This window comes from Microcaecilia unicolor, unplaced genomic scaffold (assembly GCF_901765095.1).
Source record: "Microcaecilia unicolor unplaced genomic scaffold, aMicUni1.1, whole genome shotgun sequence".
In the NCBI taxonomy this organism is placed as follows: domain Eukaryota; kingdom Metazoa; phylum Chordata; class Amphibia; order Gymnophiona; family Siphonopidae; genus Microcaecilia; species Microcaecilia unicolor.
Genome location: NW_021963671.1, coordinates 1 through 64,734, shown reverse-complemented (window position 1 = coordinate 64,734; position 64,734 = coordinate 1). Strand labels below are relative to the sequence as shown.

Sequence of the window (64,734 nt, the reverse complement as noted above, 5' to 3'; positions counted from 1 at the left end):
GGAGGGCAGAGAGGCATCGATGGGAGGGCAGGGCCCAGGGAGAGGACAAATTGCTGGAAGGGGAGGGGAGAGAGGATTGCTGGCTATGGATGGAGGAGGGAAGTGCAGAGAGGGACAAGGATGGACATGGGGGCCCAGGGAGAGGACAAATTGCTGGAAATGGAGGGGAGGGGAGAGGAGGATTGCTGGCTATGGATGGAGGAGGGAAGGGCAGAGAGGGACAAGAATGGACATGGATGGGAGGGCAGGATCCAGGGAGAGAGGAGAAATTGCTGGAAATGGATATAGAGCAAGAAATGAAGAAGAAAGGAGAAAAGTAAAGAAATAAATGGAAAGGAAGCCCTGGAAATGGAGTTAAGAGGACAGATAGCAGCAGAATCAGATACTGGACCAGCATGATTGAAAAAAGAAAGTCACCAGACAACAAAGGTAGAAAAAAAATCATTTTATTTTCATTTTAGCATTTGGAATATGTCCACTTTGAGAATTTACATCTGCTATCTTATTTTGCAATGTATACCAATTTGTTTCTAAGAATATTGCTGACAATTCCTTTCAGTGTGGCAAGTGGTGAGCGATCATTTTCATGGGGGGGGGGGGCGTGATCATTTTCACGGGGGGGGGGGGCGCCAATTGATAGTCTGCAGGGGGGCGCCAGAGACCCTAGGCACGGCCCTGTGTGTGTCAGAGAGAGAGAGAGTGTGATTGAGAGAGAGACAGAATGTGTGTGTCTGTGTGAGTGAGAGAGTGTTGTAGTGTGTGTCCCGTGTCCCGCCCTCATTTCCTGTTTCTGCAAGGGTGGGACCACAGCTGAGAGAGAGTGAAGGGCCGAGCTTCCACGCGTTTTACCGCTGCTGCTGGCCGCCGTAACCCTGACTTGGTAAGTTTAGATGACTTTTAAAAATTGGAGGGAGGGAGCCTGGAACTGGGAGGGACAACGACCGTGGAACTGGGAGGGAGGGGAGACCCTGAAACTGGGAGGGAGGGAGGGATGACAACCCTGGAACTGGGAGGGAGGGAGGACCCTGGAACTGGGAGGGAGGGACGGAGAACATTGGAGGAAGGCTGTCAGTGGCGATCGGTGGCTGAATGTCGAGTGCTGTAGCGGCTAACGCGTTCCATGCTCCCACAGTAAGTTTCTGTCACAGTTTGACAGAAGTTTGCTGTAGATCAACGTCTCAGTCCTGTTGTTTTTTGTTTTTTTGGTCACGCGCTTTCCACCTCCTGGCTTGGAATTGTAGCATCTCCTGACATCAGGCATGCAGGGTTCTACTGTGGGAGAGTGACGTCAGGAGATGGTTATGAACGCAGCCAGAGACATTGGAACGTTGCAAGAGCAAATTATTATATTAGATATGTAACTTTTCATGCAGGACAAAAGGATTGACCTGTAGGCCTTATTTCTTACTACTAGCGGTTTCATACATATACTTTTAGCAAGATATAAATGATTTAATGTTGTACTGTGGATTACATCTTATCCTAAAAGCTGTTTTCCCTAACGCGGTCCATGTGTTCATATGCCTCACTAACATTGCGCCCTTCGCTGACATTGGGGTCTATATTGTCATAGAGTTCACTTTCAGCATTGCGTATCAGTCTTTCGTACAGCACATACTGTCCAGCTTTCTTGCTAAGGGCAGTTTCAATCAAGCGTTCAACAAGTCTCCTAACACATGGTTTGATGCAGCAGCCTACAAGCACAAACACAGCAACAACAACGATAGTTGTAGCAGCAAAGAGGAAGAAATTTTTCCATTTTCCAAAGGCACTGTCCAGCCACCCTGTCCAAGATGTGTCAATGCCAAAATTTTCTGCAAGTTCATTGGCAAGGGCGGTGAGACCTTCTAGAGCCCTGGTAATGGTACCATCGGGTGCTGTATTATTGGGAATGAAAGCACAACAGTGGGGGCCAATCAAGGCACAGACACCCCAGTTCTCAGCTAGCATCATATCAAGGACTATCCGATTCTCCCAGGCCATCCGGCTCTTGGCATCTAGCTGTTCAGCGATACCCTTAACCACATCTCGAGTGTGGTTGATGAAGCGCTGCTGGTTATAGTAAATATAGTTAATCCAATCAGCATTTTTGTTAATGGTCACCCACCAGAAAATAGACTCAAATCCCGCTGCAATTTGGTTGCGGGCCTTATGCTCATCAGGTACCCCCTTTGGCACACCTATAGAGTCCAGGTAAACTGCTTCATCGAATGAACCGGGAATCTCTTCCCTCTTTCGTTTGGGCTTGTTTCGGCTAGGGATAGGTTGGTTCAGGATAGGTTTGTCACCACATTGTAACGCAATGGCAATGGGAATTATCAATTGAACTAGGGCACACTGTCCTTGCCATCTTTTTGGCAAGGTCGGGTAAAGAGTTCTATTCCCGCAATACCACCACACATCTGCTCGAGGGTGTGTGAAGTCAGAGAAATCTAGATTGCCACTGGAAGTAATGGAGGTATTGCATAATAGATCTCCCTTACAAGTAGGGGTTGTTAATCTTTTTTTCTGCAAATGCAGGTTTGGAATGTGGTTCCTGGAATAGGTGGCTTGAATCTTGGAGGTACCCTCTGGCTGCTTCTGGGTATCTCTGGAAACAAAAAGCTGAGGGATAGACAAGATTCGTCAGTAGTCTGGGTACCATGGAGTAATTTTAACATACATACAGTGCCCTATTAGTCATTAATAAAATTCAAAGGGACAACTAACGGTTCCGGGCAGGCAGAAGCACACGCATAACACAAAAAATAAGGTGGTATGAATACTTGCACTGATTAGTGACTATGTTTTCTGTATCTGTGTGTTAAAGCAGATGGAGAGATTCTTCTTTGATATGTAAACCAGACACTGTTTGATTCTTCCAGCGTGATATTTGATGTATGACAATATTTTGGGGATTGATAGTTGTAATTCTGTATTGTCTTGGATCTACACAAGCTATGATGCAATGTGTATGTTTTTGCACCTTAATAAAAAAAAAAAAAAGAAGCACACACATAACAGTCAGTGACATTTAGACTCTTAATAGTATATCGTACCCAGTCTAATCACAAATTTATATCACTATAGCCTGTCTCGATGGCAAACGTTTTGCTGAGGTCAGTGATATTCAGAATTTTAATTGGGACTTTAGCTTCTTCAGGGGCTTTAGGTACTAGGGGGTTCTTGGGATCTACTCCTGGTACTAGGGGACGGAGAGTAGGTTTGGCCTTTGTGGGTTCGACTACCAGGACTCTGATACAGCCCATGGGGTCTGCATTAGTGCCATCTATCCCAAGGACATAGGTGCCGTCTATTTCACGGGAGACCCCGTAAAAGGTAATGATTACTGGGTTACAGTGTTCTATCTCACAGGTAGCTTTGTTGACATATGGCTTGCATATCGAGATCTTATTTCTCACGTCATAGTGCCATGTTGGATGGGATGAGTCCAGTCATGGGGGTAATCCAGTGTACCACCACACGTCCTGGTCCCACCTACGACAAGGGTGATCAAACCAATGAGGGTGTAATGTTGGGTCAGTGCACATGTACACAGCGAATGCTGAATAATGCCTCTGCCATTCTCGGCAATGCTGCAAATGTCCAGCTGGGCTGAGACCATGTCTCTAGTTAATTCGAGCCGTATAGTACTTTGGACTGGGTAGTTAGAATCTGCGTAGAAGGAATCTTTATCCCCCCGGTGTATGGTCACGGCACCATTGACAGGATTGAGCAAGTAGGCAAGGCAAGGGTAAAGTAGAAACGCTGTGTACATTTTTGGGCAGTTAGTTTACTAACAGGTTGTCAAGGGATAATTTTTTTTTGTTACATTTGTACCCTGCGCTTTCCCACTCATGGCAGGCTCAATGCGGCTTACATGGGGCAATGGAGGGTTAGGTGACTTGCCCAGAGTCACAAGGAGATGCCTGTGCCTGAAGTGGGAATCAAACTCAGTTATGTCAGAGTCAAATACTGGGGCTATGGCCCCTGTACTGTAAGAAGGTGGGGTCCCAACCTGAACAAGTTTGAATGGTTCAATGGTTCTGTTTCCTCTTTTGCATAGGAGGTACAAAGGCCAAATTCTTCCTGGCGCTTCGTACATCACCAACCAAAAGGTTACTAGTTCCCCTGTGGTAGGTATGGGTATTGGTACACTCCCTTTTTCTAGACATAAGAATGCACCCTCAAATAGGGGGGCTTCAGATATTAGGTCGAGGCCAGGTCCCGTGGTCCAGCTATCTAATAGGGGTTCACACAGAGTATTAAATCTGGTCAGAGGGTCCCAGGTAGGATCATCATCTCATTATTATCACCCCTCATCCATCCAGCATCTGCCTGCTCTCTTCCCCTTCCATCCAGTGTGTGCCCACTCTCTGCTCCTCATCCATCCAACATCTGCCCCCTCTCTTCCTCTTTCATACAGTGTCTTCTCCCTCTTGCCCTGTCATCCATCCAGTGTCTGTCCCTTTTTGCCCTCTCATGCATTCAGCATCTACCCTCTGTCCCACTTCCATCCAGTGTCTGTCCACTCTCTCTCCCATCCAGTGTCTCCCTCTTTATCTGCTCCCTTCCATCCACTGTGTGCTCTCTCTCTCTGCCTTCCAGCCAGCACCTGTCCCCTCTTCCTCCCTTCCATCCAGTGTTTGTCCCTTCTCCCCCCTCATCCATCCAGCATTTTCCCACTCTCTTCCCCTTCCAGTGTGTCATCTGCTCCCGCTTGCCACCTCATCCATCCAGTGTTTGCTCCCTCTTGCCCTCTCACCCATCCAGCATCTACCCACTCTCTCTTCCTTCCATTCAGCATCTGTGCTCTCCTCCCCTTCCATCTTCCAACTCTCTTCCCCTCTAGCCAGCATCTGCCCCCTTTCCCATCTTCCATCCAGTCTACCCTATTTCTCTGCTCCCTTCCATTCAGCATCTGTCCTCTTTCTCCGCCCCCTCTCTCCCCTTCTATCCAGTGTCTGCTCCTTTACTCACCCTCCTCATCCAGCATTTGTCCTCTCTCCCCCTTCCATCCAGCATTACCCTCTCCCATCTAGCATTATCCTCTTTCTCTGATCCCTTCCATCCACCAATGTGCCTTCTCTTCCCTTCCATCCAGTGTCTGCTCCCCCTCTCTCCCCCTCATCCAGCATCTGTCCCCTGCTTCTCCCTTCCATCTAGTGTCTCCTCTCCCTCTTTCATCCAATCTGCACACTCTCTCCCCTCATCCATCCAGCATCTTCCCCCTCTCATCCATCATCTGCCCGCTCATCCAGTGTCTGCCCCCTCTTTCCCTTCCATCCAGTGTCTGCCCACTCTCTCCCCCTCTATCAGCATCTGCCCCTCTCTCACCTATCTACCCTCTTTCTCTGCTCCCTTCCATCTAGCATGTGCCTTCTCTTTCCCCTCCCATCCAGTGTATGCCCCCTCTCACCCCTATATCCATCCAGTGTCTGCCCACTCTCTCCCTTCATCCAGCACCTGCCCCTCTCCTATCTTCCATCCAGCATGGGCCCCATCCCCTCCTCATCCATCCAGCATCTGCACCTCTCTTGCATCCTCATCTAGCGTCTGTCCCTTCTCACTCCCCTCATCCATCCAGTGTCTCTACCCTTATATCCAGCATCCCATCCTCTGTTCTATCCCCCCCCCCCCCAAACACCACTGCCATTGCTGCTGCTTTTCCAGAGCAAGCAGTGACAAAAGAAATGTAAAATGACTGAAGGGCCATACTGTTCCTACTTGTGGCTGCCAGCTCTGTCCTGAAAGAGGAAGTGATGTTGAAGTGGGTGGGACCAGCAGCGTGAATATTATCAGTGCAGCCCCACGATCACTTTGGCTTCTGCTGCTGGTCTGGAAAAGCAGCAGCGAGGATGACTGAAGGGAGTGGGGCAGAATCCTGGTGTGGGTGCTGTGCAGCCTAGAGGGAATTTTTTTTGGGGGGTGATGGGGGGTGATATGGCACTCCTCCCCCCGATCTGACACCTATATGTCCGTCTTTGTCTAATCTCCCATAACAAAACAGCAGTTGGAGAGGTTGTAAATATATTGGCACGTACTATCATCTTTGGGGGGAATACCAATCAATACAACAGTTTTGTACTACCTTTACACAGACTATGACTGAACTGCTGGCAGGTTTCCATACTCTTGGATCCTAAGCTGCTCCTACTACAATAGCAACCTCCTGATTTTCCAGATTCCTGAGTTCAGATTTTGTTAGTGTGCTTGGCCATGGCATGTAGGGAGATAGCACAAAGCATGGACTACCAAAACATTGCTCACTATATCTCAAATTAAAAAGTTGTGATGGCATATCTACTCTCTTAGCAAGCTATAAGCCATTAATTGAGGCTACCTGGCTGTGTTTGAGTGATGTTGATAACTTTATGAGCTATGGTATGCTTCTGACTTTGGAGTAGGTTTACTAAGGTACGTTAGTGTTTTTAATGCGCCTTTAAAGTTAAGGCGCGTTAAATGCTAACGTGCCTGTACATTTCCATGTGCACGTTAGCATTTAATGCACATAAACCATTAACACATGTTAACCACACTAACACACCTATAGAGCACCTTAGTAAACATAGGCGTTTCTGTTGCTTTTTACGCACCTGTGTTTATTTCTTGATTGGGATTCTGGAGGGCACTATAATGAATAGATTTGTATACTTGATAGAATTATAATGTACGAAAATTGTTGAATCTGGTCTACTTTGTAGTACAGGAGTTACTGATATTTTATTATGGGGTGAGGGGTTGTTTGATATATTTTGTTTGTTTTGTAAAACCTTTTAACCTAGATTTGTAAATAAACACTCAAATTTATAAACAAAAGTTCCATCTGGTGATTTTCATTTGCCACCACATCAGAGCTGTGGTTGTCACTTCTTAAATGCTTACAACAAAGCATTTAAACTCCATTTTGTTACTTCTAACCAGACTTGCTGGAACTCCATCTACATCTCTATGGAATGACTTAATCATCTAATTGCAGAAAAAGGCATAAACATCAAGTGCAGACAGATGTTGCCAAGTTTTGTAATTCAGAAATCTTGTTTATGCAGAATATGTCTCTCTAATTAAACCCTTGACAAGCTTTGGACATTCTTCAATGTGAAAATAAAGCATTCGTGACCTACATTGTGCCCACTCTAACATTGCTGACTGAGAAACTACAAGCATTTGAGAAAAACAACAAACTCATTATTAACAGGATTACTAAGTGACATACCAGAAGAGCTTTGAAGACAGTTAATGAATGAGGAACGTAAAACAGCTACAATTACATCCAAAGTTCAAGACTGCAAGGATCAAGGACTCTAGGCAGAAATTGTTAGGAATGGATTTGCTGTTGGAAAAAAAAAAAGCCAAGAGTGGTCACAGTTAACACTACTGCACATGCCACACCTGGACGTGGATGATGATTTCTTCACTTTCAGTACTGCAGTGGCAAAGCTATTCTGTCTGCCTTTGTGAACAGTGTAAATTCTGTGGCAGACCTTTTTGGATATCCTGTTCTCAAAGACATCTTTTCTGAACTAAACACTGCTTTACCAGCCAGTGCTGCATGTGAATGTTTGTTTAGAGCTGCTACACACGTTTAGTTCAAACAGAGGTAAAATGACTGATGCCCCATTTTGAACATCAGCTACTGTTGGGCCTTAACTCAGCAATTAATAAAAATAATTAAAGGACTAAAATAATTGTGTGTCTAACTTGTTAAAACGTTTTAATTTGTAATAATAAAGTAGTTTTAAGAGGCTATACTTTATTGCTTGTATTTTACTTATATACTTAAATGTATACCCAGATACACCACTAGAAAACCTCACTAATTGCCTGTGGAGCCAGGCACTGTCATTTTTCAAGATGGCACCACTGTTTGCCTCTTATTTAGGTATGATTTAGGACGGCCTGGGGGAGGAGTCAGGGTGGGGACTGCCACTAGACACTAGGATTTAAATTTTTACTTCAGGGAAAAAGGGGGGGGGGCATTAGACACAAAGCATTTTAAAGTTGAAAGATGTTGGAGGTGGGGAGGGTAGACAGGACACCAGGGTACATTTTTTTTTTTTTTTTTAAATCTTGCCGGGGAGAGGAGGGAGATCAGACCGATGCAGAGCACAGGTAGGTTTTTTTTTTTTTATATATATATCACTCTCCTTGTCACTGCCTGAGCCAATCACAGCTCAGCTACTAACAGGAAAGATGGCATTAGTTTGCATGCTCATAAGCACATAAGCACTGCCTACTGGAAAAGACCAAGGGTCCATCAAGCCAAGAATCCTGTCTCCAACAGCGGCCAATCCAGGTTTCAAGAACCCTGCAACCCCCCCCCCCCCCCCCCCGCCCAAAAAAAAAAAAAAAAAAAATTTTTTTTGAATAATGTTCAATAGACTTTCCCTTCAGGAATCTGTCCAAAACCCCCTTAAACTCCGTAAGGCCAGCTGCTGTCACTACATTCTCCGGCAACGAGTTCCAGAGTCCAACTACACACTGAGTAAAGAAAAACCTTCTCCTATTTGTTTTAAATCTACCATATTCTAGCTTCATCTTGTTTCCCCTGGTTCTATTATTGTTTTAAAGTGTAAACAAACGCTTCACATCTGTCCGCTCATTATCTTGTAGACTTCTATCATATCACCCCTCAGCCGCCTTTTCTCCAAGCTGAAAAGCTCTAACCTTCTTAGCCTTTCCTCATAGGGAAATCGTTACATCCCTTTTATAATTTTCGTCGCTCTTTCTCTGCACCGTCTCCAATCCTTTATATTTTTTTTGAGATGCGGCGACCAGAATTGGACACAATATTCGGGTGCGGTCGCACCAGGAGCAATATAATGGCATTATAACATCCTCGTGTTTGTTTTTCCATCCCTTTCCTAATAATACTCAACATTCTGTGCGCTTTCTTAGCCGCCGCAGCACACTGAGAAGTTTTCAACGTCTTATCAATGATGACTCCCAGATCCCTTTCTAGGCCTGTGACTCCTAATGCGGAACCCCTGCCATGACATAGCTGTAATTCGGGTTCCTCTTACCCACATGCATCACTTTGCACTTGCCAACATTGAACTTCATCTGCCACTTGGTACGCCCAATCCCCCAGTCTCGCGAGGTCGTAATCTTTCACACTCCTCCTGCGACTTGACGACCCTGAATAATTTTGTGTCATCTGTGAATTTAATTACCTCACTAGTCACTCCCATCTCTAGGTCATTTATAAATATGTTAAAAAGCAGTTGTCCCCAGCACATATACTTCATACATTGGTATGTTTGTCTTGTTAATTTCACAGTAGAAACTGAACATTGATCTGGCTCTACTGTGTGGCTTTCTGCATCAGCCCCCAAATTCTGTTATCTGTGGTAGGTTCTCTTTGCATATATAGTTACTCTATTGTATAATGCAAGATAAAAAGCTTTGAACCGGGATGGGGGTTGGGGGGGTTAAGTCAATGGGAAAAATGTTGATGGGGGAGTTGATTGTCACAAGTTAACATTCATGTTATAAGATTAATGGACGGCACTATGGCATTTTGTGTGATTGTAGACTGTGTTGAATCATCAATAAAAATTTTATTAAAAAAAAAAGCTTTGAACCAAATCTAAGACAGAAGCTGTGAACAAACTCAACTGATGCATCTAATATACCCCCAAGAAGAAAAAGGCAGCTAGGTTAATGGAGACACTACACAGAAGGAAGTAGGCTGCAGCAGACAAGGGCTTGACAAATTTACGTTGAATTTAGGAGCCAGCAGGTGAGACCCCCTCTTAAAGCTCCCTCCTCACATCTTTGTCTCCACCAAGCTAAAAGGTAGGAGGTGTATGGGGTATCTTCTTTGAGCCTCATAGGTTTTGATTTACTAAGGCTGTCTTCCCATTCTATAACAGCTTAGTTCATCAGGCCCTTAATATGCCACTACAAGGCACTGACAGCAACACACAGCACTCTTATCACTCCATAAACATGCTGCCAACCTTAAACATCCCCTTGCTAGCTGTGCTTGCAGTGTTTACTTCTTGGCTTCATCTATCAGCATGGCCCAGGCCTCACCAGTTCTTAGTCTCTCTCTCATACCCTCCTGCCCTCAACTAGTCTGTCTGTCTCTCATTCCTTCCCTCCTCCTTCTTACTTAGCAGCCCCTAGTAGTCTCAATACCCATTATTCTCTAGTTGCTCCCAACTAGCTATCCAGCCTGAATCAGCTGATGGCCCACCTGTCTAGAGTTAGGCACCATTCCCCTTACTTTGTTGTTAGTTGCATTAATGATGCCTGGCTTCCTCCCTACAAAAACACAGTTTCCAGACCTCACCTATGCACTGCACTGCTGTTATAATCCCAGTGACTTGAAGCTGAGCTGTACAGAAACAGTTTTTTTGTGTTTACTGCTTCCAGTTTTGCAAGATTTCAACAAGATCTTTCCACAGTATACAGCTCAAAATCATTCAAAGCTCATTGGCAGAGCAGCTGTCAGGAAAGCACCGAAATAGAGAATAAAGTCTCAGGTGCAGGTTCAAATTGGCAAGTACCAATGCAACATAACTGATAGGATTTGTCAAGGTCTGAGTCAAAGCAAATAACCCAGACAAAAGGTGCCAAAGCCCAAGGATTCTGCATCAAATCCTTTTATTCCAAAGGCAAAAGAAAAATACTACACTAGCCATTGAGAATCCAGGTTAATCCGATTTGGTGAAGATTCAATCCAAGTGGGAAGGATGATTACCATGACACACTAAGACTAAACATTTGTAGTGAGTGTCTGGTGAGGTGTGTCAATACTTAGGGCTTTTATTTTATTTTCAATAATTAGAGGCACACATAATGCTTTAAGGTGAAGTAGGCTGTGGCAGCTCCAGCGCTGCAGTATTTCTTCTGCCGCCTCTAGCGTTTATTCTCCTAAAACCATAAAAGGAGAGAGTCAATATTGCCCTGCAATGTTAAAAGTAAGGAAGTCCACTTATGCTCAAACATAAGTTAAGTGCCCATCTGTAATCTAGGACGTATGTCTCATTATAATGTATATTTAACTTCTGCATAGCCCAGGGGTTCCCAAACCTGGTCCTGGAGGCTCTGCTCACAAAACGCCAGATGCTCCATTGCTCCTGTTGGCGGTTTGCTCTGCTTATGTAGCTGAAAGAACGTTCTTATTACGTTAAACCCCTGATGATGCACTTTTGTGAAACACAGTGACTGCGTTGGGTTTGACGCTAGCTTCAATGGGTGAACTACTAAGCATGGAAATTGAGAAGAGTGATACTTCAAGAGTACAGCAAATGAGTCAAGTTAGTAGACATAAGTTTTTCACATGATCACTAAAGGTTCTAAGGACCGGGATATAATGATGGACATACATGCTGTAAGTATTGACTGAGCTGGATTTTTTGGGAGTGCACTACATGATAGATATGTCATAATAATGATGACATTTGGATAAGATAGTAATCATCGACATATATTACAGTAGTGCTACAATTGCTAATATATGGAAAATAAAAAAGTAATGAAGCTGAAAGAAAAATATTGTTTAAGTAGAATGCAACTGCTATGGGTATTTCTTTAGTTCTTCAGAAGAATGAGTGTGAAGTTATTTGATGTAAGCAGCAAGGGGAAGCTGATTAGGTTAAAGTTTTGAAAAAATTTTCAATGATAATTTTGTTTTAATAAAGTTAAATAAGATAACAGTGGCTGTATTTACTTTTGTGAGAGGTATTGATTTTGTAACTAGAGTGAAATAGAGTTACGAATTAGGAAGGGAAGCAATTAATATTAATGAGAGAGATTTACTGCATGCAAATCTATGTCATGAATATTCATTGTGGGTATCCTGAAAACCTGACTGTTACGGGTGCCTCCAGGACCAGATTTGGGAACCACTGGCATAGCCCCTTCAGGATCACTAATATATCAGAGGCAAAAGGCAATCAGTTCATTTCAGAGAAACCAAGCAAAACATGTTTTTTTTAACTTTCCCACAAATCAGCTAGAATGGACATACTTCTTTCTGCTATTGCAGGGTACAATTCTCAGATCCCCTATATTCACCTCAGAGACCCTCACAAACACTATCTTAAGTTCTCAAATCTTCTTCTTCTCTTTTTTTTTTTCTACAAACCTCTAATTCCACCCCCACCCCCGCTACTTTTAACATTTCTCATAAGAAGTTACACCTCACCTTTACAAAACAAAAGCGAATGAAATGTTCAAACATCTTTTGTGAGGAGTGCTATAGAAAGCCGACACTGGAATAGCAGCTAAACGCTGTAGAATAAATAATAATGTGTTTCATTAGTCAATCTTCTTACAGCTTCTCATTACTCTACTCCTCCCACAATGTTCTATTATTCTGCAAGCCTGACATGATGATCTCCTTACCCCACTCTCACATACTGCTTTATAGCCTCCATTATTCTGTTTTCCTGACACACTGTCCCTTTACTTTGCTCCCAACACACTGCTGCATTATTCTACACTCATGGCCCATTGCCCCCGTTGTAGTCTCTTGCCTAACTCCATATACTTGCATGCGTTTCGTTCTTTCATACACTTCATTTTTAAAAGGAGAGAGCTTCTAGAAATGAAGGTCTCAATGATATAGAAACTTTACCCATATTAATGAAAAGAGGTTACTTAACATGAGGGGTGAAAAACTGAATGAGTGGCATGTTTAAGAAACATGAAGATCCCACTATCTTTGGGATCTTGTTCTTAATTGGTTGCTCCGTTCCTGGGAGGGGGATGGGTAGTGGGGGTGGGGGGGGAGGGGAGGTTTTGTTGATTGGCGTTTCTCTTTTTGCTATTAACTGCCTTCATTGCGATCCTGACCGCATTCTTTTGTTATTGTGCTTTACTGCAAACTAAAATAAAAATAAATAATAAATAAAAAGCCTGAATAAGTTACCTTATGTTTCATCATCCATTTTACAAAATGATGGTCAAATGGCTCGTCAGCATCCTTTGAAGGTGGAACACTTGCTTACTGTAACACACAACAGGGTAACACGTGAACACTAAGAACTGTGATAGATCAAACTTCTCCCATTATCAATCAGAGTGTACACTGCCCCTTTCTCAACCCACCACAATAAACCATTTTCATCTTTCATATGAGCAAATCCTAAATTAAATGTCAAGGGGTCCCTGATATGTATTTTGCACAGTTGGAGACACCACATTCGCCATCTTTATTTATTTATTAGGATTTATTTACCACCTTTTTGAAGGAATTCACTGAAGGCGGTTTATGGAGAAATTAAATGTATCAAGCTACTGTAATGGGAGAGAGCTGGATGCAAGGAGGGGTTCAGCGAAGATTTGGAGAACTTTTCAACAGACGCGGCATCCTGTGTGGGAGGAACTACCCCATAGAGCTCGTAGTTATTTGCTAATTTGTGAGGTCCCTGTCCTACAGCAGCAGACAGTGCATGTTTGGGGTGGTTGAGTAGGGGGGAAGGGTGAAGGGAGAGGGTGGAAGAGTTTCCAATTCTCAGTTGGCAGGGGGATGCAGCTTCTGGTTGGGGTCATCCTGATGAAGGAGTGTGGTTGATCCCAATGCTGTGTTGCAGATTTCGGAGTTGTGGGTGGGGTGTTTGTGGTAGGCAGGAGGTTGTTTTGGTCATGACAGTGGAAGCGGGTACAGGGGAATAATAATATGTAACAAAATGGAAAGCCGAACTATTAGTAACCAATTTTGCTATTTTTTTGTACTGTGTTATATGCGTTCCTTCTTTCTATATAAAATAATATATATATAAAAAATGTCAAGAGGTTAGAGGATTCACCATGCTTCATTTTATCCACCACAGAATGATGCATGATGAATCTTCTAACCCCAAAAGCAATAGAGTTACAAAACAGAGTTATGTTGGGTTGGTGGCTGAACATTGATGGAGAGGAATATGGTTCTTAAGATTAATTTAAAAACCCCAAAACAATAAACAAAAAGATTAAAGTCAATACTGAACAGTCAAAAAATAAATACATGGTCTATTAAAACTGGTAAACTTGTGACATTATTAATATGGAATGGCATTGGTCTGTTCTTACTGTCACTTTACCTGGATATTTTTTTAATGTATTTTTCTATTTTTACAACAGCATCAGTTAAACAATGAGAATACTGATAACAGATTATATATTGTGTGTCTTTAGTACATTGCAAGATCTCATAATTCCCACCTACCTTCCCAAGTCCCATCCCATATCTGATATTCTTAATTAATGCTTTTTGAGGGAATGTGTGCAAAGATGTCCTAGCTGGATGAGCCAGTGCTTTTTGAGTTGGCTTTTCTGTGGTTACCAACCTTACAAGGTTTTTCCTGAGTATGGTTTGTGACATTACTGAAAAGCTACTGAAATTTCAAACCCTAAATATTCTAAATGTAATATCTCTTGTTCTGTACATTGTCACAAATACTTTGCAGATTCAGGGCCCTTGGAAGAATCCCCAGTACCTGCTTTATCCTGTTTAAGGTCCAGTTATCCTTCAGCAAGGGAATCATAAAGATATTTTTTGGGATGGAGGTATTGGGAACTCACTGAAACGTGATATGTCAGCCATCATGTAGTAGGATCCCTCAGGGATGATGGGCTCCATGCCCACCTCAGTCAGACACTGAGCCAAGCGATTCCTCTTCTGCTTCAGCTCTTGGGGCAACTGCACAAAATAACTGTCTGGTGTTCCAAAAAGTGACAACTCCCTCTTGAACATGTATGACACTGCTTCCTGGCAAGACAGCATAGCCAATGAAGGAAGGGGAGAGAGAGAAAGAAAGGGTGGTAAGTGGGGATGAAGCATGATAGAGAACCAGTGGGAAGGGAGAGATCAAAGGCAACAAGAGGACCACCATGTCGGAAGGAGGAGGAAAGTAAGGGATGATGGTAAACAAGAAGAGAAAAAAGCCGTGCAAGTATAACAGAGAGAGGGGCAAATAGCAAAAGAAAAAAGGAAGGTCAATAGGAAGTGAGAGCCGAAAGGAGGGGGAAAGAAACAAGGTACAGTGAGGTGAAGGCAACATGAAGAAGAGAGGAGAAAAACAGGGCCTAGTTTAAATCGAGCTGTTTTCTATAGCACATGAGTTAATTTATTTAATTATAATTTTTATGGAAATATAGCACTAAACAAAGTATGACAAACAATATTAAAATCAACTCTACAACCTTACATTGTTGTGTTCTTATGTTTCAACCATCAATCTTTATCCATTTATCCCCCTTTTCCTAGTGTCTCCTCCCCACTACCACTCCATTTTCAAGTTAATTAATTCAGTAATTAAACCATTCTAAAAGATATCCTTAAATTGTTTATATATGTTTAACAGCTTTATGCACAATCTATACATATCACAAACATAGCAAACATTTTCTAACACTTCCCACAATGCAAGAACTTGAGATTGTTTCCAACTTGTCAACAATACCAGTCTTGAGGCTGTGTTATGCTTATGTGGACAAACATTTTATACCCGCTTTTTCTGGTGAACAGGTCAAAATGATTCACAATAAAATATAGTAATATAAAATAATAAAAAAGTAAAAGAAACAGAACTCCATTAAAAAGTAGGACAGACAAACAAGCAGAAACATTCATCGCAAGTACATTCAGGATACTGGTTTAAGCCAGATTAAATTTTAAAGGCCAGAGTAAAAAATAAACTGGGTCTTTAAGTAGTACGATCAATGTATTTCTTGGGCCCTCTATCTCTGCAACCTAATATTCAGCAACTTCACATCTATTCTTATGGGGACCCTGCATTTGACTAAAGTCCTCCTGCTCAAGGAACTGCCTCTATCTGTCTCAGATATAAGATTTGTTCTATCTATCCCAAAATGAAACATGGTAGGATCCTCAAATCTCTAAAGCAGCTTGAATGACTGGACCAAATACGTTGAGAGAGTGTAGGTACCAGGGAACTTTTCAGCAGCTATTTAAAACACCATTTTCAATCTCACTATGGTAGAGTACCATCTCATCAAATCATTATAGGCATTTTCCACCATATGGCTGGCTACTGCAGGTTTAGATGTTCTCTCAAAAATTTCTGCCCATTCCTTTGTCCCCAGTTCTCTCCACCAGATTCCATTCCCAATTGTTGACATATAGGAGTTTCCTCTCCTTTCTGGCGTTCGGTATGGCATACAGTCTTAAAATGTTTGCTTTCCTATTCTGAGCTCCCATCAGGGCATCAAAAGGTGATTTCTCTGCCTGTACCCACGGGCAAGTTAAATAATACTCAACCTGGCGATACAGTAGATGTCCCTAGGTGCCGGTTGATTTTTACTTTGCATCTCCAGAAATCCCAGCAATCTTCCTTGTAAAAAAAACAAACAAAAAAACAAACACCAAAAATATCACCCAAAACAGCACAAGTCGGATTCCTCCCAATACTAGAATACTTTATTATGTGTCACCAGGTTAACTGCCTTATTAAATCTATCTAATAGGGATATACTGCCCTGTCACTGCAAAAGCAAGTATGTCTATTCTGGCTGATTTGTGGAAAAATGAAAAAAACACGTTTTGCTCGATTTCCCTGCAATGAACTTACTTGTCTTTTCTTTCTGACATATCGGGGCCATGCAGAAGTCAATCTACATTCTGATGGGACATACTTCCTAGATTACAGATAGGCGCTTAACTTATTTTTTTTTTTTCACAAAAATGGACTTACTTCCTTCTGTCTCTGAAGGGAAGTATAGCATGAGTAGCTTTGTCCTCCTGGCAAACACTTTTGAGTAAGGCCCAAATTAGGGCTGTTCACCGATCACATTTTTAATCAAATAATTAATCACATATTGAGGGGCATTTTCGAACGGGGACGACCATCTCTAAGGGCGCCCAACTATAAGGATGGTGCCAGCGAAGGGGCGGGGCAACGCGTATTATCGAAATATGCATGATCTGATTTGCATACACTGCCTCTATTATATGCAGATCTCTTTCATGCATACTCCATTTGGATATCCTGAAATCCCGACTGGTTACGTTATGTCGCTGGTATCCCTTGCCAAAGACCGTAATTGGACCTATCTTAATCCTTCCTCTCCCTCTCTAAGTTCCCCCCAATGGTCCTTTACCATACATGTACCTCAGTATCACCTTGTTCATACCGGAATCGGCTAACGCTGTTTACGTACTATATAAGCCACATGAGCCTGCAAAAAGGTTGGAAAATGTGGGATACAAATGTAATAAAATAAAATAAATAGAAACAAGATGGACGTCCATCTTTCGTTTTGATAATACAGTCGGGGACGCCCAAATCTTGATATTTAGGTCGACCTTAGAGATGATCATCCTCAGTTTTCAGCAATAATGGAAACCAAAGACGTTTATCTCAAAAACGTCCAAATCCAAGCCCTTGGGTCATGGGAGGAGCCAGCATTTGTAGTGCACTGGTCCCCCTCACATGCCAGGACACCAACCGGGCACCCTAGGGAGCACTGCAGTGGACTTCACAAATTGCTCCCAGGTGCATAGCTCCCTTACCTTGGGTGCTGAGTCCCCCCAAACTCCCCCCCCCCAGGTCCGCCTGCCTTGCCTGAAGTACACTGCACCCACTACAACTGCTCCAAGGACCTGTATACTGCTGTGATGGACCAGAGTATGGCATTTGAGGCTGGCAAAAAAGTATTTTTAAACTTGTTTTTTTATGGTGTGAGGGGGTTAGTGACCACTGGGGGAGTAAGGGGAGGTCATCCCCCATTCCCTCCGGTGGTCATCTGGTCAGTTCGGGCACTTTTTTAAGGCTTGGTCGTGAAAGAAACTGGACCAAGTAAAGTCGGCCAAGTGCTCATCAGGGACGCCCTTCTTTTTTCTATTATCGGCTGTGCCCGCGACGGAAAGCAGTCGAGGGTGTAAAAATATATGACGATTTGGATGACCTTGCGAGAACGCCCATGTCCCGATTTGTGTCGAAAGATGGGCGCCCTTCTCTTTCGAAAATAAGCGTGAAAGTGTCCCCCTCACATTTTCACCTGTATAGTGCAAAATATAGACTGCAGATGTAAATTCTCAAAACTGACATATTGTACTTCAGTTATTAAACTGAAAATAAAATCATTTATTTACCTTTGTTGTCCGGTGATTTTCTAATTATCTTATTCCCTGTCTCTGGTTCTATTCCTCTGTATGTGCTCTGAACTCTATTTTCAGAGCCTCCTCTCGCCTCACTGTTTCTCTTCTCTCTTCCTCTCTTCTTTGCTTCTTTCCCTATAACATCTTTCACATCCATTTTTCTTCCTCCTTATATGTCTTGTTTCTATCACTTCTCTTCATCCATGGGCACTATCTCCTCTCTCCTTCAGTCTCTCCTCCCCTCCCCTCCATGAGCACCATCTCCTCCGGTCTCTCCTCCCACCCCATGGGCACACCATCTCCTCTCTTTTCTCTTTCCCTTCCTCTCTATGGGCACCATCTCTCTTCCCTTCATCTTTGTGGGCACCATCTCATCTCATTCCTTCCCTTCTTCTCCTCTCCACTGGCACAATATAATTTCTCTTCCCCCTGGGAGCTCCTGCAGCTTTTTCTTGCCAGCTGCCCCACATTCTCTCCTAACTCCCCCCTCCCCACATATACACACACTGGCAGACTTTTCTTTCCTACCACCCGTGACACTCTCAGACTCTTCCCCACTCCTGCATATATTTTTCTCTCCTACCGCTGTCCTCCTCCCTCCCCAGTGCTCCTGCATGTTCTTTCCTGTTTGCCGTACACCTGCTCACCGCCAGCCTTTTCTCTGCTGCCACCATGCTCTCTGGCATCTCATCCCACCCCCACCCCTGCCGCACGTGGCCCTCCAAACTTGCCTTGTACACATGGCAGCATTAACCACATGCTCCTCTCTGTAACCGGAGCCCTCTCTCTCTAGCATCCGATCCGACTGCTGCAGCAGGAAAAAGGAAGTTTCAACAGAGTAAGCGGGACGTTAGAAAGGGAGGGCTCCAGTTACAGAGAGAAGTGGAGAAGCATGTGCTTAATGTCACCATGTGGATGAGATGCCAGAGAGCAGGGTGGCAGGAGAGAAAAGTCTGTCAGTGTAGGGCAGAAGGTAGGAGAGAACAAGCTGCAAGAGCACCAGGGGGGGAGGGGGCAGTGGTAGGACAGAGCAGCAAGATGCGATTTATAGCATTAAAATTATTAGCACAAGTTAAAAATTTTAATGTGTTAATCACGTTAAACGCATGAAATGAACAGCCCTAGTCCAAATATTCAGTGTAACTGAAGAGGGGTTACTTATTCGTTTCACATTTCCACTCCCACTTATAACATAATAACATAGTAGATGACGGCAGAAAAAGACCTGCACGGTCCACCCAGTCTGCCCAACAAGATAAACTCACATGTGCCATTTTTTGTGTATACTTTACCTTGATTTGTACCTGTCTTTTTCAGGGCACAGACCGTATAAGTCTGCCCAGCACTATCCCCACCTCCCAACCACCAGCCCCGCCTCCCATCACCGGCTCTGGCACAGACCGTAAAAGTCTGCCCAGCACTATCCCCACCTCCCAATCACCAGCCCTGCCTCCCACCACCGGCTAAGCTTCTGGGGATCCCTTCCTTCTGAGCAGGATTCCTTTATGTTTATCCCACGCATGTTTGAATTCCGTTACCGTTTTCCTCTCCACCACCTCCCGCGGGAGGGCATTCCAAGCATCCACCACTCTCTCCGTGAAAAAATACTTCCTGACGTTTTTGTTGAGTCTGCCCCCCTTCAATCTCATTTCATGTGCTCTCGTTCTACCGCCTTCCCATCTCCGGAAAAGGTTTGTTTGTGGATTCAAACCTTTCAAATATTTGAACGTCTGTATCATATCACCCCTGTTTCTCCTTTCCTCCAGGGTATACATGTTCAGGTCAACAAGTCTCTCCTCATACGTCTTGTAACATAAATCCCATACCATTCTCGTAGCTTTTCTTTGCACCGCTTCCATTTTTTTTTAACATCCTTCACAAGATACGGCCTCCAAAACTGAACACAATACTCCAGGTGGGGCCTTACCAACGTCTTATACAGGGGTATTAAAACCTCTTTTCTTCTGCTGGTCACACCTCTATACAGCCTAGCAATCTTCTAGCTACGGCCACCGCCTTGTCACACTGTTTCGTCGCCTTCAGGTCCTCAGATACTATCACCCCAAGATCCCTCTCCCCGTCCGTACCTATCAGACTCTCACCGCATAACACATACGTCTCCCGTGGATTTTTACTCCCTAAGTGCACCACTTTGCATTTCTTCGCATTGAATTTTAATTGCCAAACGTTAGACCATTCTTCTAGCTTCCGCAGATCTTTTTTCATGCTTTCCACTCCCTCCAGAGTGTCCACTCTGTTGCAAATCTTGGTGTCATCCGCAAAAAGGCAAACTTTACCTTCTAACCCTTCGGCAATATCACTCACAAATATATTGAATAGAATCGGCCCCAGCACCGATCCCTGAGGCGCTCCACTATGCACCTTTCTCTCCTCCGAGCGAACTCCTTTACCACCACCCTCTGGCGTCTGCCCGTCAACCAGTTCCTAATCCAGTTCACCACTTCGGGTCCTATCTTCAGCCCGTCTAGTTTATTCAAGAGCCTCCTGTGGGGAACCGTGTCAAAAGCTTTACTGAAATCTAAGTAGATTACGTCCATAGCACGTCCTTGATTTAATTCTCCGGTCACCCAGTCAAAGAGTTCAATGAGATTTGTTTGGCACGATTTCCCTTTGGTAAAACCATGTTGTCGTGGATCTTGCAACTTATTTGCTTCCAAGAAATTCACTATCCTTTCCTTCAGCATCGTTTCCATTACTTTTCCAATAATTGAAGTGAGGCTTACCGGCCTGTAGTTTCCAGCTTCTTCCCTATCACCACTTTTGTGAAGAGGGACCACCTCCGCCGTTCTCCAATCCCATGGAACGTCTCCCGTCTGCAAGGATTTATTAAACAAATCTTTAAGAGGATCCGCCAGAACCTCTCTGAGCTCCCTCAATATCCTGGGGTGGATCCCATCTGGTCCCACTGCTTTGTCCACCTTTAGATTTTTAAGTTGTTCAAACACACTCTCTTCCGTGAACGGTGCTATATCCACTCCATTCTCACATGTACTTTTGCCAGTCCATTGCGGTCCTGCTCCAGGATTTTCTTCTGTGAAAACAGAACAAAAGTATCTATTTAGCAAATTTGCTTTTTCTTCATCATTATCTATATAGTGGTTCTCAGCATCTTTCAGTCTCACAATTCCCTTTTTAGTCTTCCTCCTTTCACTAATATACCTGAAGAAAGTTTTGTCACCCCCTCCTTACATTTCTAGCCATTTGTTCTTTCGCTTGCGCTTTTGCCAGACGTATCTCTCTCTTGGCTTCTTTCAGTTTCCTCCGGTATTCCTCCCTGTGTTCCTCTTCTTGAGTCTTTCTGTATTTCAGGAACGCCAACTCTTTAGCCTTTATTTTCTCAGCCACTTGTTTGGAAAACCATATCGGTTTCCTTTTCTCTTGCTTTTATTTACTCTCTTTACATAAAGGTTTGTGGCCCTATTTATAGCTTCTTTTCAGCTTGGACCACTGTCCTTCCACTTCTCGTTCATCCTCCCATCCCATCAGCTCCTTCCTCAGGTATTCCCCCATTTTACTAAAGTCAGCAAGCTTGAAATCCAGGACTTTGATTTTTGAGTGGCCGCCCTCCACTTCAGCTGTCATATCAAACCAACCGTTTGATGGTCACTGCCGCCCAAGTGGGCACCCACTCGGACATTTGACACACTACTCCGATTTGTGAGCACCAGATCCATGCGTTCGCTCCCTCCCTCGTGGGTTCTGTCACCATTTGTCTGAGCAGAGCACTTTGAAAAGCATCCACGAGCTCTCTACTTCTTTCCGATTCCGCAGATGGAACTTTCCAATCTACATCTACAACTCTTATATTTCCAAGTTACTCGCTTTAACGTCCTCCTTAATCTCCAACTATGCTCCACCTCCCCCATCATCAAAATGGTCACTGTCTTGATCTCATCTTCTCCTCCAACTGTTCACCTTCTAGTTTCCTTGCCTCTGATCTTCCCTCCTCTGATCACCATCTTATAACTTTCACACTTAAATCTCCTCCCTCCCAGTCCCGTCCTATCTTATCTAATTTATTTAGGAATCTTCACGATATTGACCCTTCATCTCTATCCTCCCATGTTTCAAACCTCCTCTCTACTGTGGCACCATCCACGTCTGTCAATGAGGCTGTTTCTTCTTACAACAATACTCTATCCTCTTCCTTAGACACTCTTGCACCTTTGATGACCCGCCCTGTAAGGCGTACAAAACCCCAACCTTGGCTGACTTCTAATATCCGCTACCTACGTTCCTGTACCCGCTCCGCCGAACGCCTCTGGCGGAAATCTCGGGCCCTTGCTGATTTCTTACACTTTAAGTTCATGCTGACCTCCTTCCAATCTGCTCTTTTACGTGCCAAACAGGATTATTATATCCAACTGACCAACTCTCTTGGCTCTAATCCTCGACTTCTCTTCACCACATTGAACTCTCTCCTCAAGGTGCCCCCTCCCCCAACTCCCCCTTCATTATCTCCTCAGACCCTTGCTGAATTCTTTCACAACAAGGTTCAAAAGATAAACCTTGCTTTCTCTACCTCACCACCTCTCCCTCCACTAGTCCGTTCCCCTCTCTCTCCTTCCCCTCATTCCCTTTCCTCCTTTCCTGAAGTTACTATTGAGGAAACTACACTTCTCCTTTCTTCCTCAAAATGTACCACCTGTTCCTCTGATCCCACTCCCACCCACCTTCTTAATGCCATCTCTCCTGTTCTTATTCCTTTTATCTGTCACATTCTCAACCTCTCACTTTCCACTGCGACTGTCCCTGCTGCCTTTAAACATGCTGTGGTCACACCTCTCCTTAAGAAGCCTTCACTCGACCCTACTTGTCCCTCTAATTACCGACCCATCTCCCTCCTTCCTTTTCTCTCCAAATTACTTGAGTGTGCTGTTCACCGCTGCTGCCTTGATTTTCTTTCCTCACATGCTATTCTTGACCCACTACAATCTGGTTTTCGCCCTCTCCACTCAACCGAAACTGCGCTTACTAAAGTCTCCAATGACCTATTACTGGCTAAATCCAGAGGTCAATATTCCATCCTCATTCTTCTTGATCTTTCCGCTGCTTTTGACACTGTCGATCACAGCATACTTCTCGATACCCTGTCCTCACTTGGATTCCAGGGCTCTGTCCTTTCCTGGTTCTCTTCCTACCTCTCCCTCCGCACCTTTAGTGTTCACTCTGGTGGATCCTCTTCTACTTCTATCCCTCTGCCTGTCGGCGTACCTCAGGGTTCTGTTCTTGGTCCCCTCCTCTTTTCTATCTACACTTCTTCCCTTGGTTCATTAATCTCATCCCATGGCTTTTCCTACCATCTCTATGCTGATGACTCCCAAATCTACCTTTCTACCCCTGATATCTCACCTTGCATCCAAACCAAAGTTTCAGCGTGCTTGTCTGACATTGCTGTCTGGATGTCTCAACGCCACCTGAAATTAAATATGACCAAAAACCGAGCTTCTCATTTTCCCCCCCAAACCCACCTCCCCGCTCCCCCCGTTTTCTATTTCTGTTGATGGCTCTCTCATTCTCCCTGACTCCTCAGCTCGAAACCTTGGGGTCATCTTTGACTCTTCTCTCTCCTTCTCTGCTCATATCCAGCAGATTGCCAAGACCTGTTGTTTCTTTCTTTACAACATCCGTAAAATCTGCCCCTTTCTTTCCGAGCACTCTACCAAAACCCTCATCCACACCCTTGTCACCTCTCGTTTAGACTACTGCAATCTGCTTCTTGCTGGCCTCCCACTTAGTCACCTCTCCCCTCTCCAGTCGGTTCAAAACTCTGCTACCCGTCTCATCTTCTGCCAGGGTCGCTTTACTCATACTACCCCCCTCTCCTCAAGATCCTTCACTGGCTCCCTATCCGTTTTCGCATCCTGTTCAAACTTCTTCTACTAACCTATAAACGTACTCACTCTGCTGCTCCCCAGTATCTCTCCACACTCGTCCATCCCTACATCCCTTCCCGTGCACTCCGCTCCATGGATAAATCCTTCTTATCTGTTCCCTTCTCCACTACTGCCAACTCCAGAATTCGCGCCTTTTGTCTCGCTGCACCCTACGCCTGGAATAAACTTCCTGAGCCCCTACGTCTTGCCCCATCCTTGGCCACCTTTAAATCTAGACTGAAAGCCCACCTCTTTAACACTGCTTTTGACTCGTAACCACTCGCCTCCACCTACCCTCCTCTCTTCCTTCCTGTTCACATTAATTGATTTGATTTGCTTACTTTATTTATTTTTTGTCTATTAGATTGTAAGCTCTTTGAGCAGGGACTGTCTTTCTTCTATGTTTGTGCAGCGCTGCGTATGCTTTGTAGCGCTATAGAAATGCTAAATAGTAGTAGTAGTAGTAGTAGATTGAAATCTCCCAGCAACAGCACCTCTCTCTTCTTTCCCAACTTATGGATATCTGCGACCAGATCTTTATCTAGATCCTCCAATTGTGTCGGAGGTCTGTAGACAACACCGACGTGTACAGAGATTTTATCATCACTTTTTAAGGTGATCCATATCGCTTCTTACTTTCCCCAAGTCCCTGACATTTCAGTTGCCTCGATGTCATTTCTCACATAGCTACTCCTCCACCTTTTCGACCCTCTCTATCCTTCCTAAATAGATTATAGCCTGGTATGTTTGCATCCCATTCATGGGAACCATTTAGCTACGTGTCCGTGATTGCAACAATGTCTAAGTCTGCCTCCAACATCAGGGCTTGAAGGTCATGAACTTTATTGCTTAGACTGCGAGCATTTGTGGTCATCCCTTTCCATGTACATTTTCTGGTATGTGTTTCAACATTTGTGATTTGGGGTTGTTTTTTGTCTTTGGGTACCTTCATATCTCTTCCGCATCAGTTCTATTTGAGGAACATCACAGTGCTGTAATGGAGCAAAAGAATTCTGTAGGAGCAACACTTGTGAGGGTGGATGCCTCTGTGTCACATAATGAAGTCTGCCTGAGCCTACGGTGAACCATCTATTCTTAGGTGGTTTTATCCTTTGAGGTAGTGGTGTGAATTTGGCTTGATTCTGTGCATTATGATGTTGTGCCGTCTTAGATGTTGCTTTAAGTGCATCTACAGTAATTCCTGCTTTACTTTACTGAGCTCCTGTTTTAAACTATTGAGCTGATGAAAGATAGGACAAGCCTTAAGGCTCCAGATGATTGGCCTTGAAACTAAAGCACCACAATTATTACAGAGAATAAAAGTCATCCTGATTTGTTGGAATGGGTATGAACAGGTATGCTATAATGGGGTTTAACCGTGTGCAAGATTAATTTTACTCCTCAGCAATCTGAGACAGTTGTAATTAGGGTGAAGTTAATTTGTGATAAGTAATTATTCAGAAAAGCTATTAGGAAGTGTCAGTCTTGGGGTGGGTGGGTTTAAACTTTACCTGTGGAATGTGTTTGCTGTAAAAACTCTCTCTAGGACTGTGTTAAGCCACTATTCTACACAGCTGTTTGGGACAAGGGGAAGACAAGGTTAAGAAATGCACCAGAAATGTGCAGAAACCACAGCTATAGGGTAGGGAAAGCCAGCACAATTCTGATCTGTTTTGAGTTTCCTTCATCCAAGGGAGATGAAATAATGGAAATGGGACCTAATTTTCCTGCTACATTTCCATCCACTATGATCCCTATGATCCTACTAATTCAACACTGCTCGAAGTTGAGATGCATAAAAACGCTTCTTTAACTTAGGTGCTGCAAACCCATCTTCTGTTTTATTATCTCACTTGACACTCTTGAGTGCCTTCTGTTCCCTATAAAATTAAACAATTTTCTATGGAGAATTATAAGGGAATCGTAAGGGAAATTATAGACCGGTGAGTCTGACGTCGGTGCCAGGGAAAATGGTAGAGACTATTATCAAAAACAAAATTACAGAGTACATCCGAGGACATGGATTACTAAGACCAAGTCAGCACGGCTTTTGTGTGGGGAAATCTTGCCTGACCAATTTACTTCAATTCTTTGAAGGAGTAAACAAACATGTGGACAAAGGGGAGCCAGTTGATACTGTGTATCTGGATTTTCAAAAGGCGTTTGACAAGGTATCTCATGAAAGGCTACAGAGGAAATTGGAGGGTCATGGGATAGGAGGAAATGTCCTATTGTGGATTAAAAACTGGTTGAAGGATAGGAAACAGAGAGTGGGGTTAAATGGGCAGTATTCACAATGGAGAAGGGTAGTTAGTGGGGTTCCTCAGGGGTCTGTGCTAGGACCGCTGCTTTTTAACATATTTATAAATGATTTAGATATGGGAGTAACTAGCGAGGTCATTAAATTTGCTGATGACACAAAGTTATTCAAAGTCGTTAACTCGCGACAGGATTGTGAAAAATTACAGAAGGACCTTACGAGACTGGGAGTCTGGGCACCTAAATGGCAGATGACGTTTAATGTGAGCAAGTGCAAGGTGATGCATGTAGGAAAAAAGAACCCGAATTATAGCTACGTCATGCAAGGTTCCACGTTAGGAGTTACGGATCAAGAAAGGGATCTGGGTGTCGTCGTCGATAATACACTGAAACCTTCTGCTCAGTGTGCTGCTGCGGCTAGAAAAGCGAACAGAATGTTGGGTATCATTAGGGAAGGTATGGAAAACAGGTGTGAGGATGTTATAATGCCGTTGTACCGCTCCATAGTGCGACCGCACCTTGAGTACTGTGTTCAATTCTGGTCGCCGCATCTCAAGAAAGATATAGTAGAATTGGAAAAGGTGCAGCGAAGGGCGACTAAAATGATAGCGGGGATGGGACAACTTCCCTATGGAGAAAGACTAAGGAGGCTAGGGCTTTTCAGCTTGGAGAAGAGACGGCTGAGGGGAGACATGATAGAGGTATATAAAATATTGAGTGGAGTGGAACAGGTGGATGTCTGTTCACGCTTTCCAAAAATACTAGGACTAGGGGGCATGCGATGAAACTACAGTGTAGTAAATTTAAAACAAATCGGAGAAAATGTTTCTTCACCCAACGCGTAAACTCCGGAATTCGATGCCGGAGAACGTGGTGAAGGCGGTTAGCTTAGCAGAGTTTAAAAAGGGGTTAGACGGTTTCCTAAAGGACAAGTCCATAAACCACTACTAAATGGACTTGGGAAAAATCCACAATTCCAGGAATAACATGTATAGAATGTTTGTACGTTTGCGAAGCTCGCCAGGTGCCCTTGGCCTGGATTGGCCGCTGTCGTGGACAGGATGCTGGGCTCGATGGACCTTTGGTCTTTTCCCAGTGTGGCATTACTTATGTACTTATGATTATTCAATCTGCAGTGATCAGTGGTTTTTAAGACACCAGGAGCCACAGGTTGAATTAAGCTTGGGATATTCAATGTCAGGCCATGTCTGGGCTCCGGAATTGAGTATTCAGGTAAGTGTAGTCACCTGCAAGTTAACCGGGCACCAGCCAACATTCAGACCAGTGCCCAGTTAGCTCGACAGATAAAATTAGGACAGCCTTTTTCGCTGTCCTAACTTAATACCCCATGGAGTCCCCCAGGGATCCCCTCTCTCACCAACATTATTCAACCTAATGATGATACCTCTAGCCAAACTACTAGCCATTCAAAACCTCAACCCCTACATCTATGCAGATGACGTCACAATCTATATCCCATTCAAACATGATCTAAATGAAATCACCAACGAAATCAACCAAAGCCTACAAACAATGCATACTTGGGCAGATGCATTCCAACTAAAACTTAACGCAGAAAAAACACAATGTCTTGTACTCACCTCACAACATAACACAAAGAACTTCACCACCATAATCACACCATACTGTTCCCTTCTGGTCTCACAAAACTTGAAAATTCTTGGAATCACCATTGATTGAAACCTCACTCTTGATACCCACGTGAAAAACACGACGAAAAAGATGTTCTACACCATGTGGAAACTTAAAAGAGTAAAACCTTTCTTCCCGAGATACATCTTCTGTACCCTGGTACAGTCAATGGTAATAAGCCATCTGGACTACTGCAATGCACTGTACGCGGGATGCAGAGAACAGACAATCAAAAAACTCCAAACTGCCCAGAATACGGCCGCCAGACTCATATTTGGAAAAACTAAATATGAAAACGCAAAACCCCTAAGAGAGAAACTTCACTGGCTCCCACTTAAGGAACGCATTGCATTCAAGATCTGCACAATTGTACACAAAATCATTTCATGCAGACGCCCCAATCTACATGCTAAACCTCATGGACCTACCTCCCAGAAATGCCACAAGATCATCCCGCAAATTTCTCAACCTGCACTACCCCAGCTGCAAAGGTCTCAAATACAAAATGATGCATGCCACTACCTTCTCCTACATGAGTACGCAGTTATGGAATGCAATACCTACAGACTTGAAAGCAATCAACGAAACAACTATCTTTCGAAAATCCCTGAAAACATTCTTCTTCAACAAGGCCTACAATTGAGAACCTATCGCCTCACTAAGTCACCTCACCAACCCACTCAATTATGAACGCCCACCTTCTATAACCACCCTAATCACTCTCTTCCTTCTTCTCTCTTCCCTTCCTTGATCGTTACACATTACTAAATGTATCTGATATCCTGAAATGACAATGTTTACAAATCTATGTAAGCCACATTGAGCCTGCAAATAGGTGGGGGAATGTGGGATATAAATGCAATAAATAATAATAATAATAATACGTTAATTTAACCAGTTAAGTACTAACTTCACCCAAGGAGATAATATACACTCAAATGGGAACTATCTGCTAGTTTTATTATCAGATTTTTATCATTTTTTAACCTATGCACAGCAAACTTTTCTTGTTTTGAGAGTAAAAAGATTGAAAAAGGAGAAGATGAAGATCTTTTACAGGCTTTCCAAGACAGCGGTGAAGGAAAAAGCAAACTTTTTCCAGTTTTAAGTATTTCAGCAAAACATTCCAATTCTTGGCACTGGAGTAGTGGAAAGACGAAGTGAAGATTGACTTGTATTTGACGCCTTTACAATTTGGGAAGTGCAGGTTGAGATACGAACGCGAGGTGGCTATTGCGTTTCTGGGTGGGAGGTCAATAAGGTGAAGCATGTACTCCGGAGCTTGCCCGTAAATGATTTTATGAGTTAGAGAGCAAATTTTGAAAGAGATATGTTCCCTCACTGGCAACCAGTGGAGAAGGAAATGCAGAGGTTGAGCATGCTCAAAACGTGATTTTCCCAGGATTAGTCTAGCCGCAGTGTTTTGTGCAGTCTGGAATTTTTTCAAAAGATATTCATGGCAACCTGCGTAGATCCCGCTGCAGTAATTTAGGTGAGATAGCACTAACCAATGAACAAGGGTGCAAAACAGTTCTCTAGTTAGGCAATATCTAATCTGCCGAAGCCTCCACATTGCATTGAACATTCCTTTAGTGACAACTTGTACATGACTGTCCAGATTCAAATGCTTGTCCAAGTTCACCCCAAGGAGCTTCAGACTGCTAGAATAGGGAGAACGTAGTCTTTTATAATGAAGGTATCTGTTGGGCGTGTGTAGTATACCCATACACATCATTTATCTACAGCGGATAAGCTAGAATCAAGAAGTCTGTGTTCTGATAACCTCCTGGACATCACCAATAATCACACTGAATATCAACAACAAACAAATAAAAAAAACCCCAACAAAGCTAGGCTGCATTGGTTAGCTCAGTAACCCTCAAAGTGTATTGAGAATCCCACTTCGAGCTGGCAGATGAAATTTAATGTAGACAAATGCAAGGCAATGCACATTAAGAAGAATAACTCAAATCATAGTTACCTGATGCTAGAGTCCACCTTAGGAGTCAGCACTCAAGAAAAAAAACTAGGTGTCATTGAGGGGCATAATTGAACGCGAACGCCTATCTCCATGGGTGTCTATGTCCGAAAACGGGTACGTGAAGAGGCGGGACAGACCATATTTTTGAAAAAATGGACGTTTTTCAGCTGGGCGTTTGTTTGTTTTTTAGCGATAATGGAAACTAAAAACACCCAGCTCAAAAACGTCCTAATCCGAGCCATTTGGTCATGGGAGGGGCCATGATTCGTAGTACACTGGCCCCCCTGATATGCCAGGACACCAACTGGGCACCCAGAGGTCAGTGCGGTGGACTTCAGAAACAGCTCCCACATGCATAGCTCCCTTATCATGGGTGCTGAGCACCCAACCCCCCTCCCCCAAAACCCACTACCCACAAATGTACAACACTACCATAGCTCTTAGGGGTGAAGGGGGCACCTACATGTGGGTACAGAGGATTTTGGAGACCTCCCATTTACCAGCACAAGTATTACAGGTAGGGGGGTGTAGGAATATGTGAAAGACAAGTGCTGCATGCATTAACTGTCAACAATTCTATGAGCTATGATGTCATTGGATATAGTGTAATGTCTTGTGGGTGTGTCCGAGTCACTCTAGTTGCTCTGAGAGTGAGTCAGTCTGTGTCAGCATAAGATGGTGTTAACAATCTCTCTTCAAGCTGTATGATAACCAACTGACAGAATTTTTGTATTCAGTAGTTTTACCATGTCTACTGCAAGTATGATGTAAATAGTTATCTGAAGAAGCTGTAAGTAAACATCATTTTTTGTTTGGAAGTTAAAGAAGAGAGAGTAATTGAATCTTTTATTCAAGAGTCTGTGTGAAAGAGAGAGAGAGAGAGAAAAAAAAATGGGAGTTTACACTTCTAAAGCTCTGCTGCGTATGGGCTAAATCTGCTGAAGTAAAAGTCTATTTTATCATTTCTCCCCATCATATTGGGTTATGGGCCCAGACCACTAAAATAAAATAAAAAAAGGAAAACATTAAGAAATTTTTTTTTCTCTCTCCACACAAAAGACAAGATGGCAGCTGCACCATTACTATGTTCTCTCAAAGTGCCCCAACTGAATGAATATAACTATATTCAGTGGGAGATGAGATTTAAATGTATTATTGAAGCAAAGAAGCTAAATATATGTTTGGATCAAGTAAGAAATGCTGACAATTTTGAAGAATGGAATACTGCAGACTGTTATGTCAGAAGTATGCTATATGAAGCTCTGACAGAGAAACAGGCAATATTGATTGATGGAACAGACACCTCAAAAGAAATATTGCAAAAATTGAAAACCATGTATGGTACTTCATATACAAAACAACAGCCTATATGGTTATCAGAAATAATTCAATTGAAGTTGAATGACAAGAAAAAATGTAATGATCATATAACACATTTAATGTCATTATTTAAGAAGCTAGAATTATCAGGTATACCTATCTGCGATGCTTTAAAGAGAGCTTTTATGTTTACATCTCTGTCAAAGTTTTGAAGTATTCAGGACAGTGAATGAAGCAATTGAAGGACAATCTTTTGAACAGGCTGTCTCTAAGCTTAGACAAGAATGTATTATAACAGAGGAGATCTGTTCACCAAGAGAGATTAACCAGAATTAAACATTTTTCTCAGCAATGCATAGTAGGAGGAGGAGCTATAATGAAAAAAGCCTGCCCAGAAACAAGCTGATTTGCTATTCATGTGGTAAAGAGGGACATGTATCAAAATACTGTAACAAGAAAAACCACACCCCTTCTAGCTCATTTAAGCCAATGGAGAATAAGCATGGTCAAAGAAAAAAGTATGACCATGACAACAGTAAGAATAAGAGCTGTATAATGACAGAAAAATCTTTTAATATAATGAAGAACACTTCAGATAAAAATAGTTGGATATTAGATTCTGGCAGCACAAAACATATAACCAATAATAAAGAATTTTTCACAGATATGAGACCAGAAGATGGTAGTCTTCACACAACAAATGCTGGCTCAACAATGATCAAAGGAAAAGGAAATGGACATTTAAAATGCATAGTATCAGATGGAGTAAAAAAAAAAACTCTTGTAAAAGATGTCTTATATGTTCCACGAGCAGTTTGTAATATGCTCAGTGTATCAGCATTAGACAAGAAAGGTTTTTCAATTCATTTTGAAAATAGTAAATGTACAATTTCTGATGGTAATGAAATTTATGCTGAAGGTTATATGAATAACAATGTCTATAAGTTAAACACTACAGGTGAATCATCACATCTTATAAAAACAAAGAAGAATACAGAATGTGATCTTGAGACCTGGCATCGTCGAATGGGACACAGAGATCCAAAGGTGATCTTGGAGCTGCAAAGTAAGCAACTTGCAACAGGCATAAAAATAAGTGCCAGTAATGGTAAGATGGAAAAATGCATAGATTGTATTACTCAAAAGGGGGTAAGCCCCTCATTTCCATCATATAAAGGAAAAAGAAGTAGTAAAATACTGGACTTGATACATAGTGACTTATGTGGACCATTTAATATTCCATCACTAGGGAATAACAAATATGCATTAATATTTGTGGATGATTTCTCTAGATACTGTATGGCCTATCTATTAAAAGAAAAGAATCAAGTTGCTGATACGTTAAAGAAGTTTGTAGCCTTGGTAAGCAATAAATTTGATAAAAAACCAAAGATTCTACAGACTGACAACGGTGGTGAGTTTACTTCACATACCATACAAACATTTCTAGAACAAGAAGGTATTCAGCACATAAAGACAGTTGCATATACACCAGAACAAAATTCTGTAGCTGAAAGAAAGTTCAGATCGCTTGTAGAAATGACAAGATGTATGCTATCTGATAGTAATCTTCCAAAGAGATTATGGGGAGAAGCAATTCTCACAGCAGTATACCTACAGAACAGACTACCTACAAAAGGGACTGATCGCACCCCACATGAAATGTGGCATAGTAAAAAGCCAAATCTGTCACATATAAGAATATTTGGAAGTACAGCATATGCTCATGTGCCGAAACAGAAGAGACATAAGCTGGATTCCACAACAGAAAAAGGAATGCTAGTGGGCTATGATTCAGGTCACAAAGGTTATAGAATTCTGAATCTAAACACTGGATTTGTTGGTGTAAAACACATCACATATTTTGATGAAAATAAAAAAATTGATAAAGACTGGAAAATTCCAAATGAACCTTATCATCCAGAATATGAAAAGAAACCAATAATCAATATCCCGGTGATTATAAACACTAACATACCAGAATTGTCTGATAATAATTTTTCTGATTCTAATGAGGAACAGGAAAATGAAATAGATACAGAAAGTGTTTATACTGAAGACAGTACCACTGATGAAGGGGAAATGATTGGAGATAGAATCTCGATCTCAGATGACACGGAGAGGTCAGACCAACAAAATGTCAGACGCTCATCCAGAGAAAATCGAGGTAATCCACCCCAAAGACTATCTTATTTAACAACTTCTGATGATGCACAAGAACCTTTAACTTGGGATGAAATTGATCAAATGTCTGAAAAAGAAGCAGAAGAATGGAAAAAAGCTGCACAAGATGAAATCGACGCGTTGCATAAAAACAAAACATGGAACTTAACTGAATTACCCCATGGCAAAAAGGCCATAGGATGCAAGTGGGTATTTAAGTTGAAAAGAAATGCACAAGGACAAGTAGAAAGATATAAAGCCAGACTGGTAGCAAAAGGTTATCTTCAAAAATATGGTGAAGATTATGATGAAGTATTTGCACCAGTAGTGAAACACACAACAATCAGAACTCTCCTAAGCATAGCTGAATCAAAGAAAATGCAAGTGAAACACATAGATGTTAAAACAGCATTTCTTCATGGAGATATATCTGAAGACTTGTATATGAAACAACCAGAAGGTTTCATAGATACAAATAACAGTCATTTAGTGTGTAAACTGAACAAAGGTTTATATGGTTTAAAGCAAAGTGCAAAATGCTGGAATGAGAAAATGCATGAAATGTTAACTGATTTAGATTTTAAGCAAGGAGAAGCAGATAAATGCTTGTATACTAGACAAAAGGAAGGTCATTGTGTGTACATTTTAGCATTTGTAGATGATTTGCTTATAGCAAGTGAAAGTGAAAAAGAGTATAAAGACATTGTAAAGTGTTTAAATCAGAATGTTGAAATAACTGAACTTGGAAATGTGTCATACTATTTAGGTATGAATATTGAAAAAACAGAAAGATGGTTCTTATTTAATAAGTCAGAAACAAAAGATTAATGATCTTATTGAAAGTATGGGTATGCAGGAAGCACACTCAGTAGGTTCACCTATGACCACAGATTTTCAGAGGGATGAAACTGAAAGGGAACCATTACCAGATAACATTCTATACAGATCTGCAATAGGAAAACTTTTGTATCTAACTACCACTTACAGAGTTGATATAGCGAATGCTGTAGGAATTTTAAGTAGAAGAGTGAACAAGCCTACTAAGACTGACTGGACTGCTGTAAAAAGAGTGGTAAGATATTTGAAAGGTACAATTGACTGTAAATTGGTGATTCCGGTAAATAGTAATCAGAAATTGATTTGTTACTGTGATTCTGATTGGGCTGGAGACCATTCAGATTACAAATCCACAAGTGCGTATGTGTTTATGTATGTAAAAACATCTATTTCATGGGCAAGTCATAAACAAACCATTGTAAGTTTATCATCCACAGAAGCAGAATATGTTGCTGTGTCTGAAGCATGTCGTGAACTAATGTGGATAGAAAAACTGTGTACAGATTTTGGTATAGAACAGCAGAGACCGATACAGATTTTTGAAGACAATCAAAGCTGTATAAGGTTGTCAATAAATGACAGGGTACAGTCTAGAACAAAACATATTGCAACAAAATTCCATAATGTCAGAGAATTGTCAAGGCAAGGAGTAATAAGTTTGCAATATAAACAAACTGACCAAATGATTGCTGATATCTTGATGAAACCGCTAGCTGTAAGAAATTTTGAAAATCTACGAGAAAAGCTAGGACTGTATGTATATAAATAAATATATAAGAATTGAATTGTTGGACAATAATGCATGTGAAGGGGTATGTAGGAATATGTGAAAGACAAGTGCTGCATGCATTAACTGTCAACAATTCTATGAGCTATGATGTCATTGGATATAGTGTAATGTCTTGTGAGTGTGTCCGAGTCACTCTAGTTGCTCTGAGAGTGAGTCAGTCTGTGTCAGCATAAAATGGTGTTAACAATCTCTCTTCAAGCTGTATGATAACCAACTGACAGAATTTTTGTATTCAGTAGTTTTACCATGTCTACTGCAAGTATGATGTAAATAGTTATCTGAAGAAACTGTAAGTAAACATCATTTTTTGTTTGGAAGTAAAAGAAGAGAGAGTAATTGAATCTTTTATTCAAGAGTCTGTGTGAAAGAGAGAGAGAAAAAAAAATGGGAGTTAACACTTCTAAAGCTCTGCTGCGTATGGGCTAAATCTGCTGAAGTAAAAGTCTATTTTATCATTTCTCCCCATCAGGGGGGATGGGCCTGGGTCCACCTGGCTGAAGTGCACTGCGGTACCCACTAAAAGTGCTCCAGGGACCTGCATACACGCAGGCCTCTAGGACTTGTTGCTGCTATATAACATTGGCACACCAGTTGACACCTGAAGACTAATCTCTCTGAAAACGTCCTTTATTGGAATAAGCACGCTTACTCACAGTTAACTACAGATCAGAGGTTGTGCCCCACTGGCAACGAGTCTCCCTGGTACTGAGATGAGCAGTAGGTCAGAGCTGGCAGAATGGTGTACAATGCTCTCTTTCAGCCACATTCAAGGTAAGAACTAAGTTCTGTAACGTGGCTAACACGTGAAATGGATCTAAAACTGGCTTACAAAAATGGCCACTACCTCATGGACTACCGGAAACAAAACAGGGCACACTCTGACCCAGTAAGCAGGGGGAAAAGTACCGTGGGAGCAGAGCCTACCAACTACCAACATCGTGAGCATTTGCCACAAGCTAGTGGAATCACGGAGCCCAATACCCTACACCCACCACAATGCATTGCTGATGTGACTCTGCAGTGCGCATAACAGAAAAGGTGTCACACTCACCCGAGAGCCACATCAGAACCAGGGAAAGGCTGTCACAGGATAGAACACATTCTGTTGTCATGGAGGTGGGTACGGCATTTGAGGCTGGCATAGAGGCTGGAAAAAAAGTTTGTAAAGTGGGGTTTTTTTTGGTGGGAGGGGGTTAGTGACCACTGGGGGAGTCCGGGGAGGTCATCCCCGATTCCCTCCAGTGGTCATCTGGGCAGTTGGGGCACTTTTTTGGGACTTGTTTGTGAAAAAAAAAAAAGGGTCCAAAAAAGTGACCCAAAATCGCAGTAAAAACGCCTTTTTTTTTTTTTTCGATTATCAGCTAAAGATGCCCATCTCTCCTCGGCCGATAACCACGCCCCAGTTCAGCCTTCACCACGCCTCCGACACGCCCCCGTCTACTTTACCCGTTTCTGCGACGGATTGCAGTTGGAAACGCCCAAAATCGGCTTTCGATTATACCGATTTGGGCGCCCACGGGAGAAAAATGCCCATCTCCCGATTTGGGTCGCAATATAGGCGTTTTTCTCTTTCGATTATAAGCAGGATTGTAGACAATACACTGAAATCTTCTGCCCAGTGTGAGGTGGCGGCCAAAAAAGCAAACAGGTTGCTAGGAATTAAGAAAGGGATGCAAAATAAACTAGGAATATTATATTGTCTCTGTATTGCTCCACTGTGTGACCTCACCTTGTGTATTGTGTTCAATTCTGGTTGCCATGTCTCAAAAAAGATATAGCAGAATTAGAAAAGGTTCAAAGAAGAACTACAAAAACAATAGAGGGGATGGAACTCCTCCCGTATGAGGAAAGGCTTAAAAAGGTTAGGGTTCTTCAGCTTGGAAAAGAGACAGCTGAGAGGGGATATGATTGAGGTCTATAAAATCCTGAGTGGTGTGGAATGGGTAGAAGTGAATAGATTTTTCACTCTTTCAAAAAGTACAAGGCCCAGGGGACACTCAATGAAATTACATGGAAATACTTTTAAAACAAATAGGAGGAAATATTTTTTCGCTCAAAGAATAGTTAAACTCTATAACTCGTTGACGGAGGATGAGGTAACAGCTGTTGGCGTATCTGGGTTTAAAAAAAAGGTTCGGACAAATTCCTGGAGGAAAAGTCCATGGTTTGTTGAGATGGACATGCGGGAAGCCACTGCTTGACCTGGGATTGGTAGCAGGGAATGATGCTATTAATTGGGTTTCTGCCAAGTACTTGTGACTTGGATTGGCCACTGCTGAAAGCAGGATACTGGGCTACATGGACCATTGGTCTGATCCAGTATGGCTATTCTTATGTTCTTACCTGAATTTTCTTCCCATTAGTCCTTCCCACTATTCCAGAACCTGTGGGATGGTTGTGACCATCAACCAGAAGGTGCAGATAGAGAAATGGAAACTGAACCGAGAAATATCTCTCTTAGCACCTAGACCAGCTCCTCAGTATTTACTTAGACAAGCAGTACGGAGAAACTCAGAATAAACACAATTTAAACAACTCACTAACATAATTCTAACCAGACAAGAAAACATGTGTGGACCACTCTTATCTCTGGACAACTTATAGAGAGCAAAAGATATGCAGGAAGTAACATGTAAGGTGACAGTTGTTATTTCACCTATTACTTTGCCCCGGCTAAACAGCTCAGAAACCTCAGGCGGATCTCTGGAATACTGCGAAGGACTAATGGAAAGAAAATTATCAGTTAAGACCTAATTTCTCTATTATGTAGCTTCTCACTAAAAGCAATCCCTAGAGTGGGTGGGATCCTGGCACCGCTGCCCTGACGACTGAAGCCCCAAAACTGTCTTCCAAGCGTGCCGTAACGTTCACACCCTGTAGTGCTTGGCATGGGTATGCAGCGTCGACCACATTGCCACTTTGCAAATATCTGCCGGAGACAGTAAGGTTAGGTTAGTCTTTGCCCAGGATGTCACTGTATGCATCGTCGAATGAGCCCACAAGGCATGAGGAGCCTGCTTCTCCACAAGCAAATAAGCTGACGTGATAGTCTCCTTCAGCTATCTAGCAATTGTGAGCTTGGAAGCCATGAGGCCAAATCTATGCTTACCAAAAAGCACAAACAGTCTGTTTCATTTGTGAAACTCACTCATGACATCCACACATCAAATGAGGACTGATCGAGAAACTTCAAGGTAAAATACTGAGCCTCTTTGTCTTGTCTGTGAAAGAAGCTCCACAGATTGGCTGAGATGAAATTCTGATACCACTTTAAGAAGAAAGGAAGGAATCATGTGCAGTGAGACCCCCTACCTCTGAAAAGCAAAGAAAGGGATCCTGACAAGACAGCCTGATGCTCTGACCCTAAGTGACAATGCAACAGCCATCAAGAACTCTGTCCCATGCTCTCCAACAAACCTCTTTCCTTCTTCTTTTTTTTAAAGTTGGTGTGTTGCAAAACGAGAGTTCCACAGGAAACAGGGGAGAGGTGAAGGGAGGGAAGAAGTAAATTCCCGGAGCACCAGAGACAGGGATCTGAAGACCTCCAGATATGACCTGCAGACTTAAGCCACCCACAAAGCTCAACTAGTGACCAACTGGACCAGGAGCAAAGCAGTCAGAACCAGAGGCTACAAAGTGTTTCTATCCACCTGCTGGAGACAGAAAATACTAAGGAGCTGGACTGGATGCTAAGAGAGATTGGTCTCAGCTCAGTTCTCTATCTCCACCTGCTGGTTGATGGACACAACTATCCCACAGGTTCTGGAATAATAGGAAGCTACGCAATGGAAGCAACCTTCAAGAACTGCTTCCGTCATTTACAACAACTACGCTGCCTCCCTCCTTACATTGAAAAGGCAACTCTTGTCTCAGTTATGCCTGCCATATCATCATCAAGACTGGATTATTGTAATGCCCTCTACACTGGTCTGACTACAAAGGGTCTGAACCAGCTCCAATTGATACAGAATGCTGCAGCAAGACTAGTAGAAGGTTGTAAGTGACGTGACCACATCACACCATTTTTGCAAAATCTTCACTGGCTACTAGTACAATATAGGGCTAAATTTAAAATTATGTCTTGAAGGGAGAGGAAGTGACGTCACCGTCGGAGATGGCCGCTTGATGTTTGAGCTCCGTCGGGGCAGCAGTGAAAGCAGCGATTTTCCCCCAGCGAAACCGCGATCGCGAATTTAGGCGGTCAGAGTCCGGAGATTGATGGCGACCCGAAAGCGCCTAGAGAAAATTAAATATAGCGCCGATCAGCGGGACGGAGCGGCAACATCGAGTCGCACCCCGCGCAAGGCGTGAGACAAAATGGTGGACGTGGACTCGGGCTCTGATACGGAGGGGCTGATGGAGCAGCAAGAAAGTGAAAATGAACTCACAAAGCAGGAGGTAACGCGCTGGTTTAAAGCGCTTAAAGCTGAAATGGCAGCAGTGAGGAAAACAATCAAGGATGCAGTGGTGGACATCCAGAAAGAGGTGAGGGAAATTGGCAGCAGGGTGGAACAGGCTGAGGAAGCACTGGAGCATGTGGAGGGAGACATCTTGGAGTTGAAAAATGAGATTGGCTCTCTGCGTGCAGAGAAAGATAAAATGCAGCTGGATCTTGAGGACTTAGAAAATAGATCCAGAAGAAATAATTTAAGATTCAAGGGGGTCTCAGAAACGGACCAAAATATGGACTGTACTAAGGTGGTAAAAGCAATTTGTGCCTTTATCCTGGCATCTGAAGGAGACGAGCACATGCTTGGAGATGGGACTGAGATACAATTTGATGGGGTACACAGAAGCCTGGGACCCTGAAGAGATAAGCAGCCCAGAGATATAGTGGCATGCTTTAAGGATTATAAGACTAAAGATCTGGTCTGGCGTAAGGCACGATTGATGGGTGAAATTCCCTGGGACAATCAAACAGTGCTAGTATTTCAAGACCTGGCCCTGGGCACGCTGCAACGAAGACGTGAGTTTCGGGACTTGACCAAGTTTCTTCAACAGGCTAAATACAGGTACAGATGGGTTTTCCCATTTGGCTTGCAGCTTACAGTAGAGGGCCAAACGAGGCGGGTGACCTCGCTGGCTGAAGCGTGGAAAGTGCTGAAGGAGCTAGGCTGTAAAAATTTGCCTCCTGAAGGAGATACAGGAAAACCAGGAAAAGCAGCAACCGAGAAGAGAGGATCGTCATGGCAAAAGGCGGGTTCTCGTAAAGGGCCGGGCTCCCACAGGCCAGAAATGGACAGAGTACCCTGAAGGAAAGTATGAGACACTACTGGTTTTAGTTCACCACAGTTATAGGTTGTTGAGCAGCCCTGGAGGGTTGCCAGACAGGGTTTGCAATAGTTTTCTTCTGTTATGAGTTCAGAGAATGGATGTCTATTACACTGTTATAATGTAATGAGTTTGGGAAAGGTGGAGTGGAGGGAGAGGGAATACGAATTTGGGGGGAGGGGGGGAAAACAGAGGGGGAGAAGGGGGTGCCAGCTCTGGCGAGGGGTTATTTCCTTACAGTATTAGGCTGGCGGCAAATGGTACCGCTCAGCAATAGGGGGGAGGGAGGGGGGTGCAGGGAGGGAAAGGGTTGAGGTTGGGAACTAGGAATGTGAACGGGTTAAATTCGCAGAGGAAGAGAAATTTGGTGTATCGGGAGTTACAGAGGAGTAGATGGGATATAGTCCTGCTGCAGGAGACACATATTAGGCGCCGAGAGGCACATTTATTACATCAGAGGGCTTACAGTGAATGTATTGCACACTTTGATAAAAGAGGGGGAAAGGTGGGCGGTCTAGTCATTTATATTCGGAAAGGGATTCCATTTGTAACTGATGACATTTATAGAGATGAATTGGGGCGCTGTTTAGCGATCAGAGGGCTCTTATATGGGAAATCTGTGACAATTGTGAATATCTATGCACCTAATTCAGGACAGGGAGAGTTCTTTGAGCATATAAGGGAGGAGCTTCTTCAATTTCAAAGAGGTGGGATGATTATGGGGGGAGATTTTAATTTATGGAATACATCTATGGATCACTCTAAGGGACACATTACAGTACACAAGCCTTATGCTCGGAGTTTGAGGGCACTGGCCTCGAGATTAGATCTCCTAGAGGTTTGGCGACTTAAACATCCGACCCAGAAGGCATATACATTTTTTTCTCACTCTCAGAACTCATATACACGAATCGATATGATTTGGTGTAGCCGTGTCTTATGGGAACATGTTGTGGATGCAGATGTGGGGTCTATCTCAGTCACTGACCATGCCCCAGTGGAACTTGACTTGAAGGGGTTGGGAGAAGAGGATAAACAGAGATTTTGGAGGCTTAATGAGGGAATTTTGGGCGATAAACAGGTATGTGAGGATTTACGCAAGGTAATTCAAGATTACTGTAGTATGAATGACATGGGGGTGGTATCGGAGGGAACACTCTGGGATGCCTTAAAGGCGGTGGTACGGGGTCACTTAATTAAATGGGGCGCCCGGAAAAAACGAGAACGCGAGGCAAAAGAACTGGAAGCCAGGGAGAGGCTAGCCTACTGGGAGCGTAAGCATCAGGAAGGGGGGTTAGGAGAGGAGTTGCGGGAGGTACGTAAATGGAGGGCGGCCTTGGATCAAATACAGGTTGAACGGGTGGAGTTCCTGAGGAAACGTCTCCAGCATAAGTTTTTTGAATTTGGCAATAAGTCGGGAAGATGCTGGCTAATTGTTTGAGACACCATCAACGGGACTCGCTGATTACCAAAATTAAAGAGCAGGGGGATCACATACTTTATAAGGATAGAAATATTAGGGATCAATTTTTGAGATTTTATAGTACACTATATACTAGCACTATTGGGGTGGAGGGAGGTGAAATTAGAAAGGAATTGTGCTCTCTTTGGTTGCCCAAGTTATCTCGCGAGGATTGTGAAAAGCTAGCGGCCCCCTTTCATTTACATAGTAACATAGTAGATGACGGCAGAAAAAGACCTGCAAGGTCCATCCAGTCTGCCCAACAAGACAACTCATGTGTGCTACTTTTGTGTATACCCTACTTTGATTTGTACCTGTGCTCTTCAGGGCACAGACCGTATAAGTCTGCCCAGCACTAGCCCCGCCTCCCAACCACCAGCCCCGCCTCCCAACCACCGGCTCTGGCACAGACCGTATAAGTCTGCCCAGCACTATCCCCGCCTCCCACCACCGGCTCTGGCACAGACCATATAAGTCTGCCCAGCGCTATCCCTGCCTCCCAACCTCCAGTCCCGCCTCCCACCACTGGCTCTGGCACAGACCGTATAAGTCTGCCCCGCACTATCCCCGCCTCTCAACCTCCAGCCCCGCTATCCAATCTCGGTTAAGCTCCTGAGGACCCCTTAGTAATCCTCACATTGGAGTATTATAGAAAGTATTCTTTAAAGCTTTATTTCCAACATCTTAATGAACAGTTTCTTGGCTCTACTACTCGTATATTTCCTGATTTGTGCCAAGTGACACAGAAATGTAGGAAGGAATTCTTGGCCTTTAGGCCAAGGGTCCTGGCCTTAGGTGCCGCATTTATTTTGAAATTTCTTGACAAGTGTTGTATTTTGTATCAGACTAACCCCTCTGTTTACTAATCGGCTGTGTCGGGACTAGCCCATAGCAGCCGCTGGAGTGGCTTAGTAAGGGGGGGGGGGATAATTATTTTCTTTTTTTGAGTCTAAACAACTAATAGACTTTATTGTGGCTAGAGAAGAAATCGGTGTCATTATTAACTCCGATACACCTTCCTAAGGTTTAGCATGACCGGCTGTAGGTCAATGTGCTGCTCTTGGTTGTTAGTTCATTTCTTTCTTGGATCTATGATATTTTTTCCTTGCTTGACCCCTGTCATTATTGTGGGCTATGCAATTAGTATATATATTTTTTTCTGTTTGGTAGGGGGTTTTTTTCTTTCAATTTGTTTCTGTGATTTTTTTTTTTTCAAGATATAGATAAATGTATACTTGATATTGTTGGAAAATATGCATAAATAAAAAGTACAAAAAAAAAAAACAATGAAAAAGGATTCTCCCATATACTCATTTTGGTACATCAAGAACTAAGGGGTCTTTAGTAAGCTGCAGGAAAAAGGGCCCTGCGGTAGCGGTGGGGGGGGCCATTTTTCCCATGCGCCAGGGCCTTTTTTACTGCAGTGGGTAAAATGACCCCCCCCCCCCCCAAAAAAAAAAAAAAGCCATGTGGCAAGATAAGTCTTACAGCATGGACATGCAGCGGGAAGAACTTACCACCAGCCATTGAGGTGGCTATAAGGGCTCCCATGGTAACCCAGCAGTAACTGGTCAGCACTCAGCGGTGCCTAATTACTACCAGGTTGGAGGAAATTAGGCAGGTTATAAAAGGGCTTAAAGGAGGGAAGGCCCCAGGAGTAGATGGATATTCTGCAAAGTTTTATAAAATCTTTGCTGGGGAGGTAGGGCTGTTGTTGGTAAGGGTGGGCAATGCTTGTTTTCAAGGCAGCTCCCTCCCTTCTAGTATGCATCAAGCTGGTATATCGCTTATACTGAAACCAGGCAAAGATCCTTCCGCATGTGGGTCCTATAGACCAATTTCATTAATTAATTTGGATGTTAAGATTCTCTCCAAGGTCCTTGCGAACAGATTAGGGGGGATATTGCCCAAATTAATCCACCCAGATCAATCAGGGTTTGTGGCGGGGAGACAAGTAGCCGATAATATATGTCGTACACTGCATATTATCTGGGAGACTCAACAGAAGGGTCGACCTATGGCTTTGCTAAGCACAGATGCTGAAAAAGCCTTTGATAGGGTGGAGTGGCCCTATCTATGGGAGGTACTGAGGCATCTGGGTTTTGGAGAGGGGTTGATAGGATGGTTGCAAAGGTTATATGAAGGACCCTCGGAGCGGATCAAGGTAAACGGGGGGTATTCCAATGCATTTAAGATAGGGAGAGGTACGAGGCAAGGCTGCCCACTATCTCCCTTGTTATTTGCGATATCGACTGAACAGCTGGCGCAGAGGATAAGGGAGATGGGTGACATAAAAGGGATCGTAGTAGCGGGCAGGGAACATAAGCTGGCATTATTTGCTGATGATATTCTGTTTTTTGTCACGAGTCCCCTGACGACTTTACCAAACTTGGTGAAAGAGCTCAATCAATTTGGTAGGATTTCAGGTTTTAAGATAAATTATGACAAGTCTGAAGTTCTGGGGGTGTCAATCCCATATGGTCGACTGGTAGAAGTGCTCCAGGGGTTCTCATTTCGACTAAAGAAGGGAAATATCAAATACTTAGGGGTCCAGATACCCTCTGAGTTGAATCAGCTATATCCACTAAATTATGGGCCGTTGTTTCAACAAGTACATAGAGATATGGCGGGATGGCAGGGTAAATGGCTATCCTGGTGGGGGAGAATAGCCACAGTACGAATGAATATCTTACCCCGGATTTTGTTCCTGTTCCAGACTTTGCCCATACAGGTACCTAAAAGGGAAATAAATAAGCTTCAGGGGGAGATTATGAAATTTATATGGGGGGGTAAAGCTCCGAGAATACACAGGAAATTGATGTGGAAGTCGGTAGACCTGGGGGGAAGGGGGGTGCCCAATTTGGAATGGTATTTTTGGGCTGCACAGGTAAAGTTTGTAGTGGCATGGAGTCAGGAGGCTCCATCGGTGGTGGCTAGTTTAGACCAAGAGATGGTGCAGGGTTATAAGTTGAAGTCGGTTATATGGGCTTCAATAGAACCGAGGGTATACGGTCAAATGACAACAAACCCATTTGTGAACCATCTGTTGACCTTGTGGGCTTCTTTCAGAACAAGGTTCTGGCTGAAGAGGAAAACTTCCACACTGGCAGGTATAGGTGGGGAACCGACTTTTCAAGTGGGAATGGGTCACCAGGTTGCAGGGTGGTGGGAAGAGGAGGGATGATTTGTTTCAGGGATCTCCTGGATGACGGGGAGCTAAGACCGTTAGAGGAGATCCGGGAATAGTGTGGGGGAGGTGCGGGAGATACTTATTTTTATATACAAGTCAAGCATTATATGAGCCAACAAGGGTGGTTGAGGAGGGACCTGGAAGAATATGAGGAACTTGAAAATTTGTGGGGATCATTGGGGAAAATGAGAAGAGTTATATCTATGTTATACAAATTGATTAGAGGTAGATCTTTTGAGAAATGTGCTTATATGATAAAATGGGAACAGGATCTGCAACGGGAGTTTACAGTAAATGAGTGGAAGGCTATAGTAGTAGAAGTCAAAAAAGCTTCGAATTGTGTGTTGTTAAAAGAAATTGCCTTTAAGATATTGTTGCGGTGGTATTATACCCCGCATCGAATACATGCTATGTTTTCCTCTGCATCCCCACTGTGTTGGAGGTGTGGAGATGAGGAGGGGACTTTCTTGCATATTTGGTGGTCGTGCCGGACTCTACAACCATTTTGGAAAACTGTAACGACAAAAATTTCAGAAAGCACGAATAAGCCGTTCCAATGCACTCCGCAATGGTGTCTTTTGGGTCTCGGTAACAGAAGAGGAACTAAATGGCAAAGACGCCGTAAGAGGATTTGTTTAACAGCGGCTAAGAGTGTCATTGCAATGCACTGGAAGAAACAGATGGCTCCCTCAGAGCTGGACTGGACTCTGAAACTTTCCCTGGTCGGGGAACTGGAGCAGCTAATGGACAAAAGAATGGGAAGGTACAACCCATCTTCTGAACTGTGGTCTCGATTTCAGCGATTAACCCAATAAGGACAGTTGAAATAGAGCTGGGAGGGGGAGGAGGGAGGGGAGGGGGAAAGGGGGGGGGAAACGTGGGGAAAATGAATAAGTTTACATTGTTGTATTGTGATGATGGTTAATAAAAATATTTAAACATTAAAAAAAAAAATAATTATGTCTTGAAGGCCCTCAAAGGAAATGGCCCAGAGTACTTGAACAGGATCTCCCTCGACACAACTCCAAGGTCACTAAGGTTCTCCCAAGGAGCATACCTAACCACACCATCTCCAAAGAACATCACACAATGTGAAACCCGCCAGCAAGCCTTCTCCAGAGTAGGCCCCACACTTTGGAATGCACTCCCTGAAAGGCTTTGCTTAACACAAGACTATCTCTACTTCAGGAAGCAAAGCGAATGATTGGCTCTTCAACCAGGCCTTTAATGGAAGAAATAACTTGATAGTCACACACACAAGGTGCAACACTGGCTGTACATACTACAGCAGGACATGTTTATCTACTTTTATCCTAGCTAAGATAATTTTCAAGCACCATTCTGACATCATGTGCATCTTTAAGTTAGTCCCCTTATTTTCTTACTCCTGTTACTCTATATGTACCATCTTTGCTTACACCTTATGCTACCTATTAAAATGTTTTATCACATATTGTGTTGACACTGTAATGTAGCATACATACTATGCCATACTTTGTATTGTAATTTGAATATCTTTACTGCTGTAATTGTCTATTGCTTATGTGTTCTCTTGCTGTACACCGCCTGAGAGAATTCCTTCAAAAACACAGTAAATAAATCCTAATAATAAATAAAATTCAAAATTGGCTTGAAGATTGACACTAGAGAGCTGGAACAACACATTTAGGCAGCTATCTTGTTGTGTGATTTATCAGCCACCATAATGGGTTAATTCTCCACTGAAGATGGGATGCGCCACCTTACCTGAGCTGCTGTTGCACAGTGATACACTGAGTTCTGATGAACGGTTCTGAGGTGTTTGAGAAGATGATCAGGACCCAAAGCCCAGCCAACCTAAATGAGAAAGAAAACATATGATTTATCACACTTTAAGTGAAACATTTGGTAGCACACTGTATGTCCTGTGTATAAATGGGCAGACTGGATGGACCATACTGATCTTTATCTGCTGTCATCTGCTATGTTATGTTACATCCAGTCACAGTCAGTTGTGTCAGGGAGACAAGCCCTAAGGCAAGGAGTTATGAAAAAACAAACAAACTTGTTTTTGTCACCTTCCAGCCCGTTGCACTGAAGGATTTTCCAGCACTTCCAATGGTGATTGAGCGATCCCACATTCCAGGCAAGCTAGCTGCAAACAAAGAAAAGAAGCACTGAAGGTCTGTAGATAAGAGAGCCAGAGAAAGTTAGGAGGAGAAAGAGGAAGTACTATGCAACTGAATACAATTTTGGGTTTAATTATTCAAGTTCAAAGCAAATTAAATTCAAGTACAGTAAATATTTTCATGTCCCAGAGGACTTACAAACTAAATTAGGACTTGAGGCAAAGGAAGATTAAGTAACTTGCCCCAGGTCACAAGGAGTGTCAGTAAGTGGAGTGGGATTTGAACTCTGGTTTCCCTAGTTTTCAACTCACTGTTCAGTCATCAGACTACTCCTCAGCTCTCTGTGCTGCTCTATCCAAATTTATGCACACTACTAAAAGCAGAACACAAGGAAACAAGGGTAATGAGGATGGAGGGTAATGGGTGGTTAAAAAAAAAAAGGATCATGTATTACCCAGTCTTTTGCTATAAGTTGTTTTTGCCTACTATTTGTTATGCTTGAGCATTGTCATGTATTTGCTTGATGTCTTTGTCATGACTTGCTGTTTAGTTGTTCACTGTTGAGTTTGTTTGATCCTGAATAAAAACCGTTAAACCATAAAAAAAGCACACCACAAAGCTGAATGAATGGCAGCAAGACAGAGGTTCATTATATCAAACACCCATCCCTAACTACAATGCACTTTAACTTGCTGCATATAAGTTGGAAAAATTTGTATAGCAGGGTGTAGAAAACTGTTTGTTTTTTCCCCCCTGTGAATAATGGATAATTGAAATCCCCTCCAGTTCAAGTAATCTTGACACACGCATTTCCTCTCTATCTGTAGGTATTCTGAATATATTTTTCATATTCAGTTTTCAACTTTAAAACTAAATGGCACAATAAATTTTCTCCTTCTTCTAAGGACATTTTTTTCTAATAATGTAGGCAGGCATCATTTATAATTTTATGTTTCAACTATTTTTATTATTAAAGGTATCGCAAAACAGCTCATCAGCACATTTCATTTACAACATAATTTCAAAACACTCTCTCTAAACAGGTAGAGCGCAACACTGTTAATCTAATTTTTCTGTAACATTATACTTCCCAACCCCTCCCTACCCCCCGCCTCCTCTGCTCCCAACATTATTCCAAGAACTCTATGCGGTACATCTGTTTACTGCACAAGCCAGCATGTTTGAAAATATAAATGAGATTAAATTAAAAAATGCTACCAACAATAAAGAATGACAACGTGTATACAGCAGCTCATAGGTTTGCTTGCTTTGTTTTGAAGGGGAAACAGATAAAAACTAACCTATTGGCTTCAACTTGTTTCATTTCATTAGTCTCCCTCCTGTTTCCATGCAATCTCTGCAGCAGCTGCGACAAAAATAAAAAAAAAAGTGTGGGGCCGCAGCAGCCTTCAGGCATGCGCTGTTGGCTCTGATGTGCCCCCACTGACGTCAACTTCAAGTTCCGGGGGCACAGGGCCAGCAGAGCCGACAGCGCATGCCTGAAGGCTGCTGCAGCCCCATGCTTTTTTATTTTTTGTTATTTGCCAGGAGAAGCAGCAGCGGCGATGAGAAAAACAGTGATTCAATCTCGGCGGGAGATGACCCACCAAAGCGGGAATCTCCCGCTGAATGCAGGAGACTTGGCAGGTCTGCTCTTCCCAGAATATGAGTAATTGCAGCCCAGAATATTTGTATATGACCATAGGACCACAAGAGGTGATAAAAAGTACTGCACTCCAGGAGGCATCTCCAGCATATGTCTGATACACTAGCAAGGCGCATCGCTTTCAGTTTCACAGGTGTATAATACTTGTAGAAGATTTTTTAACCTCCAAGAAAACCCATTTTCATCCTCCCTTAGTAAGCATCATTCCTAAATCCCGCTCCCACTAGGCCATGTAGTTAAACTTAGTAAACTCAGTTCCACAGAGAAACTTGTAAGGAATCGAAATGAATCCACCTTTTTCAGTTCACTTTTTCTGCTGCTGTTGGGTCTGTTTGAAGAATATTGCTGCAAGGTTTTGTGGGTGGTTGGTTTCTTTTAAGCTTTGCCTTTCAGGTTAAGTGTTCACATTCTGCGCTTCTACTTGGATTACATCTCTGTGAGGAAGGGAAGTCTTGGATTTCTATGTGATTCAACTGCTCTGAAGAGATATACTGTCTAGCCAGGAAGCATGACATCCACGAGGAACTGGACAAATCAGTGTTCTCTGTCTCCACCTGCTGGTAGATGGACAACTCATGTCTCTGGATTCAACTACTGCGACTAAAGGAAAGAAAATTATCAAGTATGAACATAGTTTTTCATTCCACAGCGTCAGCAGATGAATCCAGAGACATGTGTGATGTAGCAAAGCAGTATCAAACAGGGGAGGGCAGATGCAAATCCACCTGAAAGGACTGCGGTCCCAAACAAGAATTCCTCCTGGGCTGCAAAGTCTACACAGTAGTGTTTGACAAAGGAATGAGAGGACGACCAAGTCACCGCCCTGCAAATCTCATCAAGAGTGGAAACCTGTGTCTCTGTCCAGGAAGACGCCAAAGCCCGAGCAGAATGGGCCCGGAAGAGGGCCGGAGGAGACCAATCAGCGAGGACGTACACCAAAGAAATAGCCTCCCAAAGCCAACGGGCAATTCTGGGTTTGGAAGCAGCCTCACCTTTCCGAGGCCCTGCAAAAAGGATAAAAAGATGGACTGACTGGCGGAAGTTATTAGTAGCCTCTAAGTACTGCAGAAGAGTACGTTGGATATCCAGAAGCGCCGGTAGTCCTTATCAAAAGCCGGTAAAAACGACTGATTGAGATGAAAGGAGGAAACCACCTTCAGCAAAAATGAAGGTACAGTCCAAACAGTCACTCCTGCCTCCGAAAAATGGGTCCCTGCAAGAGAGCCTGCAATTCTGAAACCCTGAGAACAGAAGAAATGGCTATCAAAAACACTACCTTAAGAGTGAGATCCCTCACTGTAGCCGCCCATAGAGGCTCAAATGGAGGAGCCGCCCTGAATAAAACAAACTCTGGGGAAAAGGGCAAATTGGAGCAGACAAAAGGAGAACCAGCTGGCATGTCCCCTTCTCCACCCATGCAAGTCAAGGGAGCAGGAAAAGTCTAAGAAATATTCAAACATGTTGCGGCAGGAACCGCGGAAATCAGCGACGGTGAGTTCAAAATGGCTACCGGGTCCTCAGAACAGGAGCAGAACGTGTTTCCCGCGCATAGGAAGAGCCAGCTTCAATCTCCCCACCGGGGATCTCAAGGGAGTCAGAGCCAGAGTACCCTCTGGGACAAAGCCTCACCGCTGTTCTCCGCTTTGCACAGCACTTCACCAATTCTGTCACCATAAAAGGCCGAAGTAGAGCTGTTGCAAGGCAGAAAGTAAGAGGCACACTCACCGCAGCTGGTAACAGGAACTCGCCATTCAGCAGGAAGGGAATCTTCGGCTCACTCAACTCTCCCAAGTCGGGCCAGCACCTTGAGAGTGTAAGGCCAGAACAGACAGCCACTTTTTTTGCTGTTTTTTTTTTTAAACAAAGTAAATCTATGAGGATTAGAGAGCTGGAGAATAACCCCCCCCCCCCCCCCCCCGGCAGGGGAGTAGGGGTAGAGGAGGAACTTGGGGTGACCAGGTGTACTCTCTAAAGCTGGCATCGTTCAGCTAAAAAAAAACCCCCCAGCTCTACTGAACCAACAAAGCCAGAACAGGAGCAAACCAAGCCAGGAGTCAGTGGAATACATCCTTTCACCTGCTGGAGATAGAGAATACTGACTAGCCAGGAAGTTTGTTTTTGTTACATTTGTACCCCACGCTTTCCCACTCATGGCAGGCTCAATGCAGCTTACATATTATATACAGGTACTTATTTGTACCTGGGGCAATGGAGGGTTAAGTGACTTGTCCAGAGTCAATAAAGGAGCTGCCTGTGCCTGAGTGCAATGTCCAGTAGGCACTGGATCAATCAGTGCTCTCTATCTCCACCTGCTGGTAGATGGAAACTACCCACATGTCTCTGGATTCATCTGCTGCTGACGCTAAGGAAAGGACCTTTCAACTTTCCCAATGCCACCCATAGATTTTCAAGGTTTCTATTTTCTTGGTCCTCCCTAAGCCAACCTCGTGTACCAACAAAATTCTTAACTTGTTAATAAGGAAAAAAGTCACAAGCAGGTAGATCGTACATCTCCTGCAAATCTGAAAATGTACATAACTTCCCAAAATCCAGAAGCTGTCAAAAATGGACTAAGCCATTCTCCTCCCACCTAATAAAAGGCCTCCCTTCACACCCTGCAGTAAAGGAAAGCTTATGTTGAATGGAAACCAATGAGGAGACCATGAGGCCTTCCATACCGTGCAAGAATTACGCCCTAAGTGTCCAACAAATGCCTCATCAAGGGTTATAAATCTGCCCTTAGACTCCTTAAGGAGCCTGAGATCCATAGTAGATGCTTCGATGCAAAACTGGGAAAATGATCCTGCTCCAACATGACTCTGGATTTTCCAGGATTAACTTCCCACTCTAACAGCTGATGTAATTGGGCCGCCCGATAACACAAACATATTTGGAACAGCTCTACCCCTCAATGTTGTACACTGCCACATAATAGTCCTTGACAATATTGGAAAGTGAACTCCCAAGATAAATCTATTTAGATCCATTTGGACCTTTAGTAAAACTCCTTTTGGTATCTCTAAAGGCAAAATCTGAAATAAAAATAAATAACTTTGGAAGAATATTCATTTTAATGGCCACAATACACCTCCCACCAGGATATCCTTTCCATCACCCCAAATCCATGCTAGTTTGCTGAAAAGGTTTTGCATAATTCTGCTCATATATACAGTACACTTCAAATCTCTGAGCATCTGTACACCTAAATATCACATCCCCTGACTCACCCACCTAAAAAAAAAAAAATTATCCCACAAAAATTCCTCCTCAACAGGGTCTGTGGTAATACCCAGCATCTTTGTTTTACCAAAATTGACTTTATCAAATTCTTACAATTCCTGAATTATAGGCAATGTCAAACTAACATGGATTCTACTGCAAAGCACTTTGGGCTTGTGACAATACAGCCTGTTCCATCCTACCTGTGTGTGAGAAGAATCAAGGACAATATGTTTATTTCTGAGTGTACGGGATAAAACCAGTGCCTAGGCTTCCAGTTTATTTTTGCCTAAGAAAGCCTTGGTGACTATGATTTATCTAATATAATAATTTGCTCCTCCAACATTTCAATGTGTCTCACTGGGATCGTAACCACCTGCTGACATCACTCCTCCAACGTTCTCCTCCAACGTTCCAATGTGTGTCACGGGGATTGTAACCACCTGCTGACGTCACTCCTCCAATGTTCTCCGTGCCCCCTCCCTCCCAGTTCCATGGGACCCTGGAACTGGGAGGGAGGGGGCCTGAAACTCAGAGGGAGGTGGAGGGGGCAGGGGAGAGATGCTGCACATGGATGGATGGAGGGGGCAGGGCAGAGGACGTTGCCTGCATATGGATGAATGCAGGGGAGAGAGCATAATGAAGGGGAGGGGAGGGGACCCTGAAACTCAGAGGCAGGGAGGGAGGGGACGACCTTGGAACTCGGAGGGAGGGAGGGGGGGACGACCCTGGAACTCGGAGGGAGGGAGGGAGGGGGAACCTGGAACTGGGAGGGAGGGGGGCACACACTCTCATGCTCACACACACACTCTCTCTCACAGACACACTCGCACCCAGTCTCACTCTCTCTCTGTCACACACACACTCGCACATTCACTCTCTCTCTCTCACACAGTCACTCTCACACACACTCTCTCAAACATACACACTCCGAGGAAAACCTTGCTAGCGCCCGTTTCATTTTTGTCAGAAACGGGCCTTTTTTAACTAGTTTATTTATAACATTCTTCAGCTGTTTGTCTACATTGAAGATACTGTACATATTATGTCTGTGTGAACACAGGACTTTGTTTATCTTTCCTTCCAGGTTTGCCCAGGTCAACGAGAACAGAAATACCCTGTTCTGCCTTCCTAAGCAACAACAAGATTCAAAAACTTATTGAACACAGGACTTTGTTTATCTATACATCCGGATACTGCATATGTTGCTCACCATCTGAAAAGAGCTAGAACTTGCATAAAGAGAATTGTATCAGCTGTGCAAAAGCTTTCCTGAAATGACATTATCTGCCACAAAAGGCTATATGGCTGTTTAATTCATGCTTCTCCATACAGGAAGTCGTATAGATAAATTATCCTGTGTTTACTTTAAATAGACAAAAAATAATTTTGGGTAGCATTTATGCTCCTAATACGCTAGATTTAAAATTCTATAAGAGGTTGCTTAAGCAGATCACACAGCTAGAAACATTGCCCATATTGCTGGGAGGAGATTTCCCCAACTGATTTACGACAGATAAGCACTAGGGGTTTGCCGGATCTATGCACAACACTCGAGCTAATTGATATTTGGAGGACACTGCATCCACTAGACAAAGAATATACACATCAATCTAGAGCACATGGCACCTCTGCCAGAACGGACTACTTGCTAGCCTCCCACACACTATTAACAGACATTACTGAGGCACATATAGATCCTTGTGTTAAATCGGATCATTCGGTGATCAGAATGTGCTGGACCCAGGGAGGGGAAGAAGAGAAATTAAACAGTTGGACGTTTCCAGCATACTTGCTTAGAGACACACGGTTTTGGGAATATTTACAAGCTAAGTCGACCGAGTATAAACACTTTAACAAGGGTTCAGTTGCTAGTACCACTAACTTCTGGGAAGCTGTGAAAGCAGTATTAAGAGGTGAAATAATAAGTTATGTGACCAGTGCTTTTTTTGTGCTGGTACGAAACGGTACGGCGTACCGGCACCTTTTTTTGCCTGCCCCGCCCCCCGCGACACTCCGGGCGAGTCCTGCACTTAGTTGTTTTTTTTTTAAGACTCAGAACGCGCGAACGATGCAGCCGGCAGTGATTGAAAGAGGCTGTTTGGGCTGGTGTCTGCGTCGGAGCTTCCTCACCCTCTGCGAGTCCCGCCTTCGTTGTTACAACTTCCTGTTTCGCGGGACTCGCAGAGGGTGAGGGAAGCTCCGACGCAGACGCCAGCCCAGACAGCCTCTTTCAATCGCTGCCGGCTGCATCGTTCGCATGTTCTGAGTCTTTAAAAAAAAAACTAAGTGCAGGACTCGCCCGGAGTGTCGCGGGGGGGGGGGGGGGGGAAGGATTGGGGAGAGAAAAAGAGAAACCAACAGAGGGAAGGATTGGGGAGAGAGGGAAACCAACAGAGGGAAGGATTGGGGAGAGAGGGAAACCAACAGAGGAAGGATTGGGGGAGAGAGGGAAAACCAACAGAGGGGAAGGATTGGGAGAGAGGGAAAGAGGGAAACCAACAGAGGGAAGGATTGGGGAGAGAGGGAAACCACAGAGGGACAGGATTGGGGAGAGAGGGAAACCAACAGAGGAAGGATTGGAGAGAGAGAGAGAAAGAGGGAAACCAACAGAGGGAAGGATTGGGGAGAGAGAGAGAGAAAGAGGGAAACCAACAGAGGGAAGGATTGGGGAGAGAGAGAGAGAAAGAGGGAACCAACAGAGGGAAGGATTGGGGAGAGAGGGAAAGATTGGGGGGAGAGAGGGAAACCACAGAGGGAAGGATTGGGTGGAAGAGGGAAACCACAGAGGGAAGGATTGGGGAGAGAGAGGGAAACCAACAGAGGGAAGGATTGGGGAGAGAGAGGGAAACCAACAGAGGGAAGGATGGGGGAGAGGGGAAAAACAGGGAAGGATGGGGAGAGGGGAAAAACAGATGGAAGGATGGGGAGAGAGGGGAAAAACAGATGGAAGGATGGGGAGAGAGGGGAAAAACAGATGGAAGGATTGGGAGAGAGGGAAAACAGATGGAAGGATGGGGAGAGAGGGGCAAGGGCAAGGAAAACAGATGGAAGGATGGGGAGACAGAGAGGGAAAAACGGAAGGATGGGGAGGAAAAGAGGGAAGACGCTGGATGGAAGAATGCAGAAGAGAAATAGGGGAGACACTGGAAGGATGGGGAGAGAGAAGCAGAGCTGCTGGATGGAAAAAGGGGAATAGAGGAAAGACTGGAGAATAAGGGAAGGGCATGGGGAGAACAAGGGTGAGGAAAAGATGAAAAGCCACAGGTAGAGAAGGAAATTAAAGAATGGATAGTAAGAATGAATTAAATCTGGACAGAGAGCGAGCCTGAAAATATTGAAGAAAGCAAAGAAAAGGAGACAAAAATGACAATGACACAGAAGAGTTAAGCGAAAATAAAGGAAAGCAGAATCACAGAGTGGGACCAATATGGAAGAAAAACAGTCACCAGACAAGAAAGGTAGAAAAAAATCATTTTATTTTTCATTTTAGTGTTTGTAATATGTCCAATTTGAGAATTTACATTGGCTGTCTTATTTTGCACTGGGTATACTGGAGCTGTAAGAGCTTACAGAGATTATTTATCATGAAAAAAAATCACGTTATTTTTTTCTCCTATAGTACTATAATATTTCCAATGATGTCTGTTTATATGCGCCATGGCTGGTATAGGGGGTGTGGTTAATGGGGGTGTGGCTATCATAGGGGTGGAGCCATATGTGGTGACCCCGCCCATAATGAGTACCGGCACCTTTTTTTCTACAAAAAAAGCACTGTATGTGACACAATATAAACGTGCAAGAGACAGGGAAATTGTGCGGCTTGAAAAGCGACTAGTTAAATTGAATAGACAATATGGTATAACCCCATGTAATAAGATTAGACAAGAGGTGATGGAACTACAAACAACTTTGAACTCCCTACTACATGATAGAGAACTCAAATCCCAAGCCTACTATCGGTTCCAACTATGTAGGCATGGAAACAAAGGAGGCAAATACCTAGCTAGACTTATAGCATCTAAATATACTTCCAAAAATGTAACAGCTATTAAAAACACGGAGGGGACTTATCTTCACTCTAACCGAGAGATTAGATTAGCATTCCAGACATATTATCAAAGCCTTTATAAGGCGTCAGAACAAGAGGGACTTCCGGGGGAGCTATATTTAGACGGGGTTCAGGCCCCTAAATTACAAACTGGGGATTGTGCCCAACTGAATGCTAGAATTAGTGCTGAAGAGGTGGCCTGGGTAATAACTCAGAGCAAATCGGGTAAAGCCCCTGGACCAGATGGAGATAAAGCAGAATTTTACAAGTTGATGGGAGACTCGGTGGTCCCTACCTTGGTTGAAGTGTTTAACGAATGGATGGAGAATGGTAGGATGCCAGAACACTTAAATTTGGCTAGAATAGTGGTGTTTCCTAAACCTAAAAGGGATGAAAAACTGGTAACCTCTTATAGACCCATCTCATTGATTAACCAAGAAGCAAAATTATTTGCAAAAATTTTAGCAAATAGACTGGGACGGGTACTACCTCATCTTATCCATACAGCTCAGGTAGGATTTGTACAAGGTAGATCTGTCACCAAAAATTTGAGGAGTATTTTAGCAACATTGGAAGGATTGGGCCACTCCCACACACAGGCATTAATGATAAGTTTTGACGCTGAAAAAACATTTGATAGAGTGGAGTGGAGTGGCCCTTTCTGTACTCGGTGCTAGAAAAATATGGATTCCAGGGTAACTTTGTGCAAGCAATCAGAACATTGTATTACTTACCTAGAGAGCACAGGTGCTGGTAAATGGAAATATATCGGGGGGAAATCCAGATTAGTAGAGGTACTAGACAGGGTGCCCACTGTCCCTCTACTTTTTGCGCTGCAATTAGACCCTTTAATTAGAGACATATATGATTGTGCAGCGATTCCTGAGGTACAACTTAGAAATCAAGAATTTAAGCTTGCCGCATTTGCGGATGACCTACTGGTGGTCATCATGAAACTGAAGGAGACCCTGCAGAATCTATTAGAGATATTTCGTGAATATGGAGGCTATTCTGGCTTTAAACTAACACAGACAAATCCGAAGCTCTTGCGATAAATCTCAACATCCAAACTATTTGGCCGGATGGATTCTCCTTTGGAAAACGGTCGAGGTAAGTTTTTTTACATACCTGGGGATTATGCTACCGGCTACACGCAGGGAGCTCTATACTTTAATGTCACAAACTGCTGGAACAGACAACTCAGCAGTTAGATTCATGTGGCACCCTAACACTGTCTTTAGTGGGCGGGATAAGTCTTATTAAAATGGTGATATTGCCAAGATGGCTTTACACATTACAGATCCTGCCCATAGTGTTACCTGCAAAAGTATCAACGCTTATATCGATTGATGTCCAGATTTGTTGGGCAAAAAAAAACGAGCTAAGATGCAGTTGAAATATATGCTGGGTGGATGGAGGCAAGGGGGCTGGGGAATACCTAATATTAAATTTTACAATATGGCATGCCTCCTATGCCAGACGCGAGATTGGCTATTCCAATCCCAGGAAAAACACACCTCTAGAGATGGAAGAAGCGCTGTATAGTCCATATCATGGGATAACATTAGCACATTTACAGAAAAAGGAGATCCCACATAGACTTAGACACAATGTCCTGATTTTATCACTTAGAGCAGCTGGAGATTCTTAGGGGAACTACTGGGTGGAGATCCGAGAGTAACTGAGTATCTAAACATCAGGGGAAATCCGTCCTTTGTGCCCGGGCTGGAAAATAAAACTTTTGATAGGTGGGCACAGGCAGGAGTGACTTGTATAGCAGATGTACTGGGAAGAGCGGGGATATACTACCGCTGACACAATTATTGGTTCAAGGGAGCAGGGTTGGGGTTGATATGTACGCCAACTTAAACACTATATAAAAACATTAGATAAGCAGCATTGCATTGTAAATTGGGTAACAAAATCGAAAAATTCTTTGATGAGATCTCTGAAACTGCTCTCCATATCCAGATGCATCAGAAGCTGTGGGGGCTGGCTCCGATGAGGAGATGACTATGATTGACAGACATGAGAAAAGGATGTGATGCCGTAATTTGGAATCTTGGGATATTAGGCAGCGCAGACAAAAGATACCAAGAATACTTGGGGGTGCAGATTACAGGGAATGCGCGTACAGGAGGATCCATAGAGCTTATCAGGGGGCCATAGAGACAGCGCTCTGCTTGAAATGTAATAGACATGATATTCTTTATATCATGCGGTGTGAGGATGTGTAGTACTACAGAGATACTGGAGACAAATAGTTACTTACCCTGTCTTGTGTTTTGTGTAGTTAGAATAGACATGAATCCATTGCAGTTGGTACTAGATCTGAAAGAAGCACCATTAAGACTCAACGCTGACAAAGCTTATTGTATCGAAAATTATGCTTGGTAGCGAAGAAATGTATTATGCAATATTGGACTGTAGCCACTCCGCCATCTTATTGGCACTGGCCTAACAGGGTACACCAATTGCTGGTGTGGGAGGCGAAAGAGGCAAAAGGACATTGCAAAAGGAAAATACGGTTTCTTAAAATATGGGGATGCTACCTGGAAAAAATGACACAGAAAGGCGCCGAAGTTTGGTTGTTAATACCTTATAATTGTGCCAGGTTTCTTCATAATACTGTGATGTGTCAGACATGAGTTAATCAAGGGGGGAGGGATTAAAAGGAGTAGAGGGGGGGAGGGTGAGGGAGAAGGAAATGGGGAGTAGGGTAGGTAATAGGTATGGAACTCTATATTTACTTGGGGAGGTTAGTTGTTCACCTCTGCACCACAGTAGAATACTGGTTGTTTTACAATTGTACACCTAACCAGTTATGAATGTTCTTTTGTATGTTACGCTTTAATTTTAACAATCGCTGAAATATAAAAGTAGTAAGCAGGGGAGGGGGCAGGGGAGGAGGAAAATGGAAAAAGTGATTGACGATGTTGAATATGTTGTTGGAATGTCGATTTGTATACTGATCCATGCTGTATGAATACTCCAAGTTGAATTGTATTATGCATAACGTCATAAAAAAGTTTAAACATAAATTATCCTGTGTTGGAAGTGTGTCAGACTGGTATTTTGGTCTGTGTACTATTAGGTATTCCTAAATTGTTAGATGTTAAAATGAAACTACTGATAGAGAACATTTCTGATTTGCCTTATTAGTTGTCTAACAGTTCATAATAAATCGTTGCTAGCAAGAAATTTTTTCCTGCCAGAGTGTTTATTACTAGTTTAACAGAGAATGAATTCAGGACCTGGGATTTATGTACATAATACCCTAGATCAGTGATTCCCAAACCTGTCCTGGGAACTCTGCAGCCAGTCAGGTTTTCATGATATCCACAATGAATATTCATGAGAAACTAAAATCTACCAATTTCGGATACCCTAAAAATCCTTGGAGTTACCATCGATCGACACCTAACACTTGAAAATCACGTGAAAAAAAAACAACCAAAAAGATGTTCCATTCAATGTGGAAATGAAAAAGAATAAGACCATTCTTCCCAAGGACCGTCTTCCGTAATCTGGTACAATCATTAGTACTCAGTCATCTAGACTACTGCAACTCACTCTACGCTGGCTGCAAAGAGCAAATACTCAAAAAACTCCAAACAGCCCAGAACACGGCAGCCAGACTCATATTCGGAAAATCAAAATACGAAAGTGCCAGACTCATATTCGGAAAATCAAAATACGAAAGTGCAAAACCCCTACGAGAGAAGCTACACTGGCTCCCACTCAAAGAACGCATCACGTTCAAAGTATGTACCCTAATTCACAAAATCATCTATGGCGATGCCCCAGCCTACATGTCAGACCTGATAGACCTTCCACCCAGGAATGCTAAAAAATCATCTCGGACATTCCTAATCTCCATTTCCCCAATTGCAAAGGTGTAAAATACAAATTAATGCACGCATCAACCTTTTCCTATATGTGCACGCATTTCTGGAACGCGTTGCCACGCAACCTAAAAGCGATCTATGACTGACCAACTTCCGGAAAACAACTGAAGACCATCCTTTGACACGATATACCACAGAGATCAACACATATGAAGCTCCCCACATATATCCAGAAATGTTTAATAATGCCTTCTGTTATATTACTATCATGTATTCCATTACTATGGAACCCAAAATCTTCTGTAAACCAAATATCTATTCTCTTCTTACTTCCACTACCATGATGTATTGTAAGCCACATTGAGCCTGCAAAGAGGTTGGAAAATGTGGGATACAAATGCAATATAAATAAAAACTAATAAAATACAAATATGAGAACCTTTTGGAGGAATCCTTTACTCCCCCCTCCCCACCGGATGAAGGTGAAAATTTTCCCCAGAGCAGCTTTCCTTTCATTTTATCAAGTAATAGCTAGTCCATTCCATTTGATTTAGAGACTTAGGATGAGCCCAGGGTGTCCTTTACGTCAATGACCCCCCCCCCCCCAAGTAAGCTGTAACAGTGCCTGTGCACCGAATGTTCAGATGAAGCAGTGAAAGGACCCCCCTTAGAGCAGGTGAGCATCCCCCATCTTTCTAATTACCTTTTTTCTTATCTTTTTACTCTTTCCTAAATTATTATTTGAAATTATTTGAAAAGTATTAATCCGCAAACGAACCTTTTCCGGAGGTGCGAAGGCGGTGGTAGAACGAGGAGGACATGAAATGAGATTGAAGGGGGCAGATCAAGAAAAATGTCAGGAAGTATTTTTTCACGGAGAGAGTAGTGGATGCTTGGAATGCCCTCCCGCGGGAGGTGGTGGAAATGAAAACGGTAAACAGGAATTCAAACACGCGTGGGATAAACATAAGGAATTCCTGTTCAGAAGGAATGGATCCCAAGGAGCTTAGCCGAGATTGGAGGCAGAGCCAGCCGGGTGGTGGGAGGCGAGGATAGTGCTGGGCAGACTTATACGGTCTGTGCCAGAAGCCAGTGGTGGGAGGCGGGGCTGGTGGTTGGGAGGCGGGGATAGTGCTGGGCAGACTTATACGGTCTGTGCCCTGAAGAGGACAGGTACAAATCAAAGTAGGGTATACACAAAAAGTAGCACATATGAGTTTGTCTTGTTGGGCAGACTGGATGGACCATGCAGGTCTTTTTCTGCCGTCATTTACTATGTTACTATGAGAGAAATTTGCATGCACTGCCTCCACTGCATGCAAATTTTTCTCATGAATATTCATTGAACATATGATGTAATTGAGGTTGCCCAAAAATACTGAAACATATTTGGAACAGCTCTACCCCTCAACGCTGTACACTGCCCAGTGAACAAGTTCTCAGGGACATGTGTAGGGAGAAGTAAGTGTGGAGAGATACTGAAGAGTTGCCGAACGAATGTAAGTCGATAAGAGACCTTTGAACTGTATACAGATCTAAAGAAGTGACTTGAGAAGAGGGCTAATGTGGAACGTAGGGACACTGGCAGAATATAAATCGTGCAGCAGAATTTTGAATAGAATGAAGGGGAGAGAGATGGTTTAGTGGGAAATCTGTGAAATCAAGTTGCAGTAATCTAAGCATGAGATGATAAGGAGTGTGGATAGGACTTTGGTAGTGTATTCAAAAACGAAGGGACAAATTTGGTGGCACTACAGAGACAGAAACGACAGGTTTAGCATTTACGTGGGTATACTTGCATGCAATTTTACAAGTGTTTCCATGCATGAACATGCTATACACTGTAAAAAAATGTTATGAAATTACTCCTATTAATGTTATTGTGTGCTGTTGCTTACTCACCAATCCGAACATTGTTTGCTTCCATCATAGACCAGCCATTCGTACACCTCATCACTGAAGCAAAGAGATTGTGTTTCACACAGAGATCTGAGATTACCTTCAGTTCCTCCCTCTTAAACACCTACAGCAAAACAAGGGAGGGAGAGGCTGAGAGACTGGAAAAGGAGAGGCTAAAGTGAGAAGATCAAGAAAAGAAAACAGAAGAAGGTGAGACATGAACAGGAGTAGACAATGAGGAAGGAAGAGAAACAGGATGACAGGGATAGGCTGAATGAGAGACACATATAGGGGAGAAGATAAAATACAGAGAAAGGACGCTTTAGAATGAAGGAAAGATGTTGACAGAGGGTTATGTAGGCTGTTAGAGGGCAAAAAAGGGAACAGGGGGCAGTGGAGGAATGAAGTGGTTGTACTAGAGGGGAAACAGATGAAGAGATGCACACATACCAGAGAGAGGGAGGAAAAAAAAGAAGATAAAACAGAAAGGAGCTAGGAAAAGAAATGTAGGAGCAGAAGAAACTAGTATGAATAAGTACAGTGGACAAAAATTAGGAAATATGATTAGTCATTTATTTTCAAATGTTTTTAAGGAAATTATTTTTTATGTTGAAACCCCCCAACCCTTCCCCAAATATTTTAACCACTGATTATGCTCAATGAACATGCTTGCATGTCTTTCATCTATCACACTGACTTACAAGCCTCTCCTTGGCCTTTCTTGCCCCCTGAATTTTTCTGATGTTGGGTCTCAATATTAGGGCACCTACTCCCCTTTTTCTTAGCTTTGTTTTATCATCCACTCTACTCTCTTCCATATCTTTAGAAGACCCTTACTATTACATTAGCTGATGTGAGCCCTGCTCCCCGTTATTGGTCTTGGGGGATTTTAAATTTGCCATCATCAGAAACTTCCCTAGACTTTTTGACCCTCTGCATTTCTATATTTCAATAATTTTTATTAACGGTACAACAAGATTAACAGGCAACAATTACAACTTCAAGATAATAAAGTACACATCAAAATTTTAACTTTCCCCCCTTCCTCCCACCCATCTACCCAACTCCGCACTCATCCCCCTTCCTCAGCTTATTTTCAATAATTTATTGATGACCCAAATCACAGTAATCTTTCAACTTCCAATATAAATAGGAACATTATCCTCTGTCATTTGAATTTTTATACCTGAAACTTCCCACCCCCCACTCAGATGATAAATACACGTATTTGCTACTAATACCTATATGGTAATTATCAAACAGCAAACCTCTAATTAGGACAGTGTGTCAAACCAACTGACTCTAGTCAGAAAAAAACAAACAAAACCTTGAAAGTCTCTATCAATCAGGGTCAAGTGGTCATCATAAACTTTACCCACCATCACCCCCTCCTTAGTCCTCCCATCCATTCTCAGCCAACCCTCCCACCCCACCAGGAACTCGAGACAACCTCCAGAAAAGAGGTAAGCCCCCTATGAGGTCAGCCTTGATTAAGCAGCATGTTACGACACCCGGGAGTGCAATATCTGTACATAAGGACCCCAATGGCCAAAAAGTGTTTCCTTTTCTTTGGCGAAAATGAGACTCCCTTGCCTCCCATGTCGCTAGTAGATGTACCTGATTCCTCCAATGCCAATATTGCTGGGATATTCGGCGGCGTCCAATATTGTAGAATACACTTTCGAGCAATCAGGCACATTTTGCGAAGAAGCAGTATTACATATTTATTGTACCCCTGAAGGCCTCCTGGCACATACAATATCATTTGTTTTACTGTTCCCACTACCCGTATATGTAGGCTCTGCCTCCCAAAAGCTGCGAATGCGACGCCAGTAAACTTTTATTGTGAACAACTTCAAAACATATGGGACAAAGTCCCACTAGTGTCCCCACACTTTAAATATGCTGATTCCCACAGCCCCCCATATGGCATTACAGTGGGAGGGTGAGATATAATTCCTATGTATCTCCCTGTAAGCGCATTCTCTTTAAACGTGCATCTGGAACTAAGTGGGTATGCATGCAACTGAAATTGATACGTCCCAGTGGTCAAAGTAGATCCCATCGATGTTCCCACCTACTTTCAACGCTGAATAATCTTTGTGTTGTTTCACTTGTTCAAGGCTTTGTATACTAACGATATTGAGATCTCTCCTCCCCTCAATGACCTTGAACAAATTCTCTGGTCTGTTCCCTCCATTCTGCAACTCAACTGCTCACAGGGAAGCATTAGGATATTAGTGCGAAATCTGCCCGTACGCAAATCTTCGCTCCCCAAGAGTCTCCTGGTTGTCGTAACACACTTTCCTCATCCGAATGGGCCTCCCTTCCCCTGTGAAATTAGTGGTTCACGACAAGTAATAACCTTGCTCCGCCCATGCGTATAAACTCTTATTCGTAAGCTCTGGTTGACAATTCACAATTCCCTCGGATTGTGAGTAGATCCTAACACCTGATCACCCCACCAAGAATATTGAAAGCCCTTTCCCACTGGTATGTCGATCCCTTCCACTGGGTGGGATTTATCTATCTGGGATCTAAAACTGCATTAAAGTATCTTCCTATCAATATGACATCGGCCTCAATAGCTAACAACTTTGACGTAATCATTTTGTATAAAAACCAGCGGTCATATGATTAGGTGCATATACATTCCCTAGTACAAATTCCTGGCATGCAATTTAATAACCTTTACAAAGTACAGAATCTACCTCCAGGGTCTATAAAGTGGGCTAATTTTGTCTACTACTCCTTTCCTGAACAAAATGGCTACTCCTCCCTTTTGCCTATGAGCCGCCGCCGCTAAACAATACCCCACCCACCAAGTTTTTAATTTGGCATGTTCAGATTCAGATAAGTTGGTTCTTGTAGTAATGCAATGTCTATTCTATGGCGTTGCAGGTGTTGCAGAATTTTTGATCTTTTGATAGGGGAAACTAATACCCCCTACATTGCAAGTACCACCTCAGGGTCTCCCCACCCCCCAGTTAATTCTAATTCTCATCTGATATAACATGTCTAAATGAGAGAGGTGGTGCCCCAGCTTACACCCCCCCCCCTCATATTATCTCTGTCGAAATACA

At 43.2% G+C, this 64,734-nt stretch overlaps 1 protein-coding gene across 1 annotated transcript; it reads right to left on the bottom strand.

The window, feature by feature from the left end:
- Window positions 1-14,443: 14,443 nt before the first annotated feature.
- LOC115459558 (kynurenine--oxoglutarate transaminase 1-like) lies at window positions 14,444-61,775 on the bottom strand (the record flags this gene model as incomplete). The annotated part of the gene is made up of 4 exons (XM_030189370.1): window positions 14,444-14,686; window positions 46,607-46,696; window positions 46,918-46,994; window positions 61,655-61,775. Coding segments are annotated over 4 exons (516 nt in total), but the record flags the coding sequence as incomplete, so codon positions are not given.
- Window positions 61,776-64,734: the final 2,959 nt, after the last annotated feature.